The following is a 72,089-nucleotide window of genomic DNA, read 5'->3' as shown; positions in this document are numbered from 1 at the left end:
GGTAACATGGCCCTTACCATCCCCTTTCCAGCTGAGGGAACAAAGAAGAGGATAAGATCAACTGAATCAAATTAATGCAAATTTTTAATTTTTAAAATATTTTTCCATTATGAATTGAGGGGTAAATGTAAAGTTATGTGCGAGGGGTGTTTTTTGGTTCTTTTGTGGCAGTTGGAGAAGAAAGTATTTAATTTTTTTTAAAGCACTGAAACAAAGTATCTCAAGTTGCTGCCTGCCCATGTGGGAGGTCTTTATCCACTTCACTTTCCCCTTGAAAAGGGAATTTCCAACCAGCTTCCAGGTAGGTTGCTAGACATGGAGTCTCAGACTCTTTTCCTCTCCCCGCTACCCAGCTGCCAGACTGCTGATTTTGTGAAAAGCACATTTTCTGAGGAAAGTCCCTAACTACCTCTAGAACTGATGAGCAAAAATAGATATGAGGAAACAATTCAAAAGCATCTAAGTGATTTTGCAATGTGTTTTTTCAAAACGAATATAGGCAAGGCACTTAAAAATATGTTCAATTGAAACCCAATGGGGACTAGACTCTACAATGCTTAAGTCACAGTTAACAACTTGGGTACCTAAGTCACAATTAGAAATAGTGAATGGAATTTAGGCTCTTAAGTTACTTACAGGATTTTAGAAACGTTACCTTCTGTGATATTTTGCCCCCAAATTCAGGGAGGGGGTTGAAAAACACATCCATTTACTTAAGTCAATCTATGCCAGTTTATACCTGCTAACAATCAGGCCCCTTATTTTTTCTAACATTTTCTCTCCTTGCAAGCAAGGCATTGCCCACAGTGCTTGAATAGGACTAGTAATGTCCATAAGACGATCTCACTATTAAGTGTGATTTACAGTATGAAAAATTTATGAACTTCAGTCAGTTATATTTACATAAGAATATTATGGTTGTGCTTTTCACTACAACATGTTGTTCCTTTTCTCTGTGGTTTGTTTGCACTGCAGCTGTGAAACTATCTACATAAATACAAGGCAGCAAAATAATCAAAAGAAGATTATATGCATTTTAACACAAAAAAGAAACAGTGTTTCTAAAAACCCATTCCCCAAAAAAGACGTTTGTTCTGCCATTCATTCAGAATCCCTTAGGGCCCCTCCTCCTGCCTCCTTTCAGACATCGGCACCATAACAGAACCATTCAGATTTCAAAATACATTCTCTAATTGGTCCCATTAACCATCATCAGTGAAACATTTAATTGCATCTTCTACAGTTCATCATCATGTTGGAATTGTATTCAACTTAATCTATGTCAAACCCCTACAGAAAGTCCAGATAATATACTTCACACTTCTATTTATTTTCCAGGGCAGCATGTGTTTTAATGTGCTGCACCCTGACAATTTTCAGAACATAAAATACAAAACCAAAACAATTGCTTATGCTTCTCAGTCTTAATACAACATCACTAAAATTTTAAGGGGGTGGGGGAGGCAGACTTATAACGCATGCAGAATTTTAAAATATCCATATTGTTTGTGTATTTATTCATATTATTAAATATAAAAGACAATCCCACATTGACAATGCCAATGAAAAGTCTCTCATACTATGCTGAAAAAGGAAAGGCAGGGTTACAGAGATTAATAATGCATCTAATACGAATCTCTTGGTAAAATTAAAGATGAAAGAAACAACATTAAAATAGCATGAAAGCTGAGACATCAAAACACAAAAGCATGGAAACTGTGAATTAAGTTTCACAGTTCACTTTTATTTCAGTTCCTTCATGCCTAGATGTTATAGAAAAAGGTTTGCATTTCCAGCCACCTTAATAAATGCAATATGGACCTTGGTTCAAGGAAGTAATTATGTATGTTGAGCCTGTTGTGAAGAATATATTGCACTTCAAGCAGTGCCTAAAATACCCATCCATGTAACTTATTGATGGCTACAGACAGGCCCGGTGGCAACATATATTTTTGATATTGCCTGACTCTTTTGATTAAAAGACCTGGTTTTCAGTAGCTTATAATTTTGCCAAATTTCAACTTTTTCATAAAAGATGTTTGCATCAGGCGGATTTTATTTGGCACATTTCAATCAAACTCATTTTTGAGGATAAAGTGATGTGAAAATATATTATTTCTTAATATTAACATTCTGGTAACCATTTCTTTGGGAAGCTGGATCAACCCCATTCAAGTTCAGAGATTTGAAAATTGTCAGGGATTTTGCCCCTCCCCACGCCTCCCTTGGAAAATGTGGAAAACTTGGCCTTTGAAACATTACAGTTTGCATATATTGAAGTTCAGTAAAGACTACTAGAGCATGCTTTAGCATCTCCCAGTACATTCAGTAGCAAATACCCTATCTGTAAACATAGACAGCAGGTCAGGGTGGCACCTTATCTGGTTTAGAAAAGCATAAGCTTTTACAGGTGGCAGCCTATTTTAACAGGTGCTAGGAGGTTGTCACCTACGAAAGCTTATGTCTCTGAGGTGCCTCCCCACCCTTCCTTCTGCCTGACTTCAGAATTTCACAGCTACCTCTAGTCTAATATTATAAAAGCCTAACTCTGTCTGTCTGTCTGCCTGTCTGTCTGTCCATAACACTTTATTCATGCTCTGACTGGCGGATAAAAAGCCAATCAGAGCACAAAGAAGTGTTCTGACAGAAGGCAGTCCACCGCCATGGTAATAGGGACACGGGTGACAGAGCGGGGAGCCGAAGTCAGCACAGCTGGACTCCCTCCCCCACCCTGCTCCCTGGAGGTGGCAGCAAGAGAGCGGACAGAAGTGGTGGGGGTGAGGGGAGTGGGCCTGAGCCCAATACAGGGGAGGGAGCAGGTCCAGGCCCAACATGGGAGGGAGGGGAGTGGGCCCACCTCAGCGGGATAGGGTGGGAACAGTGGGCCCAGCATGATGGAGCTGCAGCAACAGGAGCAGCCAGGGAAGGGAAGGAGTGGGCCTCCCTCCTCCCCCACTTGGGCCCAGGCCCACTCCTCCCTGACCTCCCTCCCCTGCATTGCCCTGAGCCCACTCCTCCCATCCCTGAGCAGGCCCAACGGGGGGGAGGGGGGGCGAGAAGCAGGCACTCCATGGTTTCAGCAGTGACGGTTGGGCCAGGGGAGGACTGGGCCTGAGCCCAACATGGGAGGGGGGAGCAAGCCCAATCCAGGGGAAAAGCTGGTCCACCGCGGCAGTGCAGGGGGACAGTGGGCCCAGCCCAGCCCAGCCCGGTCCAGCCTAGCCCAACACAGAAACTATGGGGGGAGGGGAGGAGCAAGCCTCCTCCCCACATTGAACCTGAGCTCACACCTCCCTCTCTCCTGTTCCCCCATGTCAGCCCTGAGCCCACTCTTCCCATCCCTCTGCTACCACCAGGTCAGCCCAGGCTTGCTGCTCCCCCCACCCCTCACTGTGGCAGTGTTAGAATTGCACAGCTTGCATCTTGCTCTTGATAAGAAAAGAACACTGCCCAAGGTTTCTCCCTCTTCTCCTTACTCTTTCACATGCTGATTACAGAAACTGGAATTTAACTGCATAGCCTTGGGGAATGAACTGTTGATGAACTCTTGTGGTATTGAGCATGCTTAATTAGCTGTTGCATATTTACCTCTCCGCCCTCCCTACTCAAATGACTAATTATACTATACATGCGATGTATGTGATGATGTAGTTACATGTATGTTTGTATGAAACGGAAGTAAGCTGCAAGAACTTCTGTGTCTGCGCACGCGCCCAGGAGATTTGAGAAGAGAAATGCCACTTGCAAACACAATCGAGGGCCAGAGACTGATTTGAGCTGAGCTTCCTTTTCTGGCCTTGCTTGCAAGCAAATAGACCCTTAAGTGCCGACTGATGTCTGTGTGTCTGTGATCTCTGCACGCCTCCAGGGAACGAACTGCCATTTGTACAACTATTTGGCGAGCCAGTCAGGAGCCTCCTGGACCACCCCGGGACCCAGTGACAAGATCGTCCCTGCCACCACGGGGAGTGCGCACCAAGCCACCTTTTTGGGCTCGCCCAGGGGGTTTGAGACATGAGTCGGGGTACCCGGGAGGTTAAAGGCTACCTGTGTAAAATTCTTGGTTTCTGAGGACGCCAAACACACATTCTGGCATTCCGATCGAGATCTCTAGGATACTTGAGTGAGTATACGAATTCCCTTGCCCAATTTGGTTTTTGGATCTGGGGACAAAGAGACTTGTTTGATCTGGTTTTGTTCCAGGGATTCTTTTGGCCCGGTATTTGGCGTGCGTGGGACGCACTTTTGTGGATGCACGCTTTCTGCTATTTGGTGTGCATTGGACGCACTCTTGTGGGCATTAAAATGGGTGCGGGTAGCTCCCGTGTAGAAAATTCAAGTACTCCTCTGGGTTGTGTTTTATGGAACTTTAGCAAATTTACAAAGCAGGTGGATCATGGGGTAAAGATGAAAAAGGATGATTTAATTAAGTTTTGTCAACTCGAGTGGCCAACATTCGGGGTCCACTGGACCCCAAAAGGATCCTTTGTAGTGAAAGAAGTGACGGCTGTCAATGGGGTAGTTATGCAGGATGGACACTGGAATCAATTCCCTTACATAGACTGTTGGTTAGAAGTGGTCCGAGATCAGCCACCTTGGATTAAGAAATGCTTAGTAAAGTCTCATGTGATGGTTGTTAAAGGAAAGACCCGAGGGGGACCGCCTGTACTCCCCAAGTCTAATGAGGGAGGGGGGGATCCTGAATTAGCCGGGTATCAGGCTCGTTCTCCGGTCACCCTGATAGGTAGCAAGGATGAATCAGACACCTCCTGAGGACCCAGTCCTTCTGCACCGCCGCTCCCTCACTCAGGGAAACCACCACCGGCGTATCAAAATATACCTAATGATTCAGAGCGAGTGCCTCAGCCAAGTGCCCCATCTGAATCAGGGAATAAGGGCTATAATTTGCACAGTATTGTAGAATCACGGCCGGTACTGAACCACACGATGCGAGAGGTTATCGGAGAGGGGGGCGATGCAACTTTTGTCTACACCCCATTTAGTACTTCAGATCTATTCAATTGGAAGAATCAGAGCTCCTCTTTTCGTGAAGACCCTGAAAAGATGAGGGACTTGTTTCGATCCATTGGGCAAACCCATCAACCTACTTGGGCTGATGTGCAGATGATGCTCCAAACCCTCCTGACCCCTGAGGAGAGGAGATTAGTATTGGGGATGGCAGAGCGCATTGCAGCAGCCAGGGTAGAAGCGGAGGGAACCGCCGGTCGTACCTTGCGTGATACCTGCCCTGTTGAGGAACCGGGATGGGACAATCATACCGCAGCAGGAAGACAGCTGAGTGCACAATATCTGGGGATTATAGTGGAAGCAATGGGGAAGGCAGTGCCCCGGGTTACTAATCTGTCTAAATTGTATGAAGTGAGACAGGGAAAAGAAGAGGATCCCTCAGCCTTCCTCGGGAGGCTGTACGAGGCGTTCTGCAAGTTTTCAGACCTAGATCCAGAAGCCCCAGATAATCAACGCATGGTAAATCTTATGTTTATTGGTCAATCCGCTGCTGATATTCATAGGAAGCTACAGAAAACTGAGGGAGGTCCCGGGAAACCGATTTTAGAGCTGGTGGAAATTGCATATAAGGTATACGGGAATCATGAGCAAGCGCAGGAGCGCAAGGAGGATAAAAAGACTCAGCAACAGATGGCAGCGCTGGTGGCTGCTATAACTGGAGGTAACCCTGGAAAGGCTGGGATACAGAAAGGGAAAGGAGGAAGAGTGGGAGCAGACGTTTGTGCTTACTGCAGGGAGAAAGGACACTGGAAGAGGGAATGCCCAAAGTTGAAGGAGAAGAGAGAGGGTGAACCAAGGGGTCACCTCATGCAGGCAGAGGAAAAGGGTGAGGACACAGAATGAAGGGGACGGGGATCTAAGACCACTACCCTTCGGGTTGGAGCCCGAGAAGATCCCATGGTAACTATTAGAGTTGGTGGCAGAGACTTTGAAGCCCTGGTTGATACTGGGGCTACATTTTCAATGATTCCAGAAACCCACCCCCCCCGTGCAGGAACTAGCGAACAGCATGTACTTGTGGAAGGGATTGAGGGAATGCAATCCCGACTCCTTGTTTGTAAGCCACTCCTCACCAAAGTGGGGGACCATTTCCTTGAGCTCTCCTTTGTATACTCTCCAAGTTGCCCGGTTGCACTACTTGGGCGAGACCTACTCACAAAACTGCAAGCTGAGATATTTTTCAGAGACGACCAGATGGTGATCCAGTTACCTGTCAAGCAGAGCTCGAACTATCAGATGGCTCTCCTGGAGGATCGACGCCCTGTAGTAAGTTCTGAAGATTACATGACTGGAGTAAACCCATCGGTATGGGCTGATGGAACCCCTGCATGAGCTAAGTCAGTCTCCCCAGTAAGGATCATACTCAGGGATGGGGAGGGGCCCGTTTGGGTAAAGCAGTATCCACTCAGCCGAGCGGCCAGGGTTGGACTCAAGCCGTTAATAGAGAAATACAAGAAGTACGGATGGCTAGTGGAAGGGTCCTCACCATATAATACCCCCATTCTTGAAGTGCCAAAGGCAGATGGGGTCTCATACAGACTGGTCCAAGACCTGCGAGCAGTAAATAAGAAGGTTCTTTCAGACCACCCTGTAGTCCCGAACCCACACACGATTTTGACACAAGTACCGGGGGAAGCTGAAATATTTTCAGTGCTAGATTTGAAAGATGCTTTCTTTTCCATTCCCCTTCACCGAGAGAGTCAAAAATTGTTTGCTTTTGAATGGGAGGATCCAGATACTTTCCAGAAGGCCCAACTCATGTTGACAGTTCTTGCACAAGGATTCATAGCAGCCCCCCATATTTTTGGACTTGCCCTTCAGAAGGACTTGGAGGAGTGGAAGGGATCACACCCCGCAGTGACTCTCCTCCAGTATGTGGATGACATGCTAGTTGCAAGCCCAAATTTGCAACTCTGCGAGGAAGCCACCAGATCACTGCTAAACACTCTAGGGATATAAGGTGTCTAGAGAAAAAGCCCAAATATGTCAGCCTCAAGTTACATTTCTGGTATATAAGCTCTCAAAGGGAGTCAGAGCCCTGAGTGCGGACCGCATACAGGAAATCCAAGGTCTAGCCTCACCTAAGTCACCCAAGGAGCTGCGGGCATTCCTAGGGCTAATTGGGTTCTGTCGACTATGGCTACCAGATTATGGTGGAAAGGCTAGACCACTGTATGACTCCCTGACTAAGGAGAGTCTCACTGAATGGAAGTGTACTAAAGAAATGCAGCACGCCTTTGATCCATTAACCCAGCCCCCTGCCCTGGTCATCCCAAATGATAAAAAGCCATATTGACTGTATGTTCATGAGAATCGAGGGGTTGCATCGGGGTGCTGACACAACCATCAGGCCCAACCTGGAGACCCGTGGGATATTACTCAAAGGTTCTAGATCCAGTTGCACTCGGGTGGCCAGCCTGTCTTCGGGCTGTGGCAGCCACAGAAGTGGTTGTTGAAAAAGCCCAGAAGATAGTCATGGGTGCGGACATGAAAATACACACCCCACATGGAGTTCCCCAGATTCTAGGGACTGAGGGAGGAAAGTGTCGCAACCCCTCCAGACAATCACGGTATGAGATATTTTTGCTCTCTAATCCAGGACTTACTTTCAAACATACTACAGCCTTGAACCTTGCAACCTTGCTGCCGGAACCAGGGAAACCAATGCATGACTGCCCTGAGGTCCTGAATCAAACCACACAGGTGCGACCTGATCTTGCTGAGGACCCAGTTGAAAACCCTGATGCTAAATACTTCGTAGATGGCTCCAGCTCTGTCATCAATGGAAAAAGACGAACAGGATGTGCAGTGGTAACCTTGGATGAGGTAGTATGGAGGGAGTCATTGCTGAGCTCATGGTCGGCACAGGCCGCGGAACTCACTGCGCTCACCTGAGCATTACAGTTGGGGACAGGCCGGCGGGTTAATGTTTATACTGATTCTCGCTATGCTTTTTCTACAGTTCATATGCATGGACTATTGTGGAAAGAAAGGGGTTTCATTACAGCTTCTGGGAATAGAATTGCTAATGGCCCCCAGATTATCAAGCTACTAGATGCACTCCACCAGCCTAAAGAGGTAGCAGTCATTCATGTGCGAGCCCATGGGAAGGCTGCTGAGGAAAAGAATAAGCTTGGAAACACAAAGGCTGATGCGGCAGCAGAGGAAGCCGCATTTATTGGTGGAGAGGCGGAGGAAGTATCCAGGCAGGCCTTGTCTCATGCTGTATGGCCATACGTCCGGGATCTAGTCCCGCAGTATTCCCTTGAAGAAGATAAATTTGCACAGGAGGCTTGCGCAAAAAAGAACTCCCATGGGTGGTGGATAGTACCAGGAGGGAAAGTCATGATACCCAGGCCATTGCTTCGGGAGGTGCTACACCAGCTCCATGCAAGTACCCATATGAGAGGCTTGGCTATGGGTGATCTAGTGATCCGCCAAGCAGTAGCCCCAGGGCTATATGTAGAAGCTCAGCATATTGCTACCAGGTGCATCACGTGTCAGAAAGTAAACCCTCGAACGAAACCTCCTGTGCCAATGGGTGGTAGACCCTGGGCAGCATACCCTGGACAAGCATTGCAGATTGATTTTGCCGAGCTCCCACGATCCTGACATCATAGGTTTTTTCTTGTCATGGTAGACCAGCTTTCCGGTTGGGTCAAGGCATGGCCCACCAGGGCTGCCACTGTGGCTACAGTTGTGAAGTATCTGTTGCAGGAGATCATTCCCCAGTATTCTCTGCCCGAATCCATCGAGTCGGACCAAGGACAACACTTTGTGGGAAAGGTAGTTCAAGAAGTCGCACAAGCCCTCAAGATCACTTGGAAACTACACACACCATGGAGACCACAGAGTTCAGGACAACTGGAACGCATGAATAGAACCTTAAAAACTCTACTTACCAAGATCTGTATTGAAGCACACCTTAAGTGGCCTCAGGCATTGCCGCTAGCTCTTACTTGCATTCGAAACACTCCCTGACGAGGCATCTAATTAACCCCATATGAAATTATGTTTGGCATGCCTCCTTGGGTCTTACCTCCTGGGATGCGAAAAAATGTAACTTTTGAATTAGGTAATAACGACCTTCACATGTACGTTATTGCTTTTCAGTCAGTCTTGTCTTCTCTTCACAGGTATGCAGCCTCCTTTCAACGTCTGCCTTTAGACGTTCCGGTACATGAATTCTGCCTGGGAGACTGGGTCTTGGTGCAGCGGTGGAAAAAGGAACCTTTGACTGAGCGGTGGAGTGGCCCTTTCGAGGTACTTTTAACAACCCACACCGCTATAAAGATTGCTGGCCATGACCGTCGGATACACCATACCCGTGTGAAATGACATCCACGAGCGTCAGAGGACACCAGCTCCCAGGACGAGCTCACTCCGGAGGCTGAGCCGTCCTCAGAACAAGAAGCCAGCAGGTGGAGCTGTGAACCAACTGGTGATCTCCAAGTGCGCCTGAGGCGGCTTAGTCAGAGTCCAAAAAATTAGATAAGGAAGTAACAAAGGAAAAGTTTAAGCTGTATTCAATCTCAAGAGAGGGAGGATATGGCGGGAGTCTTAATATGCCTTGTTGTCATCTATGTAATAAAGGAGGCAGGATTGAGCAGCCCTAGCTGCCACCCTATATCCCCATTCCCCCCAGTTGCTTCCCCAGAAGCAAATTTGTATGTTAACATAATGGAAAGAATTGCAGGTACTTTCAATCTCACCAACTGCTGGGCCTGTGGGGGACTCCAAGAGGTCGGAGGATGGTGCCCTTGAAGGGCTTTTCCTTTGGCCCCAAAGTGGTTGGTGAGTAGTAAGACGGATGTTAAGAGTACTAGTCAAGAATGGGAAGCAGAAAGCATCTTGAGGGGGGAATATTGTTAGAATTGCACAGCTTGCATCTTGCTCTTGATAAGAAAAGAACACTGCCCAAGGTTTCTCCCTCTTCTCCTTACTCTTTCACATGCTGATTACAGAAACTGGAATTTAACTGCATAGCCTTGGGGAATGAACTGTTGATAAACTATTGTGGTATTGAGCATGCTTAATTAGCTGTTGCATATTTAACTCTCCGCCCTCCCTACTCAAATGACTAATTATACTATACATGCGATGTATGTGATGATGTAGTTACATGTATGTTTGTATGAAACGGAAGTAAGCTGCAAGAACTTCTGTGTCTGCGCACGCGCCCAGGAGATTTGAGAAGAGAAATGCCACTTGCAAACACAATCGAGGGCCAGAGACTGATTTGAGCTGAGCTCCCTTTTCTGGCCTTGCTTGCAAGCAAATAGACCCTTAAGTGCCGACTGATGTCTGTGTGTCTGTGATCAGGATGTGACGGAGGTAATCCAGGCCAGGATCAAGCCCACCGATTACTACCCCATGGTCCTTGTCCATGTGGGTACTAATGATGCGGCCAGGAGAACCCCCGATCACCTGATGGTGGACTACCAGGCTCTCGGCAGCGTGCTGAGGGAATTTGGTGCACAGGTGGTATTCTCTTCCATCCTACCAGTGAACGGACGTGGAAGACGGCATGAGAACTGCATCCGAGAGACCAACTGGCGGCTTCGGCAGTGGTGTCTCGAGGCAGGCTTCGGCTTCCTGGACAATGACCCACACATTACAACGAGGAACATGCTCAGCTGGGATGGGCTTCACCTGTCCCCCAAAGGTAAGCGTGTGTTTTCTTCCAGGTTGGCGGATCTCCTCCGGCGGGCTTTAAACTAGGCTCGTCGGGGGGAGGGGAAGATGAGGGTGGGGGAGGCTGTGGACCACCAAACCAGGTGGCACCCACAAGGACAGCCCAGCCTGAAGAAAGAGAGCTTTGGGAACGTGAAAGGCAGGGGGTGGACAGCAATACGGCACAGGTAAGGAACGGGAAGGTTAGGGACAAAAAGCCCTTTAGGACTTGGAGCGAGGGGGTAGCAAAAGCACCAGTCACAGGGCTCAAGTGCCTATATACTAATGCTAGGAGCATGGGGAACAAGCAGGATGAACTAGCGCTCCTGGTTGCACTAAACGACTACGACTTAGTGGGGCTGACGGAAACCTGGTGGGATCCATCCCACGACTGGGCAGTACATATTGAGGGCTATAGATTGTACAGAAAGGACAGAGTGGGGAAAAGGGGGGGAGGGGTTGCGCTCTATGTTAAGGAGCAATATACATAACCCTCATCAAGACAGAATCAAAGGATGAGGAAGTAGAAGGACTGTGGGTTAGGCTACATGGGGGGCAAGGAGAAAAGGATTTGGTGGTAGGGGTCTGCTACAGACCCCCACATCAATGGGAAGAAATAGATTTGGGGCTCCTGAGGCAACTCTCAGAGACCATAAAAGCTAAAGAGGCGGTGGTCATGGGGGACCTAAACTACCCGGACATCTGCTGGGAGACACAGACAGCAAAGTCCCACCGCTCACGCAGGTTTCTAACCTGTGTACAGGACCTCCACCTGACGCAGGAGGTACATGGTCCCACTAGGGGGAATGCCTTACTGGATCTGGTATTGGCAACGGGGGATGACATAGTAGGGGACCTACAGATCGGTAGCCATCTGGGGGACAGTGATCACCTAAAAGTACAATTCAACATAAGGCGTCGAGTGGGTAAGGTAACCAGTAGGGTGAACGTGCTGGACTTTAGGAAAGCTGATTTCAGCAAACTCAGGCGATTAGTGAAGGATGCACTGCAGAGTAGTAGTTTTGAAACGATGGGAGCCCAAGAAGGGTGGCTGTGCCTTAAGGAAGCTATCCTTCTCGCACAAAGCGAGACGATCCCCGTGCGAGGTAAAAGAGGGAAAGGGGCCAGGAGGCTTCCCTGGCTGACCAGAGAAATCCTGGGCAGACTAAGGGCCAAAAGGGGAGCACATAAAAAGTGGAAACAGGGAGAGATCACCAAAGAGGAATATACCTCTTCTGCTCGTGCTTGTAGGGAGGCAGTTAGACAGGCCAAAGCTACCATGGAGCTGAGGATGGCAACCCAAGTAAAAGACAATAAGAAATTGTTTTTTAGATATATAGGGAGTAAAAGGAAGGCCCAGGGAGGAATAGGACCCCTGCTAAATGGGCAGAAACAATTGGTGACGGACAGAGGGGACAAGGCTGAACTCCTCAACGAGTTCTTCGCCTCAGTGTTCCTAAGCGAGAGGCATGACAAGTCTCTCACTGGGAGTGTAGGGAGGCAGCAGCAAGGCACCAGACTTCCATGCGTGGACCCTGAGGTGGTGCAGGGTCACTTGGAGGAACTGGATGCCTTTAAGTCGGCAGGCCCGGATGAGCTCCATCCGAGGGTACTGAAGGCACTGGCCGACATCATTGCAGAGCCACTGGCAGGAATATTTGAACGCTCGTGGCGCACGGGTCAAGTCCCGGAGGACTGGAAAAGGGCCAATGTGGTTCCCATTTTCAAGAAGGGGAGGAAGGAGGACCCGGGTAACTATAGGCCAGTCAGTCTCACCTCCATCCTTGGCAAAATCTTTGAGAAAATCATCAAGGCTCACATTTGTGAGAGCCCGGCAGGACAAATTATGCTGAGGGGAAACCAGCACGGGTTCGTGGCAGGTAGATCGTGCCTGACCAATCTAGTCTCTTTTTATGACCAGGTCACAAAACGCCTCGACGCAGGAGGAGGGGTGGATGTCGTATACTTGGACTTCAGGAAGGCCTTTGACACGGTATCCCACCCCATACTGGTGAACAAGTTAAGGGGCTGTGACTTGGATGACTGCACAGTCCGGTGGGTGGAGAATTGGCTGGAGGGTCGCACCCAGAGAGTTGTGGTGGATGGGTCGGTTTCGACCTGGAAGAGTGTGGGCAGTGGGGTCCCGCAGGGCTCGGTGCTTGGACCGATACTCTTTAATGTCTTCATCAGCGACTTGGACGAGGGGGTGAAATGTACTCTGTCCAAGTTTGCAGATGACACTAAGCTATGGGGCGAAGTGGACACGCCGGAGGGCAGGGAACAGCTGCAAGCAGACCTGGACAGGTTAGACAAGTGGGCAGAAAACAACAGAATGCAGTTCAACAAGGAGAAATGCAAAGTGCTGCATCTAGGGAGGAAAAATGTCCAGCACACCTACAGCCTAGGAAATGACCTGCTGGGTGGCACGGAAGTGGAAAGGGATCTTGGAGTCCTAGTGGACTCCAAGATGAACATGAGTCGGCAGTGTGACGAAACCATCAGAAAAGCCAATGGCACTTTATCGTGCATCAGCAGATGCATGACAAATAAGTCCAAGGAGGTGATACTTCCCCTCTATCGGGCGCTGGTCAGACCGCAGCTGGAGTACTGCGTGCAATTCTGGGCGCCGCACTTCAAGAAAGATGCAGATAACCTGGAGAGGGTCCAGAGAAGGGCCACTCGTATGGTTAAGGGCCTGCAGGCCAAGCCCTATGAGGAGAGATTAGAGAAACTGGACCTTTTCAGCCTCCGCAAGAGAAGGTTGAGAGGCGACCTGGTGGCTGCCTATAAGTTCGTCAGGGGGGCACAGAAGGGAATTGGTGAGTATTTATTCACCAAGGCGCCCCCGGGGGTTACAAGAAATAATGGCCACAAGCTGGAGGAGAGCAGATTTAGATTAGATATTAGGAGGAACTTCTTCACAGTTCGAGTGGCCAAGCTCTGGAACGGGCTCCCAAGGGAGGTGGTGCTCTCCCCTACCCTGGGGGTATTCAAGAGAAGGTTGGATGTGTATCTAGCTGGGGTAATGTAGGCCCAGCACTCTTTCCTGCTTATGCAGGGGGTCGGACTCGATGATCTATTGAGGTCCCTTCCGACCCTAGCATCTATCAATCTATGAATCTCTGCACGCCTCCAGGGAACGAACTGCCGTTTGTGCAACAGCAGCCTGGCTTCTCCCCACCCTCTGGTCTGGTCCTCCCCTGCATTGGGCCCGGCCTGCTCTTCCCTTCCCCCTGCCACTTCAGTAAGGAGCAGGGGGAGTGGGCCTGGACCTCAAGCAGCAGGAGAGAAGGGGGAGCGGGTCCAGATGGAGGGGAGGGGCGGGGCTCTGTCCCCACCTACTCTCCCCCCACATCATTTTTGATGGGCAATTGGCTAGTCCTTACAGAATAACTGAACAGATCCTATCCCTTTGCAGCTACGGCATGTGACTGGACTGTTCATGAACAATTGAGCATGCTCCATCCACTCACAGATCCTGCCAGTAGCAAAAACTGGATCATCTATTTCGGTGGTACTCAGCCCATGGGTCAACTCTGGCAAGTGGAGCCATGTTATCTTGCCTGCAGTGCTTCCCATACATCTTGATATTTGGCAGTGGGGGAGCAGTGGCTAGCAATTAACATTGTCACTGTTCCTCTACCACCAAATTTCCAGACCAGTGGGGAGCCCTGTGGGCCAGATGACATGATTCCATGAGCCAGATTGCAGAGTCACTTCCAGGCCAGATCTGGAGTATGAGCTGAGCTGGTACTCAGGTTCTCACCCACATGTTGCTGCATCTACCAAGCCCACTTGGATCTAGCCAAAGCACCAACCTCACCCACAGGATCTGGCCTGCAGACTGATTCTGTACCACTCACCCAGCCCACAGTGCTAGAAGACTGAGTACTGCTGGTCCAGTCAGATATCCTGGGCATTACAAGTTATTAAATATCACCCGGACACACATGGGGTGAGCCCAATAATTTCCAGACGTTTGACTGAAGCATTTGTTCCTGTCTTTATCAGAAGACATCAAGAAATGGAGAATAGAACTGTTCTCTTGGGAACTTGTTCCAATGTTTAATCAGCCTGGCCATAAAAAAAACCCCTGTGTCTTACTCCTACTTCCAATTTGGCTGCAAATTCCTAGCCATCTTCCACTGGTCAGATGTACTGGGTTCATTTCACCCTGAAAATTAATTTATGGTCATAAGGGGTACCTATATACATGAAGGACCTCTGCGCCAATGCCTGCCAATTAGTATGCATTAGAGCCCACTCGATTAATCAAGTCTGCTGCAAGTTTGCTGAAGCCTGCTAATCAGCACACTCCAGCAGCCCCCGTGTCACATGTATTCAGCATCCCCACATTTAAAAATGGTGGTGGGGGTGCTTTAACTAAAGCTTGTCAAACAAGCTTTCATAAAGTGCCCCCACTGCCATTTTGAAGTGTGGGGATGCTGAATACGTGTGATGCTGAAGGCACTTCAATTAGAGCAGCTCTCAGAACCACTTTAATTGAAGCTTCCCCCTTCCACCCTGGAGCACATGTATAGACTCCCAAAAACTCTTGCTATAACCTTGTTCTATGCTCACAGAGTCAGAAAACTCATAACATATGAGCTATATTTTCAACCAAAATAGCTCATATTTCTAACTCCTGCAACAAACTGCTGACAGGCAAGAGGTATAGACCAGGATTTGTTCCCAGAAATTATTCAGCAAAAATAATTTTGCATAATCAATACATTAGATAAAACAGTTTTCTCTTCCCAGGCAAAGAAAATGGAGGAACAATGAGTCAAATAAATGATGCATTATGAATTATTTGCCTACTTAAGGCTGAGATGAACATTTCTGACTTGTTCCCTTCAATGTCATCTACCACATTTGTGTGTTTATTAGGTGTTTCTTTTGTGTTAGTTCAGGTTAATTCTGGAGCTAGCCATGTGTAAAGTTGTTTTAATGTTTCATTTAGTTTTCTAACAATGCTAAGTCAACTCTTGTTCTGTCTGTGCATCCAGGAATTCTCGTATGTTTGATTTTGGGAAAATGCTTCCTATTAATGTATCAATATCACATTTGCCTGAACCTTTTGTGCAGTCAGGATGGCTTATAATCAAGCATGATTTTTGGGTTTTTTTGCAAGTAGTTTATTCCTTGGGCTGATCAAAAAGATTAGTGTATTCTGGTCAAAATTGGCAAATAGGTTCATCTAAAATAAAACTGAGAAAAAAACGTTTAGAAAAGTCAAAACGTTTTGTTTTGAGATTCTTTTGTGATTGAATGCTTTTACTTTTCATTTAAAAATCATTTAAAATATATTTATCTTTATTTTTAAAAAGATAAAGATTTTTTAAGTTAAACAAATACTTTGCTTTGGGTAAAAAACAAAAAAAAATCATTCACCCCCAAAAGATTCCCCCCACACCCCTAGCAATTTTTGTTTTGCTAAGAACACTGAAAGAAAAAAACTGAGTCAACCTGAAACATTTTTCCCTAATATTTTTGGTTTGGTTATTTTCAACAGCCCTACTTATAAGCAGCTTTTTTTTATATTGGAATCTAACAATCCAAGTATATTGCACTCTCTGGCCATGTCTACACATGTGCTTAACTGGAACAGGTGACAGCTTTACATAGCTATCACCTATGAAATCTCATGCTGCTCTGAACCAGTTTGTCTCTAAGGTGTCCCCTTGCCCTACCTGATGTCAGACTGACATAGCTACTTATCCACTCATTGGAAAAAGGAGTTCTCCTGAGAATGGAGGCTTCTAAATTCTCATCCCTATTCTCACAATGCTTTCTGAATGTTACATTAAATAATCTGCTGCAGGGGTCAGGCACCTAAAACCCAGGTGTTAAGGCACCTGGCTTTTTGACTTGACTAAGGTCACTCGAGAATTCTGAGGCAGAGCTAAGACCTGAATCACATTTTACATATCCTAGTGGGATATCTTAACCCCAAATTGCTTTTTATTTCTTTTTACAACTATATTTTCCTAAATGAAAAGATGGCACTGGAAATGTATATCTGCTCTGAAAAATGTTTACATAAAAATAGTACAGTCTGCATTCCAGGTGTGCATCCAAAATCATACATCATCTAAATTTAGTGATAAAAATAAATGTTGCAGTGCTACTTGTGTTATTTTTGTAGAAATAACACAGCTAAGTGGAAATTAGGTGAATTTTAAACCATCTTTTGCATCATCCATAAAATAACTGGCTAAATAGCAAGGAGTTAAATCAGTACAACACTCTTCAAGGCATAGATGCCACCAAGAGTATAATTTTGAAAGATGTGGGGTTAAAAAGGTGTCATTAAATGTTTAAGTGGACTTGTAAATTAGGCTTCATCGTTACAGGTGATGATGAAGAAGAGGAATGCAGCTTTTGCCTCAGGTCATGTTGGGTTTGGAGGGTGGCATTCAGAAAATCTGTATTTGTATTTGTAAAGTCTGATTTCTACACCTTTGGGAACTGATAAACTTTAAAACCCCAATGCCACTTTTCCAGATTAGAAACATGCTTGAAAAGAATCAGTCAGCAGGCCCAATAGTTTTATTCAGTACTTACATATATGATGGCTTTGAAGAATTTTAATTATATAAATGTATAATTTTCTAAGCACCTAAGGTCATATTCTTTCTTTGGAATACATGTACAGGTCACACTGATTTCAAAGGAGAGCATGGCTTTCCTATAATATGTGCTGCAGGTTGTAGGCTTCACACTAAAAAATCAATGGAGTTTTGAATGAGTTTGGGCTGAAAAACTGGGCTCTTTGTTTGAAAAAGCAAAATAGAAACACTTCACAAATGCATTTATATATAACAAGGAATGATTCCACTATGGAATCCAGCTCTGTAAATCAGTCAAAAGGTTCTGCAGACATCATAAGCTGAGAGGGTGAAGCCTGAACACTTTAGGAATAGCAACTGGCATATTGAATTTCTTCTTTGCTATTCAATCAAAAGGCAGTTATTCTTATTTATAATATTTAGAAAGTCATTTTGTAGTGGATCTGTTGGGAAAATATCAAAAATCCTCAGATAAAATGGTTTTAAAAAATATTAATTGGTAATGTATGAAGCAGTGTCACTGTCCACTTTATTTGGCACATTTAATTTTCATGAGGGTCCTTCAGGGCAGTAGAAAATTCATAGACATTACTAATTAGTGACATCATAGTAAAATATAGTGATAGGAAAGATTTAAAGTAGGATCCCATTACCCAAATAAAGGAGGACAAAGCCTAGCAGTGTAAGCAAAGAACAATGGATACATGAAAATCCCAAGTTGTTGGAAGCTTTACTGTAAAAATTGTGTTTGATGGTTATTCTCTCTACCCCAAAAATGAAAGCCTGATGACTTACATTGAAAAAGACATTTTGCTCAGTATGCCTCAGGGATTAAGGAATGGAAAAAGGCAATAGTAAGCTAATAATAAATATAAAGTTAATCTATGCTCTTTAGATACATAGATATTATAGTTCTTGGCCTACATAATTTATTAACATATTTAACATATTGGGGAAGGGAGCTGTACATTGAAAATATAATTTCCATGGAGAGCCATTAATTTTACTATATGTATGTGTGTGTACACATGCGTACACCCCCCCCCCCCATTACTAAAATCCTATCCTATCCCACCTAGAAGACTCATATATTCCTAACCGGTAAAGTGTTGCTTGAAGTTGTAAAAGTTTATTCATGCTTGTCTGTGGAAGAGTAACTGATTGTTCATCTCCTAAATGGTCCATGAATACCTGTTTTATCACATGACCTCACCCCTCCTTCTTGTTCCAGATACTAGACCAGGGGCTAGATCAAAGCTGCCAGGCCATTCTATCCAGCTTGTGGGGCCCCTAAAAAATTTAGAAAATTAATATTTATCTTCCCCTGGGTGCCTGTCAAAGATGAACTCAAAGATGACCTCAAACAACTGCAACCCATACTAGAAAAAGACCCAATTCTTAAAGAGATCTTTCCAGAACCACCCATCCTAGCCTTTAAACAAGCACTGAGCCTCACTAACCTCATCACCGGAAGCAAACTCCCTATGACCCAAACCACACCCAAAGGATCCAGACCATTTCCGCCACTCCTACAATAACTACACCCCACTACAGAACCATCACCATTCCTGGATCTTACACCTGTACCTCCAGCAATGTTATATATTACATCCAGTGCACCAGACACCCTGATGGAAAATGCCAAACAACAGGAGGAGAACCAACAACAACTGCGCACCAGAATGAACGCACACTGAAAATCTATCAAAGACAAGAATACTCAACTACCTGTGGGGGGCACATTTTGCATCAGACAGTCACTCCCTCTCTGATCTCTCAGGCCTAATCCTCAAAGGGAATTTACAAAACATCTTTCATAGACAAGACTACAAACTTCACTTCATAAATCAACTGGATACAAAAAATCATGGACTCAATATAGACATTGATCTTATGACACATTATAACCTGCCTGATTCACCAGGTACCTGCCAGACCTGAACCTTTACACCTTTGTCTCCCTCCTCCCTTTTCAGCCCCTCCTCTTCTTTCTGCTCTTTGATTTCCTCAGTTCCAGCTATTTCCTTTTTCACGGACAGCTCCTTGAATCACTATTACTATGGAATCTCCTTGACTCACATTTGGCTTTTTTCCTCCCTGTCTCTCCCCCGCCTGCCCCCCCTTCCCTGCTTTATCTTTTGTCTTCCTAATTTCTACCTATTTACATTCTCACTGACATCTTGCCACACTTTTAGCTTCTCTCATTTCTTGGAGTCTCAGAACAGCAGAGACTCCCTTTGCCTGAAGAAAGGTGACTGCACCTGAAGGCTTGCCAAGAACTTTTTTCCAACTACTCAGTCTAAAAAAAATAGCACATCTGCTCAAAGAACCTTGCCTGCAAATGACAGAGGAATTATCCATGGGGCAGTCTCTGTATTAAAATGTTATCCAGACTATGAAATGTTTTGAAAATCTCGGGCCTAAAAGACAGGGGTTTTTTGTGAAGTACAAGGTTTTAGAGACTGATGGGTAAGAAAACTATTAAGAAAATTGAGGCTAATGCATCACTGTGTATTTTATGCCTCAGTTATGCCAGTTGTATTTTACCCCAATCTATGGGAGTTTTGTGATTAGTCTCTGGGGAACAGGGATTACAGTTCCTTTTGTGCCAGTAAATGTAATGTAGCCTACTTTGTTAAAGCAAGGGGACTTTCTTTTCAAAAGTGACTCATAGACGGCTTGATTTTTGGAGTGCCCAACCTGAAATTCAGAGGGGCGGTAAGACAGCAGCTTCTGAGAGGAAGACACAATGAAGATCTCTCAATTTGGGCACCTGTAAATTGAAGTCGCCCAGAATTAGTAGTAACATCTGAAAAACTAGGCCATGAAATCTTAGTAACTTGAGATCTCACCACAGCACCTGCTATTTATTCTTTCCTGAAGGTGAAGAGACACTACAGTGTTTTGCTTTGTTTTGTTTTGTTGTGGGTTTTTTGTAGGTTTCTAAAGTATGTGGTTTGAAAGTACAAAGTTTAGTGAAAAGGACATTAATTTGAGTTTATTGTACCATTTGAAACTATTTGGTCCAGTATATTATTGAATTATCAGCCTTAAAATCCCAGTGACTCTACAGAGAAACTTTGAAACCCGTAACTACTAAAAATAAAGAGACATGGTTGCTATGACCACCTGTAAGGCTAGCCTGCGTTGTGGTCCGCTTGACTACAGAGGTCAAAGGTAAAACAAAATGAGTTTAACTAGATTGAACTTTGAGAATTTTTCCCCCCAGAGCAAAATACAGATTGACAAAATGTCAGTACACTTGGGAATCAGCAAATTTGCAGGCAGTCCCTATCTCTTTGTTGGAAACTGGTCAATACGTTCACATTTTTCCCTGTTTCTTTAGAGAAAAGACTGGTGTTCCAGCATTTAAAAATAATTAGCAGTAATATTTAGGGGTAGAATTCAGGATGTGCTATAATCTAAAAGTGAGATTCTCTGTTAATCACTTTAATTATTTCCAGAGAGACTTCAAAGATTTGGAAGACTTATTGTCTGTATTTCTGAAATGATATTGTGCTACAGTCTAGACAGCAAGTTTACTGTTTCATATTTCCCGTTATAACATTCTTGTTTGTTTCTTCACTGAAATACATTTTTTTTTACTGGCCGCAGGCCCATCCCTGTATGTCTTATGTTCCAAAGCTCTCCCTCAAAACAGTGCTGGTTTTAGGTGGTGGTGGAGGAATACTGGCTTAGGCTCCTGATATGGAAATTTCAACCCTGAGCTGAAAACAAGATGTTAAGAAGTTTCCAAACATGACAGACCTGCTTTTCCATTGTTTTTCCTTCAGGGTTATATTTTTAAATACTGTTCACAATATCAAATCCTACACAAGCGCAGAAGAGACAGATGGGAAGTGGCACAAAAGGAGAGAGCGACTAAGGAAAACCTCAGGTTCACATCTCCGTTTCTCAGCACACAGCCATAGAGAGGATGATGTCATACGGTTCCTTAAGCAGAGAGGCAATTTGCCATGTTAGTCGGACATCAGGCAGACGGCAGACTAGCTATATGGTTCCTTTCCTTTTTCTGATCTTGGAAAAACAATGTTTTAGGATCAGTAAAATGAAGAGTCAGTGTTGTGATGATGTATCATTAGGTTGAAACATTTGATGAAGGTGCCATGGTGACTTTAGGTGGTCACCTCAATGTGAATACAGGCAGCATCATACTACCATCTCAGCGCCATGCTTTCAAGTTTGGAGTTCAGTGCTTAGCTGAATAAGTCACTAAGGACTCCAGGAAAAGAAATGTCTGAAGGAGGTGGCAAATATGCTAATCTAAACTGCTCAGTCAAAACAAGCACTGGTAATTCATGGCATTATACTTCTGTTCATTTTAAGAATATTTTTAACTTTTGAAACTCCTGTAACTTCACCAGAAGCCTCGCAAACTTCAAGCAGCTCATAGAATTTCAATTGATCATCTTTACTTTCTTTTAAATTTAAGTTTAGACAACATGTTTACGGATTAAAATAATGTCTTCTGCCTTCTTTTCACTTAGTTTGTACATCCAGGTTGTTAGATGTTAGAGGAAATATGAGGTGAAAAGAAAGGTGTGAAGGATGAACACAGTTAGCAAAGTTGTGGGGGGGTCGGCTGAGGTTATGAGTGAAGGGGAGGCATGATGTGAGCAGATTGGGGAGCAACCTTTGAGGAGAAGTAGTGCAACTGGAACTGTAGACACAGGAAACTACCAGCAGAGAGGGACCCATTTGCAGAACAAAACTCAGAGGATGAGAAGCATGAAGAGAAGAATATTTATAATTAAGGATATGAAAGGGAGCAAGGATATGCCATTTTGATTTAGCAGGGTAGTACCTTCCTTAGAACTGCAGCTCCTTCCTTCTGCACTGGGCAAGCTACAGCAGTGATTTGTTCTTCACTGGTTTTCACCACAAAGATAAAATAACTGTTCGTTCAAAATTGTCTAAAAATTATTCCATGTCATTTTCGTGATGATTGGCAAATGTGGGAAGTGTGAACTGTGTGAGTGCAGTCAAAACAGCTGCAAATGTCAAAATGGGACTGTTTAAAATGTTTGGAAAACAGAAACTGTTGTTGAATATGCTAAAAGATGTACTCTATAAAAGCTGAGACAGATCTGGTTCTTAAAACTGTCTGCCTCTGGCAATAAAGCATATTAACAGATATGTAAATTCCAGGGGTTTAAACCCAAATTAAGGCTCAAAAATCCTAACTATGAAATTACCAGGAAAGCTTTATAGCCATTTTAATGGTCTTGGAAAGGGTGTGCCATAAAATATCTGACAAGTATTAGAAATGCATTCACACAATTCCATAGATTAACAAGATTACAACTCCTGTTTAATTCCACAAATTAACAGGACTCCAGCTGCTGGAGTTAGCAACACAAAACCTTTCAAAGTTATCACACTGGAATTAAAATTAAAAAATTTTTTTTTCCTTATTCATCTTCTAATCCTCAAACTCAAGGCCCAGATTCTCCGCTGATGTAAATCTGCACAGATCTACTAACATCTAAATTCTCTAGTCCTGGGTCCTTAAAGTTCTGAAGCCTATAACTATGAATATATATATATATGTATGTATGTATGAATATACATATATGCATATATCCACACTGAGATATATATATTTATAGCACAGATCCACTGCAATCTAAATGCTGTAGCCTTGAGTCCCTCAAGTTCTGAAATGTATAACTATGAACATATATATAAATATTCATATATGCCTATATTTCTCGGTATATATTCATATATCCATTTTTATATATCTGTATCTAGCTATATATGTCTATAACACTACATCTATAAGTATATATATCTATATGGATATATGGCTTTATGAATATATACAGATATATATATTTGTATATATGCCTATATACATTCATAGTTAAAGGTTTCAGAACTTGAGGGACTCAGGGCTACCTCATTTAGCCCTGTAACTATGAATGTGTATAGGCATATATATGAATATATATATCCATATATATTCTTATACCTATATATATATCCATATATATCGCTATATAAATATATATAAATATATATGTGTATATGTATATATATATACACACATCCATATAGAGAGAGATTTTATATATAGATATATAAAAATGGATATATGACTATATACTGATATAGATATTTGTATATATGCCTACATACGTTCATAGTTATAGGTTTCAGAACTCGAGGGACTCAAGTATTTAGATTGCAGTGGATCTGTGCTAATTTGCATTAGCCAAGGATCTGGGTTTGCAGGATGTATGTATATGTACATATGGATGATGTGTATATATGTATGATCCTGCCCTGGGCAGGGGATTGGACTAGATGACATTCTTAGGCCCTTCTAGTCCTATTTTTCTATGATTCCATGTTTCTGTGAACAGATCTATATAATTAATGTGATAAAAAATGCTTATCTTTTCCTGACAGTGGCATATCAACCAAATGGGTGGTACAGTAATAAGGAATTCTTTGTATTTTTCTCTCATTTATTATTTGCTGCCTCTGCCTAAGAAAAACAGTAGTTAAAGTTGGACATAAGGAATGAGTCCAAACTTTTTGCAGGTCTGTTCTTCTGGAATTTCAAAAATTGTTCTAATTAGCATGACGAGTGACCTATCCTGAAAATGCTATTTCAGCAAGATAGGCAAGTAAACATTTGCTCTGTGGGTTGGGAGGAGGAAGGCATCTTCCAAATAAAACACTGGGCTCTAACAAACAAATGTTCTGGTGACAGTACCACACACTTTGAACCAAACTAAAATCCTGTCTGTGTTTGGGGGTTCCTATTGCTACATAGCAAGGCCTAACTTTTTGAAACTGGGGGTTATGTTACAAACTGATGACAATATTGTTCCAAGATAGTTAAACAAGGAACCGAAAGCAAGCAACCGTGGAGTAAGGTTCCATCCATGCAGGCAAAAGTGCCCTCCAGACTGTGCCAGGCTAACAGCTGAGTGCACATGACAAATGACTGCTGCATGAGCAGAAACAGTTCTTTGGTAGGGCTCACACAAGAGCCAAACATCAGCTTCAGCTGAGGTGTGCCAATTCTGCTGCTAAGAGCAAAGCTGGATGTTGCTGGCTAGAGGGTCTTGCCCCTCTGCTCAGGGTCAGACTGATCACCATATCTGGGGTAAGGAAAGACCCGTGCAGGTTTCTTCCTCTGTAGCAGGGGGCATGGCCCTGTACCTGGGACCTCTTGAGTGTATACTGACAACATTTTATTGAAGCAGGACATTAGCTGCCATGGTTCTGCTATGGCAGATGAGGGTGTTAGGCCTATGTTGTGTCAGGGTTGACAGTAGTCTTAGATAGTTTAGACTACGGTTGTGTGGGATGGTTTGGATAAGGATGATCCTGCCTCAGACACAGGGTTGGATGAGATGACCTCTGGAGATCCCTTCTAGACCCGCTTCTCAATGACTTATCACGGGTGATGTGAGATATGCCCACAAAATCCTGAGCTCAAATTGCCATGGCTCAGCAAAGAAAGAACATACATTTTGATGGAGAAATGAGAAAAATGAAGGGACCATCTTTAGAGCAGCCTGCTCAGCCCAGCCCCTGAGGGCCCTTGTTTCCCTCCTGCCTAACAGGGAAATGATCACAGAATCACAGAAATTTTACCTGCCACAGGTAAAGCAGAGGAACCATGGCAGCCAATGTCCTGCTTCTATAAAATGTTATCCTTGTATGCTCAAGAGGCTGAGGGCCACAACCCCTCCTGCAGAAGAAGGCATAAAACCCCACAGTTCATAACAATCTGACCATGGGGTAAAATTCCTTCTCGATTCCAAATATGGCCATCATGGAAACAGACAAAAATTGGGTTGGAAGGGCATCAGGTCATCTAGTGCAAGCCCCTGCTCCAAGCAGGACCAGCCCCAACTAGATCACCCAGCCCAAGCTTTGCCTAGCTGGGTCTCAAAAGGGTGTTTATAGACATGATCCAGGAGTGGAGAGAAGGGGCAGTGCTTTATTTAGAGTGGCTCCTGAGAGCCACTCTAATTAAAGCACCCAGACTGTGACGTGCGTCAGCATCCCCATGCTGAAAAATGGCAGTGAGGACACTTTAACTATGGTTTAACCCCTCCCTTGCTGTAACTTGTGATGTCTTGGTCTGTCCTCCAGCGCTGTCGAGACCAGTCTACCACATACCCCTGCCTAGGCTTTCACGAGGTTTCTCTCAAGCTAAATGGCCAGAGGATGGCTTCCAGCTCTCTCCGGCCAGCACAGCCCAAGGTGACCAGGTAAGACTTCCCACCCTCACCTTTCACCCAAGCTGAGCCCAGAACTTTATTATTTATTTATTTTTAATGAAATTTTTTGTGTTCCATGCCAAATCAGCCAAATCAAGTGTCCATGAGTTGGTCCAGAACCATAAGTGGCCCTACAACTGGCAAACATCCTCTACCCCCAGCAGGGGCTTCAGATGTTTCCAACATCTTTTGGCAGGCATCCTACATGCAGGTCCAAGCCCAGAGGCTTGGGGTTTACACGTGCCTCAGTTTCACTCGCCCTTAGCCATATATATGGCCACATGAGCAAACTAAGGAGGAGCCTCCCATTTCCATAAAGTAGGCTTAAAGCCCCAACACCTTAGCGGGTACTAAACCATGCCAGAAAAGCAGTTATCCCATGGACACCTAAGAAAAATTACCTTCCTGGACCAAGATACATGGTGTTTCCCCTGCCAGGTAAGTCACTGACCCCAGAACACCTCGCTGCACTTCAAGGTGGAGAGAAAGGGCTGATTTAAAGGCGTCAAGGACTGTGGGAGCCATCCCAGGGGCTGGGGGAGCATCCCATAGGCTGAGGGAGCCACCCGCAAGGGCTGGAGGAGCCGCCCCACGGGCTGCAAGAGCTGTCCCAGGGGCTACAGGAAGATCCCAAGGGCTGCGGGAACATCCCAAGGGCTGCAGGAGCTGTCCCAAGGGCTGAGGGAGCATCCCAAGGGTTGGGGGAGCCACCCCAAAGGTTGCGGGGGGCATCCCAAGGACTGGGGGAGTCGCTTCAAGGGCTGCTGGAGCTCTCCCATGGGCTAGGGGAGCGTCCCAGGGGCTGGAGGAGCTGCCCAAAGGCTGGAGGAGTGTCCAGAGGGCTGCTGGAGCTGTCCCAAGGGCTGAGGCAACCCGAAGCCCCCAGGAGCCCCGAGCAGGGCTCGCTCGCAGCTGCTGTCACCGAGGCGCCTTCCTGACGCGCCCGCCCGGGCCGCCAAACACAGCCCCGTTCCAAGCCGGCCCCAAGTGACCAATCCGCTCCGCAGCCGGCCGCGGGCGGCCAATCGCGGCGCGGGCTGTTCACGCCATGCAAATGCGGAGCTGCGGGGCTCCGGCGGCCTCGGCACCCCGGCAGGTCGGGGAGCGCCCCGCGCCGCTGACTGGCAGCCGCAGGCGGGGCCCCGCGTGGAAGCGCAAAGCCGCTCGGCCAATGGGCTGCGCGCGGGGCGGGGCCTGCCGCTACTTAGAGTGTCCGCGCGGCCCGGGTCGCGCAGAGCGGAGCGCGAGCGCACAGGTGAAGCGCGGGGGCGAGCGGCACTTGGCAGGAGTTTGGGGCGGGGGCGCGCTGCCCCCCTCCCTGCTCCGGCCCCGTGTAAGCGGCTCCGGGCGGGCGGGCGGGCGCGGGCGGGGGCTCCCTCCCTCCCTGCCCCCGCGTCTCCCCTGACCCGGCTCTTGTCGCCCCTGCAGCCCCGGCGGTCGCGGCCCCCGTCATTGATGGGCAACCAACTGGACCGCATCACGCACCTGAGCTACAGCGAGCTGCCGACCGGCGACCCGTCGGGCATCGAGCAGGACGAGCTGCGGGTCGGCGTGGCGTACTTCTTCTCGGATGAGGAGGACGACCTGGACGAGCGCGGCCAGGCCGAGCAGTACGGCGTGAAGGGCTCGTCCGGCAGCCCCGGCGGGGCGGACAGCCCGAGCCGCGCCCGCCGCCGCCCGCCGCCGGCCGGGGCGCCGCGCCTGGCGCTCAGCGAGGCGCAGGTGTCCGCCTTCCGCGGCCAGGAATGCATCTTCGCCAAGGCGGGCGAGCTGAGCCTGTGCCCCGCCGCCGCCCTGCCCGCCGTGTGCCAGCCGGGCGACCTGCTGGAGCTGCTGGCGCTGAGGCCGGCCGAGCACCCGCCGCACTGGGCCGTCTACGTGGGCAGCGGGCACATCGTCCACCTGCACCAGGGCCAGATCCGCCAGGACAGCTTGTACGAGGCGGGCGCGGGCAGCGTGGGCCGCGTGGTGAATAGCTGGTACCGCTTCCGCCCGCTGGTGGCAGAGCTGGTGGTGCAGAACGCCTGCGGCCACCTGGGCCTCGAGAGCCACGAGATCTGCTGGACGAACTCGGAGAGCTTCGCCGCCTGGTGCCGCTTTGGCAAGCGGGAGTTCAAGGCGGGCGGGGAGCTGCAGGCGGCCGCCGGCCCCCAGCAGCCGCCCCCCTACTATCTCCAGGTCCACTTGGGCGAGAGCGAGGTGCACACGGTGCGGTTCCACAGCCTGGAGGATCTAATACGGGAGAAGCGCAGGCTCGACGCCAGCGGCAAACTGAGGGGCATCAAAGACCTGGCAATAGTGGATGGGAAAGAATAAGGAGCAGCAGCAACTGCTGCCTGCCTTTGCCCTGCACCTGCCTCAGGCAGAGGTGGGGGGGTGGGGAGCTGGACTGCCCCCTCCTGTCCGTGGGACCGTTGGAAACCAGGATCCATGGCGACATTCCAAAAAAAAACCAAACCAGCATCCTCACACCCATAGCCACTTTTTTTTGTTTGGCTTCTAATGACGTGACTAAGGACGACCCCTTGAGAGAGAGCGAAGAAAAGAGGGTGCGTGTGTGCGTGTCTCTGTGTGTGTGATGTGGGGGGAGGGAGGGGGCGGGGAAAGCAGTGTGCAAAGTGTGTGGACAAAGTGGCTCCTGTCCTGTTTTCAGCCATTAGCGCTAACAATAAAATTTCAAATTGCTTTTATTATTATTATGATTAATTTCATGGCTTTAATCCACAAGGAGGTTTAAACGTGGGGGGACAGTCGAGTTGCATCGTGTTAGAGTTGGTTAACCGGCTCTGCCTGTCGAGGAAACACACCCAGAATCTAATCTGCTAGTTGGCGAGGATGGCGGAGGGGTGGGGGGAGGCATTTGTGTTTTGTTTCTAAATGCTGTCCTTCTAGCTTGTAGTTTGTGAGGCCAAAATGAGGGCTGCAACTATAGCAAGGTATTTATCAGGCAGCAGTGCTTTAATCTCTCTTTCCGACTGGAATTGATCGTCAGTTTAAATATTTTGTTGTCTCTTTCTTTCTTTCTGTTTGCACTCCTCTCTCTCGGCTAGCTGTCATCACAATGCATTACATTTCTCCCACTCTCCATCCCTCTTTTGAAAACAAGAGTTAGCAAGCAGCTGTCTTAAGACTAAAGCCATTCTGCACAATTGCATAAGGAACATGGTGCATTCTGGAGAACTGTTTACACAGGCTTGATCTCTGGGCAATGCCTGTAGGATCTCCTGCCTGAGCTCCAGGTTTGCAGTGCATCCCCAGAGCTGCTGCATCGCTGCCGTGTCTCGCTGCACTCTACATCTTTTCATACACAGTAAGAAAATTCTGCAGGGAAGCAGAACTAGGTTTGAATTGTGCATGTTGAGGTTCTCCCCCCTCCCCCAGAATAATAGCAACTGTTTCTATGGCTCCAGTTCACCAAACTAGTAAACATAATGTGACCAAATTTTAACCTGCATTTAAAAAATCCAATAAACTAAAAACTAGTTTAGCTGCCATTTAGAAATCCAAAGCTACATAAATAGATGCCTTTTTGATGTGGTGCGATCAGTGTATTGTTTGTAGTTCAGATTCCCGTTCCATGTTCTTACATGCTGAGTTCTGTCTTGCAAAATCAGATCATTAAAATATCAGCTAGAATTCTTAAGTACATTGGGACATTCCTAAATTTGTCTATTATTCCTTTTTAAAATTTACCAATGTGCATACAATTTGTAATGACATAGTTGCATGTATAAATACCAGAAAGAATATGCATTTGATTTCTTTTTTATTTATTTTTTTATTCTCTCGCATCCAATAACAGATGGCAGAGTATAAATAATCCCCCTTTTGTGTATATACACTCTACCTTCTCAGAGCTACTGAATCATGGTTTCTTCTGTATTAAACAACATCATAAGCAACTTTGTTGCTAAATTACTTCATTTCAAAAAGCAAAGTACTTTTATTTCTGGACTGAAGTTATGAGGGTAGAGTGTATTTCATCAGAAGAAAAGTATCAGCACTTTTACACAAGACATCTGTTTTAAAAAACAAAGAGAGAGAGAAGAAAATGACAGTTCTAGAATTGAAGACCACCTAACTGGCTTTATTTCATGATATACTTGGCAAAATTTTATTTGGCAATAAAAGCGAGGGTGTCTTCCCTTCAAAGCCCCAAGGGTTACTACCACATTTTGTGAACATATTACCTCTGTTAATTGGTAAAGGCTAAGGGTTTTTTTTCAGTATCAAACAGTTCACTGAAGGGTTTCAAAGTCCAAGAAGATGCTTGTTAACACTTATAACATTTTTTTTTTTTATGTTCATTTTTAATAATGTTTATTGGCTGGTAACAGTGCCCTTGTCAATTAAAACAAGAGCAGAAGCTCTTGCATTGTATGGCATCTTAGATGGCTTTGAGTACACTAATAGTGCAAGTTGTTAAACTAATGTGGGGATTGTCGCTTTCTCACTGTGGCTGTGAAATGTGTGTTGGAGTAAGGGGACAAGGTAACTTGATGAAAGGTTTCACATTAATGGTAATGTTTCATTAGGCAGGTGGTCAGAACAGGGAAGGCATTATCAGGCAGCATTAGTGCCCAAAAGTGCCAGTTAGGATTGAGGCCCCATTGTGGTTGCTGCTACATGAAACCAGAGGAAGAGTCCCAGTATCCAGTGCACTTAAAATCTAAAGAGGCAAAACAATAAACAAAGGGTCAGTAGAGGAACTAGGAGCCTGTGCACAGCCAATTTAATTCCTCCTTTCTTTTTTTATTGGTGAGAAAGGAAAGGTTAGGGAGAAAGTCAGGGCCTGTCAGCACATACAGAACACTTAAGTAGGACCATACAGAAATAGAGAAAGTAATCAGTTGAACTGAGGGAATTCTTCCATATTTCACCTTTTTGTTCTGGAACTGGCATCTGTTTTCTTTTAAACTGCTCTGTGACCTCTAACTCTGTAAAGGGTAAAATCCTTAAGCAGCAGGGTGTCGCCTCAGTGTTTGGATCTGCAAAGTTGGCTGTGCTATTCTGTAGGATGTTAAAAAGCCTTACTTTTAAAATTCTCTTGGGCTTTCCTTGTAGCTTATCACTATGTCTGAGCAGTCATCTTTGGATTTTTCCTAAACAAACCACTTCTTCTGTAGGTAAAAAACCAAAACAAACACCCCCCCCGCCCCCAACAAAACAAAACCTCACCTTTCTTTAGCTAATTTAAGTGTTGGCAAGGACATTGTTGTAGTGGACGCAAGATATTAGGACAAAGAGTGTGTTTAATTACATGGGCCAAATATCAGTCTTTGGGGCAAAGACAAAGGGACTAGAGTATGTGTGTATATATATGTATATTCAAAAACCCCCAAATGGGGAGCCCCAGATGATGATTCTAACTTAGGTTCTGCATTAGAGGTGCTGGATCAGACCTATGGATCACCACTTATACCCAGCCCTCCTGCTTTTTCTTCCATCATAGTTTTAGTTGTGGGTTGTTGTATCAAGATTACAGGGCAAACAAACCCCATGGAAAGACTCCCACTGAATCTGAATCCAGCATTATTATTTAAGTACTGGCTAAAAACTATGGGCTTTGCATGAGCAATATTTCAGGAGTTATTTGAGAAGTCAGAAGGGTCTTCTGTGCATAGCAATATAGGAAGAGATGATAAAATGAGGGTACAAGAAGAAGATAGAGGTAAGGGAAATGCCTTAGTACAGTGGGAAGGTAGGTAAGAGTTGAGAGTAAAAATGTGAGTATGGGTTCAGATCCTTTCAGAGGAGACTGACGAATTTAAAGCATCAGATTGAAGGCAAGTGGGAGAAGTCAGTAGAAAGAAAGATGGGACCAATGTGGATGATTATCAGGCAAAGAAGGTGATTAGGTTATGCTTATCTTTTAGGATCAGTGATATGAAAGTTCATATTTCCATGTCCAAATTATTAACAAATTACATTATGTTTGTAGGATGTGTTCACAGTCCTCAATCAACTTGGGCAAAGTAAATATTTAATCGAGGAGTAATCAGTTGTTCTTGAAGTAAGCCCTACCATGCATCATATATGCAAATGTTCTGGGACAATTTGCAAATCCAGCTTTTGTTACATTGCAGGCTGGCCTTAAACTGGTATAGCAATATTCAGGGAACAACTTATTGGGGTCTGTTTGATTTCAGAAATTACTGTATTTGTCTCTCAAATGTGATTATTTGAATTAGCTACGAGTTACTTCAAAAAAGAAGAAACCAAAAAAACAAACAAACACCCCAACAACAAAGAAATGTTTTCTTTAAGCATGTAGAGGCTTTTCTCAAAAACTGTTTACTAGCACAGTCAGACTGCCAGTTACTGGCTACAAATGCAGATTGAGGAAAAGAAATTATAGCAAACCATATTTTGTTCCCATCAATTTTATTTTTCCAAGTTGGTCTCTATTTTTGCCCAATTATTGCTTTCTTAAATTAAACCTTTCATTGTATTTTTTTTATTTTTTTTTTTTTTTTTAGGCAATGTTCTGCTATTGAACTATATATGGAATTTACATTAAACTCAATAAGAGGAGATGGCTTTTAGTTTATGCTAAATATGCAGAGTCTTAATTTTACTGCCTCATTTAATTTTAGTGTCCTTCATATTCAGGTAAGTGATGTGCAGAAATCTATTGGAATTTATGGACCCCAGGATGTGATGTACTGAATATTCTCAACTCCCATCAAAGTCAGTGGGCGTGGAGGGTATCCAGAATCTTTCAGAAGTGCCCAGCATTTTGCAGGATCAAGTGTTTCAGTCACCTCCTCCCCACAACTCTTTGTCTGTTACTACAGAGGAGACATTGGGTTGGTATAGGTATGACAGATATTAATGCCAGTGCCAGACCTCAGTCATTGCTGCAGAAGATTCCTGTGGAATGGTTTGATAACTTTTTCTTTCCATAATTTTCTTTGACTGTTGCTAGACAGTTTATTCATAACTGTTTGTTTATGTTGTATAGAGAGTGCACTTAGTGCTTTCTAAAAGGTAAGAAAATAGAGTCCCTGCCCTCAAACTTGTTTGGAGGCATGCAGGAAATTACTGTAAGCACATATACTAACAGCATTTTAAAATAAAGACTTGATCCTGAATTGGGAGTAGACTGTGTCAGTAGCCTGTTACTCTGAGGTGGTTCTTACTGCAGAATTGGGACCTAAAGGATGATCTGTGGGCAGAACAAAGATTTAACAGCAGCATTAGGTTACATGACTCTCAGTGAGTGCATCTACATGAGATGTTTACTGTGGAGGTGGCTAATAACCAAAGTTTTGGTGTCTATACGTAAAGTTTTGGTGTCTACACCCTATTAGGCTGCAGGAAACTAATAAATGCCACTGTAGGCTAGTACGTGTAAACAAAAGCACTATCTTGTGATGGTGTTATTTAGTACAATGCACAACTTTATAGACGCTGATGTGGCTGGCTGAGCAATGAGGGTGCTTTAATGTGCAGCGTGCTTGCTGCTAGTCCCATGCTGGAGCATCCTCAAGCCCCAGCCAGGCCCTCTACAGCCCGCTGAACTGGGTCAGAACAGCCCTGGGCTGGCAAGCTGACCCCTGAGTTCCCTGCCAGCCTGGGCTGTTTCTATCCTGCTCAACATGCTGCGGTCCCAGTTGCACATGTAAACATGCAGCGCAAACTACATCAGGGTTTATTGCATTGCACTAATAACATGCATAAATGCACCCAGTGTTCATGACAAACCTCAACTTGACTTTGCTTTTTTTTTTTTCTGAAGGACTTTCCCTTGTCAATAAAACCTTACCATGAAATGAAATTTGCCATGCAAGAAAGCATATGTATTATCTAACAATTTGGTTAATTTGATATATAAGTTTTCACAAGCACTTTTTGAACAGCTTGCAAATAAAAAAACAGGGCATATGTCTAGTAGGGAGGGAAGACGCAACAAGTCCCATTTGGCTGTTACTAAAACTTCATGGAAATCCTGATATCAAAGGATTTGCTCCAGACTTACTCTGAAGTAAGTGCCAGCAGAATATCACCCAGTGTTGCTATTTTAAGAAGCAACTCTTGTACTTGCTCTTGTACTTTTTTTATTATTCACCTTGCAAAAGAATTTTAGTACAGCTAAAATAAATGTAAACCTACCTGATTAAGGTGAATGTTCTGAACTTATTGAATTGGCATATTGACAGTTATTGAATCAATGTTTTGTCTTGGGGAAAATAAACTATAATTAGCCCAATCATATTTCTGTTTTAACCAGGTAGTGAAGACATCTACACATGCATTAATGCACTGCAATTACAGTGCATTAATAACAGGTACTAATTGTGCTGTAATCAGTGCTACTGCACAGTAGTGCCAGCGCATGTGTTTTAAGTGATGTGAATGCGCAGTAGACTAGTTGTACTGTGTATTAGCATAGCTTTTGCCATGGTGTGCTAAAACACAGTAGAACTGGTCTACTGTGCTTCTAGTCTGTCATGTAGATGTGCCCACTAGTATGCATTTTATTTCCTTAAGTGTGTATATGAAATGATAACACTGTGATCAGTTCTACACTACCACCTCTGAACACTGCCTTTTCCTTTTTTTAGGGTCTTATCCTTTACATTCTTATGCATGTGCTGGACTTGTTTTATTGTTCTGATAAGTCAATCTGCATATAAACCAACCCCACATTTTCAGGCTTAATTTTAGGAAAAACAGTCTTTTCCCTAATGTAAACCCTTAACAACCAATAAAGAGCTTCAGCTGTTTTTACTCCTAGAGATACAACAGGAGAATCAAAAGATGAAGGAAAGGATCAAAAGGATTACATGCAGTAAAAAAGCTAAAATAAAAAAATACACTTCAAAATGAATTGACTCGATATTTTTATGGCATGAACAAAGAATACTGCAAGTACAAAAGTCAGGAGTGTTGGGGACCTGATTCTAGGTTGGCCCCATATTAGTCAAGTGCTGCAAGTGCACAAGTCAAGTGTATTTTTTTTTTTTATAGTTATACCGGAAATAAAAAGAATGAGTTATCAAAGCAAATTAATATAATATATATAATCTGAATATAGAATGATGGATGTAAGTAATAAAGACTTGCGTGTTTTCAGTCATTGCAGGATCTGACCCTATACACTATTTTAAATAAAGGAATAAAAACTCCCATAATTAAATATCTAAGGCGAACTTTTAAAAACTGGGACCTGCCCTGCTGTTGTCAGGAAACTTTCCCACAGAAGGCAGTAGGCGTATTGTGAGTAATGTCTATAAGACTGGCCTTAACAGCACTACTTAATTATTTGTCTATGCAAGTCTGGCATTTCACTAGGAACGATGGGAAATGCTTCTTCAAGTGACCCCTTTTCAGTGTGTGTGTGTGTGTGTGTCTGTCTGTCTGTCTGTCTGTCTGTAAGTAAAAGATGAATTTATTGGCTTGGTCTCTAGATGTGCTGGGTAGCCATATTTCCAGTTACTGCGGTGGATGGGAGCTTTGATGGAAATCAGGTCCTCTGTGTAGTTGGGGAGGGTGTGGGGGCAAAGCCTCAGATGTGCCAAACAAGAAATATAGATTTAAGCCTGAAATTCCATTCTTTCTCTCTTTTCTCTTAGGAGCATAGGGTACTCTAAGTGATAGTTAGCTATGCAGTCCCTGTAATACATAAAGTCACTCACCCCTTGGAAACCCATTCTTCTGCGTAGGCAAAACAGGGTGAGTAAAAATGGAGTGTATCAGCAGCATTATTTTGTTATGGTAAGTTTAAACGCTTGAACACAGAGTGGCACTGGTGATTTATATGATAACCCTTGTTTTAAAATCATATTTAAAGATTATCAGTTCATTGGTGTCATGTCAGGTGAAAGACCTCGGTACCTCAATACTTCTCCTTGCTGACTCAGAATGAAAGTAAAATCTGACTCTGATCTTGTATAAATTTCTAATAACTCCATTGAAGGGAATAGGTACATTGGTGTAAATCTATGTAAATGAAATAATCAGGCCCAAAGTTTATAGCTGGCATGGCACAATCACTGCTGTGGGTGGGGAACTGAAAAAAAACATGCAGCTTAAACTATTAAAAAAAAAAAAAAAAATTAAGAGTCAGATTATGGTACTCTTATTTGTAACTGGTCCTATTGATTTAAGTTGGAATGCTCCTGGTGTATCAATTCAGCCAGAGCAAGCCTGCCAAAATATGGTATTGAAGTAGAAAAGCTTTTATTCCCATATGCCCTTTCAGTCAGAGGAAAGCAATACAAATGAAAGAATGTTTGAAAGAAATATAAAAATGTAATTGTAAATATTTACACAGATATTAAATATTTAATTCTTTAAACTGTGTATCTCTCTATATAAATTCTATATATAGGATCTTCATTATTTTATTTATGTCAGTATAACTTGCAGTCACTTCCATGTGTACCTTGTGTGTGCAACAGATGGATGCCCAAGATTTTTCACTGACAGGATTTTAACACCATTCAAATATTTATTCTTCAGGATATGCCAGTCTTCTGACATCAAGAGAAGTGAATTAAATATGTGGTTTTTGACATATTGCTACTTACTGGAGGAAAAATATCAAGGAGCACTACACTTTGCAATAATGAAGTACCATTTTAGAATGAAATATGTTGCTGCTGACTTGTGTGTTTATAAATAAAAGAATGCTCTAGTAAAATATCCATCTATCCTTCTGTTCAGCATATTTTAAAAGGACAGTGGCAAGGGATTTTTCATAATTTAAATGTGGGGTTTTTCTTTTCCATTGCCACAAACCTTCCAAAGACTAATACTGAAATTAGCTGTGCTCCATTGTGTACATATGATAATGTTATTGTATAGCTGTTCCTAAGTAAAAGACCAGCTGGCCTTGATATTTCTGGACTTTTTAATAGGGTAAACTTGTCTTCTTTTTAAAGCAAAAAAGGGGATTTTTTTTAAGTGTTCATTATTGACCCAGCCTTCGCCAGTCAAATGAATCTGAGTAGACCAAGACCAACACTGACTGCTGGTGAACATCTTAGTTGGTATAAGGAGAAAATCAACCCTACTCCTTCTTTAAAGGCCAGTGAAAGGCCTTTAGGCTGCATCCAGACAAGAGCAAACATTTGGGTCCCTAGGGACAGCTAGTAGCAGGACATCCTGTGCCACTTCTAGCTGTCCCCTGGATCTCCAGGGATCAACCCCCCTTCCCTTCCCCCACCCCACTGCAAAGCAATATGGGAAACACCTGAATGTGCAGTATGTGACACTGTAGACAGGTCTGCAGTGCCATATACCACATGGTTGCACTTGTCTGGTTGCAGCCCAAGAGATTAAAAGGGGAGATTCACTTTGAGACACTTAAAATCCTTGAAGAAGATTCATCCACCATACGAAATAAGGTAGCACACAGTGTGCCATTGATGAGAAGTTTTTGTGTTGCTTAGCCCATGTGGTTATGGATCATCTACTTCGTCAACAGTTCCTATTCTTTTGTATATCCCTTTTCTCAGTGTTAGCAAGAGTTTAGTCTTGTTCCAGTTCTAAAGCTGATGGTGCTATGGAAGGAGGCCTTATATTTCTAGGATACAAATGAAGCTCTGTATGGCCATTCAACCTGTGATACCCACACCAAAGAAGTCACCACTGAATTTCCTGTTGCTTAGGGAGATTGTGGAAGAGACTACATGAGCACTTGTCTGAGATGATTTAGGGATAGCATATCCTGCATTAGTTTAGGGCTTTGGACTAGGGGACCCTTGAGTTCCATATCAGCACTATGATTCTAGCTTTCTGCTGCAGAGGACCTTTGAAGCTCAATTCCATTCCTACATGACTATCATATTTTCAGCCTGTGAGATAAAAATAGGCTTATTTCTCCTCCTGTTAAGTTTCCTTTATTGAAACAAATGTCTAGAAATGAAAAAAGATGCAGCTGGTTAAAAGGGATCATGTAATCAATCACCATGATATTGCTGATCTTTAAAAATCTCCCTTTTCTGTGTTAGCAAGAATTACTCTTTCTCCTTTGGTTGCAGATATAGCTTAATATGTAACATGAATGGAGATATTTTTAATACAGCATCATTTCATGTTCTTGATTGCACTTTATATAATTACCAAAATTTACTAAAATTACCCATTTCTTTGTGCCAAATTTTTGCTTCATCTTTGGAGCATTGTTATATGATCAGCTCAGCAGCCTACCTATCAAGCTTTCTGGATTAGTCCTACCAAACCAGTGCTGATTTTATTTCATTGCTTTTCCAGCAGGGTGCAGTCAATGGTCATTAATACTGAAATGTTCATTTTAATTAACCTACTGACTTGTATCAATTATGGCACCATATAACAGTGTCAAGTTCTGGGACCCTTACAAAGATTCAAGTACTTTGCTGACTCATTCTGGCAGCTGTATCACTTGGTCCTACTAGTTTCAGCAAAGAAATATAAAGGATATAATTTTCTTCCTTTCCTTCCTTCACTAAGGGAGTTAAGAAAAGACAGGGTGCATCTACACATGCCATTAACGTGACTGAATAAACTCTGGCACAATTTGAGCTGCCGTAAACTAATCCCGACATCACCTTCTACATGTACATTTAAGTGCAGTAATTTACTCCACCATTGCATAGCGTCTGACAGGACTATCCTATGCCAGAGTAAATTAATTGACTATTGCAGCATACATATAGACAGTGACAGTTTGCTGTGCAGTAAATTAGTCAATGCAGTAAAGCACACATGTAGACATACTCACAGACTACATCTAGATGAGATGTTAACTGCGCTGTAGTCTAATAACACTGTTCAGTAGCATGCCAGGCAGAACTCATGCTAATATGCTACTGTATGGTAATACTGAGCTATTGTGCAAACCCATATGTCAGTGCTACAGTGCAGTAGTGCCAGTTACTGTGCATTGATTTAGAATTTGGTTATGCAAGTAGTAAACTTAATGCACAATAGCTACATCCCATTAATGAATGTGCAGACATGCCTAAAGAGATATATAGTGAATTGAGAGAGTAATTTTAGGGTTTCTAATTCATTACCTGCTAATAACTTGTTTCAGTTCACAGCAGTGTCTGACATCCAGTTAAGTTCTTTATTTTGCTGCTCAATATTAATAAATATTCAAGTGCTTAGAGTGCACCTGATACCTGTACAATAAAGAAATGCATAATTGTTATCTTCAGGTTTTGAGGTTTCAGACCTATCTTTGAGCTTTTAATAGCTGTACTGAAAATAAAATTTAAAATAATTCAGCATGGAAGTAGGTGGGAGAATGAATGTGGAGGCAAAAATGACTTTATATCTATCTATAAATTACAGTATATTCTTGGTCTCTTAAACCAGGTACCAGGCTCATTGGGATGTCCATCTGCAAGAACCAGGGTAGTAAGTGACCCTTTAAAAAAGGCATTATCCCAATGCAGATATTTTACATGAAACAAATAATGATACCGTTTCTCATTTGAGTTTTGTGGATGACAAATCTTACGGTAGCAGTATAAACATCTTAGATTTATTTGGTACCAAGAAAAATCTATAACCATACAACAATAAGTCTCAACCAGGGTGCCAGTGGACAAGCAGGTAAGTTAAGTAAGTAAGCCAGGCTTAGGCTTATCCCTGCCTGGTCACACCCCTACTGGCTGTGTAAGGAGGTAAGCACTATAATCTATAAATTAGTTTTTGATATTGGGTACTACTCAGTTCACAAAAGTAATGGTGCCTGAAATTCAGTGAGGGGTGCCCTGAGTGCAAGAAGGTTGAGAACCACTACCATACAACAAACAATTTCCACTGATCATATCACTTATTTCATTCTAAATATGACTTACATATATGAGGTTTTATTTACTAGAGATCACAAAAGCCAAGATTTCCTGAACATGGTTGCTGATTTTGTTTTGTTCCTCATTGTCTGAGTGTTCAACTTGAGCCACTCCAACCTTCCCATAGCAGGCCATACTTTCAGAAAGTACTAAACAAGGCTATCCATTTAAAGTTTAAGCCTCCTGAAGGATGCCCATTTTACACCAAAATATAAAGGCACCTTAGGTCACTAGGCAAAGCTGGAGGAAAAAGTCTTGTTAAACTATTTGAATAGAAGTGGTAGTTGTAAAACAGCCATTATAAGACACTGGGTTAAATCAGTCTGTCTTATGAACCCTCACAAAATATTAAGTATTGATACATTAAATTTCATTTTTAAGATTTGGAATTGCAACTTATTACCAGCAAAAAATGAAAATAGGCTTTGATGAAAAGTATGTGTCAGGACAATCAAAAACACAGATGGTATGTGAGAGAGAGAGCTTGTTAAATAATGGTAAAATGTTGTTAGAAATATGTTCACTGAATCTCATTCACAATTTGATTTGCTGCATTTGTGCTCCTTTCTGTTGAGGTTTTCATTAACGTTCAGACAAATGTCTTTGAATGTTTGTGGAAGCCCCGCATTTCCTTTTGTGTACTGGTATGTGAACAAGAGAGTTCATATATGATGATGCCCATTTGCTCTAAAAACTTCTGGCATGCCAAAATACACGTACATGAGAATGAAGACATTCACTATTAAGCAGGGAGAGTCTAGGCAAGTGAAAAAGCCATAGCACCCTCAATCACTGTAAGAATAAACAGCTATGGGGGAGAGATCTAGTTATAAACTAGGTGATACTTATGAATTTAAGTAATGCTATTATCAGTGTCATGAAAATAGTGAATATAAAAACTATTGTACAGCAACCACTCAATATAATTTTGTCTTATTCTCTCAGTTGAGAAGAATCCAAGCTATTTTAAAATCTGAATTCCATGGGCTTGGCTAAATGTAATATTTTAATTTTTTTTATGCAAGGCACTGACTGATTTTTAAATGCCCTACAATTCCTAAAAGTGTTTGTTTTCTGCTCTTTGAATAGCTAAGTCTTCACTGATTTATGCAGTCAGTCCTGTGATTTTACAAAGGTTAATTTATTTAATAAGAGAATACCATGTGATTTAAGCAATTAATCACAAAGTGACTAAAATGATCATTGTGTCCAGAAAGGAAAACTGCAATACAGTGTAGAGGGGGAAAAAAGCCAAATTTTCTTGAATAAACTGTCTTTTGAATAATTTTCCTGATTCTAATCACAGAGAAGAAAGAGTAGGCCCTCTAGGAAGTTTACAGAACTCATTTAATTATTTTACGGATTTCATTATTTTCAAGGATTAAGAGCATCTGGACTTCTTACAATAAATTAAAAACAAATATTAATTACAAAACTACCCATATGGATAGCTCAGTGCACTCTAACCACATTTTATTTTTCTCACAAAGGACTGACATACTGACACGTTAGTTAATCGAATGCTTTATTGAACAAACAAGCCTCACACCATATTCTGCAGTCTGCCAAATTTAGACTGTTTGTCTGCCAGAAGAAGAGTTCCTGTTCCAAAGAGTAAGTGTCCACCACTGATATCTCTGCAGCACATAATGGAAAGTTTTTAAACCCATTGCTCATATTGGGAAGTAACCCTTACCTGTTTTGGGGAGAAGCAGTAAGTGGTGGTCTGAGTGCATTTGAAATAAGTGATGTACTACCTGCTGTTTGCTGGATTCTCTTTCCTCTTGGGTCAGACATTGTTACTTTTATAGGCTGTATCCAAAAAGGGACACTGGAATTCAGAGATCTGACACTGAGATATTATTGCTGAAAACCTTACTTAGATGCTTCCTAACCTGGAAGCCTGTAAATTGTTAGATTTGTCACTGAAAGTTCCCTCAGGATATAGAATTTGGTTTCTGCTCGTGCTGGGAAGTCTTGACAGGGCTGAGCAGCTCAGTGCCTATTTCAACCTAGATAGGCATAGAACACATTGCAATGGGAGCCAAGTGTAACTCCTCTCCCAGTTGGTAACGAGGGCTGAGTTCACCTTTGGGGTTTTATGCAAATTGATATCTGGGCATTAGGGCTGTGCAAAATTTCACTGGCTGTTTCATTTCGACACTGTTTCAATTCATTTTGAGCTCGAATCCACGAAATCTAAATGAAATAGAGGGCTTCGAAACATCCTTGAAACAAAATGAGGGTAGTCGAAATGTTTCAAAAGTTTTGATACATTTCAAGTTTCAAAGCTGAAGTTGGGCTTGCCTGCAGGGAAGCAGAATGTAAGGAGAGGGAGATGGAAGAGAGGGGAAGGATTACTCTCATTATTGACTGTGTAGCTGGCCAGTGACTGTCGTCCCTCCCTGAGGTCCCTTCCAATCCCAGTGCTCTGGGGGAGGGATGGAAAAACAGCGTAAAAGGCAGCATCGTTTGAACTGCCCTGCTTTCTGCCTTGGTGTCACTTACTGAGGTGTGTGTTCCAGTAGCTCAGTGTCAGACAACTATGGCTAACGCTGATCTTCTAAAGGATTCCCTACTTGCTAGTGTAGGGTATTCTAGCAAGAGGGATTTTAGAATAGCTTTTTCTTCTAGGCACTTCTATTTTATTCTTATATTCATTGATTTATTCTTTTGAATTTTATACCTATATTGGATAGGATTACTATAGAATTTAATTTATATACAAAGGCAAATACATTTATATTTTATTTCTATACATTTAAAGCTTTGCAACATAGATCATACATTTTTTAATTTATATAGGGAAAAAGATATATTTCTATTTATCTGTATACATTTATTCTTTGCACCACACCTATGTTATTGAATTTATATAGGAACATGAATACATCTGTATATTCATAGAAAAGGAAGACATGAAGCACACCATGAAGCATGGTGGAAAGGCAGCTGGCAAGCCTTCAGGGGAGGATGGAAGAGGGGGTAGAGAGAGAGGTATAAGTTGTGGGAGAGCAGCAGTTCCATGCTGCTCCCCCACAACTAAGACACACAGCTGCTTTCCTCCAGCTAGAAGGAATGAGGCTGCTACATGCAGCAAGGAGAGGGGATCAGTGCCAGTGCCACTGCCTGTGCCTGAGTCTGCATCCCTTTCACAAGCACCACCCATAACCCACCATCACCATGATGACAACAAGCAGCAGCACCAGCATGGCAGCCTACACCACCCCATTTCACTTCCCATGCTGAGCCTTCCAGTGCCAGAGGAAGAGCTGGTGCTGGATCTAGATCTCAGTGCCCTAGAAAAGGAAATTCTGTGGAAGGAGGAGGAATCAGTTGAGTTTGTGTTGGGTACCCTTCAATTTTCCACTAGAGCCAGGTCTTCTTCTCCAGAAGGCACTATGGAAGAGGTTGATGTAGAGGTGGAGGTTCACTCCTCCTCTGGCTGTGCCTCTGCCTGCTGAGGAGGGGGAAAGTGCAGCAGCATCCACACATGCACCCGCACCACAGAAGTGAGTGAGTAGTGTGATCTGGGATCATTTTGAGCTGGCAAATAATCCCACGTATGCTAACTGCCTGCACTGCCGAGCCCAAACCAGCTGGAGCAAGGGAACAAAACATATGAGCACCACAGGTATGCTGATGCATCTCTGCGGGCACCACCCCCTTGCTTCTCCTCAGCCTTGCACCAGTGAGAGCATATTCAAAAGGAAGTCCCCGTCACACTCCAAAACCCCCATTGCCCCAGAGCAGAAGCAGGCCACCCTCAAACAGTGGGGGAAAGGTGGACAGAAAGCGAGGTGCATTGCAAGGGCTAGCAAGATAACCCACAGCACTGGGGAGATAGTTGCTTTCGATGCTTTAGAAGATAGCCAACGTGGTCCCCGTCTTTACAAAAGGGAGGAGGGAGGACCCGGGCAACTATAGGCCCATCAGTCTTACCTCAATCCTAGGGAAACTCTTCGAGAAGATCATCACGGAGCACATCTGCAATGGACCGGCCTCAGAGGTGATGCTCAAGGGCAACCAGCATGGTTTCACTAGGGACGGTCATGTCAGACCAACCTGATTGCCTTTTATGATCAGGACACAAAAGCATTGGATGCAGGTGTTGCCGTGGGTGTAGTCTTTCTGGACTTCAGCAAGGCCTTTGACACTGTCTCCCACCCCATCCTCATTAAAAAATTGGGCGACTGTGGCATTGATGCCTACACCGTCAGATGGATTGCAGATTGGCTGAAGGGTCGTACTCAGAGGGTAGTGGTGGATGGGTCATATTTGACCTGGGGAGAAGTGGGCAGTGGAGTCCCACAGGGCTCGGTCCTTGAGCCCGTGCTGTTCAATTTCTTTATCAGCAATTTGGACAATGGGGTGAACAGCAACCTGTTTAAATTCACTGATGATACCAAAATTGGGGGTGAGGTGAGCACACTAGCAGGGAGGGAAAGACTGCAGCAAGACCTGGATAGGCTACAGGGGTGGGCTAGCAAAAACAGGATGCGCTTCAATACTGACAAGTGCAGGGTGCTGCACTTGGGCAGTAGCAACCAGCAGCACACTTATAAGATGGGAAACTCCCTTCTTGAGAGCACAGAGACAGAAAGGGATCTTGAAGTCATTATTGACTCCAAGATGAACATGGGCTGACAATGCGAGGTCAAGGTTGGCAGGGTTAACCGGAACTTGTTGTGCATCCACAGGTGCATCTCAAGTAGGGCCAAGGAGGTGATCTTCCCCCTCTACGCGACACTGGTCAGGCCACAGCTGGAGTACTGTGTCCAGTTCTGTGTGCCCCACTTCAGGAGGGATGTGAATAAAATTGAGAAGGTCCAGAGGAGGGCCACCCGCATGATCCAGGGACAACAGGGCAGACCCTACAATGAGAAACTGCGGGACCTGAACCTGTTCAGCCTTCACAAGTGAAGGCTGAGGGGGGACCTGGTGACCATCTATAAACTCACTAGGGGGGACCAGAAGGGTTTGGGAGAGACTTTGTTTCCCCTAGCACCCCCTGGCATAACAAGGAATAACAGCCACAAGTTGTTGGGGAGTAGGTTTAGATTAGACATCCATAAGAACTACTTCACAATTACGGCAGCTAGGATCTGGAACCAACTTCCTAGGGAAGTGGTGCTTGCTCCTACCCTGGGGCTCTTTAAGAGGAGGCTTGATGCCTACCTGGCTGGGATCATTTGAGCCCAGTTTTTTTCTCCTGCCCAGGCAGGGGGTCGGACTTGAGGATCTACAGGGTCCCTTCTGACCCTACTTGTATAATTCTATGATGGCCAGCCCTTCTCCTTAGTTGAGTGGCCGGGGTTCAGGTGGCTCATGGCACTCGTGACCCCATACTACCATCTTCAGCAGGATGGTGGTGCCCCCCCCTGTTTGAGGCATGCTAGGAGTACTTGAGGGAGGAGCTGTGCAAGGCAGGTACACAGGTGGCTTTACATTTCACTTCAGGCATCTGGAGAAGCTGGGGTGATGATCACACCTATCTCTCCCTTACACATCACTGGTGTGACCAGTCAGGCGGTTGGTGGGCTCTCCTTCAAGCTGAGGTGATGGATGAGTCCCTCATGGCAACCAAGATTATGGGGCCATGAACTGCTTGGTGCAGGGGTGGCTCATTTGGCAGGGCGAGCTCACCCACGGGTTCATTGTCATTAACAATAGGGACAATATGATCAAGGCAGTCCATGATGCCAACTTTGTTGGCATCCACTGTGTGGCACACATGTTGCACCTTGTTGTCAGGGATGCCTTGGAGCAAGACAGGGATGCTGGTGACAGAGCCAGCACCATTAGCAAGCTCATTTCCAAATTCAGGAAGATGGCAGGCTACTTCCACTGGAGCATGAAGGGGGGCAAGATGCTGCAGAAGAAACAGGCAGACCTGAACATCCTGCAGCACAAAATCATGTAGGATGTGGAGACTTGGTGGAAAACCACATACCTGACACTTACCTGAGAGGCTGGTGGAGCAACAGAAGGCCATCCATGAGATGGCCTTGCTCAGGGAGATTGGGATCAGTGGCCCCCTTAACAGAGTTGAGTGGAATACCATATCTCAGATCTTGATAGTTCTCAAGACCTTCCTTGAGGCCACTAAGACCCTCAGCACTGCCAATGTCCTCCTTAGACAAGTGATCCCCTAGTGAGGGAACTTCAGAGCCAAATGGGGAGCGTCCAGAGGATCAATGTTCCTGGCTGGGGCAAGCTGCTGTCACCAGACGTCCAGACACAGGTGAGGTGGCTGAAGGAGGGCATCAGGAAATTACTTGATCCCTTGCGGTCCAGTACAGTTCACGTGTCAGTCGCCATGTGTGACCCAAGGGTGAAGGGCAGCATATGCAGCAGCCAAACCCTGAATCAGTGGATGGATGTGTCGGTGAGGAGAGTCAGGGAGGCAGAATGGTGGAGGTGGGGGCATGTAGAAGAGGGAGCTCCACTGTCCCATGCGAGCACACCATCCACCAGCTAGTCTCCTCTTCCACCACAGGTACTGCCAATGTGGGCCATGGTCATGGCTTCTATGGGGCATGCTTGATGGTGGGGTCCAGAGCCACCAGACCCCACCATCAAGCAGGTAGTGCTCAGGCCTTGGTGGCTGCCTATCTTGCCAAGGACATGGAGGCACTCCTGTGAGACCCCTTGGCCTACTGGGCAAGCTGCAGCCAGATGTGGCTGGATCTGGCCACAGTTTCCCGGGAACATCTATCAGTGTTCCAGGCAAGAGAGTGTTCAGCATTGCTGTGGATGTTGTGACACCCTATCGCACCTGCCTGAATTCTGATTTGCTGGAGCACCTGGTGTTCCTCAAAGTGGACCAAGGTACAGACAGAGTGAATGCTACCTTCCTCACTCCATCCACACCTATATTATTTTTTTAAAAAACAGTTAATATCCCCCTCTCAGAGCTGGAGGGAAAACTTGCTGCACCACCAGCCAGCAGAGGAAGAACATGTTCCTGCTGAGTTCCTGTGCCAGGACAAACTTGGAGGTATGGACTGGAACTATGGGGAAGGAGGAGGCTCCAGGTGCTCGGCATAACCAGTAAAACTGCACTCTGCCAGGGTCAGGGAGGCCTAGTGGCACCGCTGGCAGTGCAGCAGGCCTGTAAGTGCCAGGACCAAGAATCCCCTCGTGAAAGGCAAGTAGGAGGTGCCATAATGCACCTAACACATGCATGCCAATGCATGCATGCATGCATGGTCCTGGCTGGGGAAAGCCCAGACCTATTACATCAGCCTGAGGCTTGCTGGTTGCAGTGGAGTTGTGACGTTCCAGGTGAGCTCAACTTAGCTGCCTGAGATGCCAGCTTTTGGGTGGAAAATCCCTTTGTCAGGCTGAGTAAGCACCTGCAGTTGTTGTGTCTGATGGTCCTGGATGGAAGGAATAGTAAAGAAGTCAGAGACTGGCCTGGCATACAACGCAGGCAAGAAAGCCAGTCAGTGAAAATGGAAATGGAGGCTAGCATGGGGATGGGAGGGGAAGGGGGATGTAGAAGTACAGGTAAAAGTGCAGAGGTACCTGGGGAGTCAGATGTCCAGCATCTTGTAGTATGTCAGAATTCCACTCTCTATACTGAGTCCATGAGTTTCTGTACCTACTACCTAGGAGGCTGATGAAGAAGTGAAATGTATAGGTCTAGTTTTGAAAAATGGTTTGTAAATTGGATCAGGCCTGAGAGACTGGAGGCATTGTGGGGGGGGGGGATTGGTGAGGAATGTGCCTCCACAGGTAGTTGGGTATTGTTGTCTTTGATAGATTCTGGTGTGCAGTTTGCGGGAGTATGGAGATAGTTGGCAGATTTTGTGTTTTGAGCTGTAGGGAGGTGGCTTCAGTTCTGGTGATGAGGTTAGGTGTTTGTTTTAATTTACAAACCACTTTTCAGAGCTGGGCCTATGAACTTCACTTCATCAGCCTCTTGGGTAGTAGGTACAGAAACTTGTGGACTCGATATACACAGTGGAATTCTGACACACTGCAACTGACCAGATATCTGACTCCCCAGGCACCGCTGTACTTTTACCTCGCTGCTATATCCCCCTTTGCCCCCTACCTCCCACTCCAGCCTGTCCCTCACCCCCCGATGCCTCCATTTCCATTTTCACTGACTGGCTTTCTTGCCTACACTGAATACCAGGCCAGCCTCTGGCTTCCTTACTATTCCTTCCATCCAGGACCAGCAGACACACAGACCAAATGCAGGTGCTTCTTCAGCCTGACAAAAGGTTTTTCAACCCAAAAGTTTGCTGAGATATATTTCTCTAACTATACAGTTGGCCTACTAAAAGATACCAGGTTGTCTTACCTGTTGTTATTTAAAGTGGTGGACTGAAATGAGGCTGCAGGGGAAGAGGAATCTTCATTGGGGCACACTACCATGTTGTGTAGAGGCCCCAGTGCCAGTGAGGGCACATCTTTAGACACACACACACAGTCACACAGTGAGGGTGCACCTTAGCGCACACACTTAACACTTGAGAAGAAGCTCCTGCAGGATATGAAAGAAGGGTTCTGTCAGAGTTTGTCTGCCTGAGATGCTGCTGCTGCTACTGTGCTAGTGCTCACTCACTGGAGGGAGCACTTGCTGTATCACCAGCTATTTTATACCTGTTGCCATTTAAAGTGGTGGACCAGGCTGAACCTGTAGAGGAGGAGACCTCATTGGGACACACTACCATGTTGTGTAGAGGTCCCAATGCCAGTGAGGGCACACCTTTACACACATAGTGTCATCTACCCATGTCATGAGTTTTTCCTGTCAGCAGCCTGAGATGCAGGGTACCAAAATCCAGAATCCAGGTAGGCACTGCACCTACCTTCTTGAAAGCTGGCAGGCTTTGTGGATGCAGCAGGGCCTAGAAGACCTGCAGTTTTACTCCCCTGTGCCCTAACACAGACAGTCACACAATCACCCACGTCACAAGTTGTGCCTGTCAGTAGCCTGAGGTGTAGGGCCCCAAAAGCCAGAAACCCCTGTACCTAGATCTTTGAAACTTGGCAGGATTTGTGGTCTCAGTAGGGGCCACTATCCCTGCAGTTTTCACTCCCCCCTTGCCTTAACACACACACAGTGCCACTCATGTCATGAGATTTGTTTGTCAGCAGCTTGAGGTACAACTTCCCAGAAACCCCTACCCCTATCTCCTTGAAACTTGGGAGGTGTCTTGGCCTCAGCAGGTGCTACCATCCCTGCAGTTTTTACTCCACTGTGGCTTAATGCATATATATGACACTTGTTTTACTTTCAATAATTTAAGGTTCTGTTGCCCAGAAACCCCTGCATCTATCTCCTTGAAACTTGGCATTTTTCATGGCCTCAGAAGAGACTACCATCTCTGAAAGGTTCTCCAAATCAAGCAAGAAATGACAAAGTTATAGGCTGTTTTGTGCTTCCCCATTATACCCTATGGGCAAAATGTCAAAACAGCTTCGTAACAGTAAAATGTTCTGATGAAACAAAACAGAACAGTGGTTTTGAAACTAAATAAAATTTTAAATGAAACACTGTTCCATCACAATGTCAAAACGCAAGTCAAAATGAAATGGTGCCATTTTGCACAGCCCTATCAGGCATGAGGCCCCATCCATAAACCTGATAAAATAATTTCTGCCTAGGTGTTCCAATAAGAAAAAACTTCCGCACTCTTGAGAAATATTTAACTGTAACTGGGTTTATTAATGGGGGAAGGAGAGATGGGATGACAAGCAGATTTAAGAACCCCTTAATTATCGGTAGCCTACCTCAACCCACTATTAACAGTTTAGCACTGTTCATAGGTTCAGAATTCTCTTTCTGTCCCACAAATGATGAACAGTGAAGTCAGAAGAACTAATGTAACTCTTAGCCCAAGGTTTCCTTTGCCTCACTACCAGTGGGGTGCCACTCTACCATTGCTGTTGCCACTGGCCCTGCACTGCTGATGGGGAGGTTTTCTGGTTGCAGAGGCAACACAACTCTTTTAGATTCAAGCTCAGCTCTTTCAGGATCTGGCAGGTACAGGTTACTTCTTGCTAGTACCCTAAGGATTTCAGCTTATTAGGACCAAGTGGGCAACAAGCTCAGACTGAATCCACTAAAAAGATTTGCATATCATTCATACTTATCTCTTTATGGTTAGGTGATGAAATGCAATACCAGCCCTCCCAGAATAGCTCCAGTCTCCTTGCTTCTGTGGTGATTCCTGAGCGGGGGGGGTCTCTTCACCTTAGACTTCCACAAAAGACACGATGAGCTCTGATGCCTTAGCTACATTTCGGGTGCACCTATAAATTGCTGTCTGGTGACATTGCTACGGCACCATGCTTTAGTGTGGCGCAGTATAGGCTGTTGTTATGTCATACGGGCAGTGCATGCTTAGATTTCCCAGCTATGTTGCCATAGAGGCATGCTATATCCAGGGAGCACATTGCTACAGCGACATAGCTGGTGATCACATGTAGACCTGCATGATTGCTACGTCACCATAGCACACTGTACAACAATGTAGTGCATCTCTACATCACCACAGGGTGATGTGTAGATGTGACCTTACTCAAGTTTCTCTTACAGCATCAGACTTCTTATGAACTCAACAATTTTACAAGGCAGGGCCAGTGCAAATAACTCTGAATTTGCTGGCTGCTTATGGTCAAAATGTTAAAAGCAATTAAAACATATTATCACAGTAAAACAAACACAAAAGAGTTTTTCAGTGTCTTGGCCATGTCTACATGTGAAATTAATGCAAAGCAACAAACTCTTTGTTTATTGCTCCCAGTCCCTGTGTTTACACATGTGCCTGGGACTGCAGCACATTGAGTCAGGTCAGAGCAGCCCCAGCTCTACATGCTGTGGAAGGGCTGGCTGGGAAATGAGAGTGCTCCAGCATGGTGCAAGCAAACAGGAGGCCCCTGCACTTAAGCACCCTCATGCCCTAGCCAGCCCCATCTGTGTGCAAAAGGGAGGAAGTATTTACAAGTACTATCCTGCTGTGGAGTTAATTAGTTTACTGCTGCCTAATAGCAGTGCATGACCATATCTACACGAGACGCTGATTGCGTAGTCATTACTGCGCAGTCATTTAGTGCTTGTTTATACAAGTTGAGTGTGAAATTCAAGTGCATCACACTTCCAGTAGCAGCTTACCGCTACACTAGGGGAGGAGTACATCAAGGCCTCAGTGAGCAACTGTTTACGAGGGCACCCAGGAAGAAAACTAGGAGTAATGACCACAAACTCCTTGAAGACTAATTCAGACTCAACATCAGGAAAAACTTCTTCACCGTCTGGGTGTCCAGACTGTGGAATAAGCTCCTTCCAGAGGTGGTTCAATTACCTATCCAGGAAATCTTCAAGAGGAGACTAGACAGTCATCTTGCTGGTGTCACCTGACACCCAGTTATCTTTCCTGATTGGTGCAGGGGGCTGGACCCAATGATCTTCTAAAGTCCCTTCCAGCTTTAAAATCTATGAATCTATGAACCTATGAAAGTGCTGGTGCTCAGCTCCTCCTGGCTCTTCAGTCAAGGAAAGCTGGAGGTTGGGGCCAGCACCAGTGCTGGCCCCAGCAGTCTTACGTGGTGGCCTGACCAGCAGCCAGAGTGTTGGTTTGGATGATCCAACTTCCATGGGTGCGTCCCTGTAAGTGGGAACATACATTTCCCCACAGATAAGCAGCAGCAGTACAATATGTGCTGCTGCTGCTTGTCCCCGGAAAACGCCCATGCACGCACACAGTGGCACACAGCGCATTGCCCTGGGAGGGGTAAGAGACCCAGCACACTTATCTGGGGTCCTGATGGTTTCTGAGAGCTGCAGCCATGGCAATCCAGCAGTACAGAGCTTTGCTGGCAACCTAGCTAGCCAGGCTCTGGTTGTCATCTGACACAGCATTCACCACCCCGCATTTTTAAGGCATCATTTTTTTTACATCAGGATGTTCTGGTGTCAAAACCGCCCCTGCATTGAAAATTAGCAGTGGAGGGAATGCCTGCATGTGTAGGTGCATATGGGTTTGCAGTGCCACATATTGCACGTCTGCACTCATCTGGATGTGCACCAACTGTGCCAGCGCACACTTGTTAAGCATGCGCTGCACCTGTTTTTGATCCTTTTTTGTGGGGGCTGTCTTAACCTCTGATTGATCTGACTTCATACATCACTCTATCACATGCCATCAAATAATGACATTTTCTATCTAGAAAGGAAAATGAATAAAAATTACCAAGATTAAAAAATGAGATGCACAAATCTAAAATGTTCCCTTGGTGAATTTCACACTTGACTGAAAATTATCTAATGAAAATGGCTGCCTCTGAAAATCCACCCCCAATCTTTGGTTCCTACTTAAGTAACTCCTTATGAAGCATAAAAAAATCGATTAGGGATAAAGCAGGGTTTGAAACCAAAGTATCGTTTATAGTAATAAGAGAGACACTGGCACTTTAAGGTCTGACTTTTACTCACTCTCTTATTACTGGAGTAATTTACAAAAAACACTTAAGTAGTCCCATGATGAAATAAAACATGCACAGAGTCTTACCTCAAAATGTTGTGGACATTAAAATCTGTTTTATTAATTTTATTTTTTCATCCATTTAATTGTACCCATTACATTTTAGAATAAACTTTTAACTTGTGTGAAGTAATTCAAGTACATTTGGAATCCATTGAGCTTTGGTGAATACAGTACCATAAGAGCAAGGACTAGTTTTCTTCTCTCCCACACCCTCTTTCCAGCTTATGCTGGGAGGCAAGAACATAAAAAGACTCAAGGCAATAAATGGTTTTGTTTTTTCTATTACTCTCAGGACAAGATTAAACTTTTAAGATGTTCAGTGCTATAGAAGCCAAATAATTCACTCTTCTGAGTGTCTCCTGAGAAGGTCATCACAAGTAGAGATAGACAAATAGCAGATTTATTTTCATTCATTGGTAAATTTGAAAACTCAAAGAAAAATTTTCTTTGGGAATCCACCAAGGCTTAATATTCCAAGACAGAATATTGGCTTGGTATTGAATTAAACCCTTCAATTATTTTATTTCTTTAAAAAATATTCAGATTTTTAAAAACAAAAGAAGGAAATGTTTTAAATAAAAATTTGTTTCAATTAACATATATGCTTTATTTGAAAAAAATATATTTTGTCTTTTACAAAAATGTTTATTTGTTTTTCAAAACAATCAGTTTAGTGAAATAAACACACTTTTATGAAATATTTTATTATCAGCAAATACGAATTTGTCAAAAGGTTTCATGAAAAACGTTCAGTTCCAATCCTAATATAACAAAGGATTCTGGACTTTTTTTTTCATGGATCTTTTTCAGTTCATTGGATGACATGTTCAGACCTGTCTCTGTCTGCCATTTCTCCTATAAGCAACAACTATTGAGTTCTATTATACTGTTAGATGCCCATCATTTACCGGGTACATTGTTTCCCGTAGCTACATAGCAGGAACAGTAAGTCATGCTGGGAAGAATTGTAGACATCCAAAACACAGAACACAAATGCTCCTGGAATAATAGCCTGCAGGAATATTTAATCAAAAGACAATGCAGCCATTCCAAAAACCTGGTTTTTTCACGTGCCTACTGATGAATGATATAATGATCAACATAATGCATAACAGTGAATAACTCGCTAACCAAGGCTTTGCAATCTAGTTGAGGCTGAAAGGATCAAGTACTGAGGATTCCATCTGTTCATCCTTTTTAGCTTAAAACATCATAGCAATGTGCCCTAGAGTTTGTTCTGAACTTGTGTCCATTTGCACTGATTGGCGGATTGCAATAGTATACCATTGGCCTTAGAAATCTTGCAAGCTCCAAGAGGCTCCAGATGCTGGCTCTGCAGTTAGTCAATCTATTCACAGATCAGAGCACTCAAGATGACCTTCATCACAAGAGTTTTCTGCAGGGGAACGTAGCCGAGCTAAACACTGGCTTCCATCCTTGTCCTCAAGTCCCTGTAATTAGGATGCTCACTCCCACCCTGTGCAGGGTAGCAGACCAAAAGGATTTAAAGCTTTGTGGTTACAGAAATTTCCTTCAGCTTTTGTAATGGAAGTGTGGGGATAACAACTTCAGGCCCAGTCAATGACTTAAGACTGCCAAAGGATATAAAACTACATGAACATAAAAGCAGAGGTAGTCACCCGATATAATTCTTTTTCATCATCTCTAATTCTCACAAAGTTATCTACAGCTGACTCTTCAGCTCTTAGTTTTGGCAGTTAGGTTTATTGTTTGTCTCTTGCTTTGTGACTTCTTATATCTGAATATCTAATACATCTGCTTTTCTTCAGCATCTCAGCATATGTGGTCATAAATCTCAATAACATATCTCAATAGAATAGATAAAATATGGAGCTATGTGCCTACCAAGCCAGAGCAGAGCCTCCTGTGTCCACTTACGAGCTGTGGTGAAGCTTATGCATCCATACTACATGAGCAGTGGGATTGTAAACTGTGTGAGAGTTGCCTGATTGGAAAGCATCACATCAAATAAGACTCTGCCTCTAGTGAAACAATGGCACACCTATGCCACCTACAGACTTTTAGGTTCCTGTTTGCTGCTCCTTCTGGCCCTATGAATCTTGTTGTCATTGCTACCTAGTAGCTCAGTTTCAATAGGAGGGTTGGAAAGGGCTGCCACCTCTTCAATATCTTCATAGGGCAACTGTCTAGGAAAAAGGTGATGTGGGACTGAGTCCCCTTGGGTGGAGGAGGGCTTAGAACCTAGGTCAGATACTCTAAACAATAGGGTGTTGTGGAAAAAATAGGCAGCCTCTTAACCTCCCCCAGCAGGTTGAAAAATGAATATGGGGATGTTGCATTTTATACTAAAGTTAATGCTGCACTTAGTGTTTTGGTTCAAATAAGTGTTTCCCCTCTGGACCCCAAGATGTGGAAGGCACATTATGTGCAGCCTTGAGGTGGGCCTTGACGCTCCAAGAAGGACAGGGAGATCTGACACAGGCTGGCATTTCTTACTGGTTAACTGTAGGCATGTCCCTCCTCAGTACCTAAGCAATCCAGAGTTCCCTTTGAAGACTCAGGGCACTGACAGACATGCAGCTCCCTTCTGTAACTCATGGCACGTTGTAGAAAGTGCCATGAGTTATAGCATTGCCCCCAAGCCAACAAATGTTCACTGTTGGGTTCAGGCAGTTGGGTGACTGAGCTACAGTTTGAAGTGGCTGCATGTCTGCAGCTGTTTTCCCCTAGTCCTCCGCCCCTTCCCACCAGCTCTGGTACTATCTTTAGAATGGGAGCGGGGAAACGAGAGGAGGAGGCTTGGTTTGGGGTTTGCCCAGCCTGCACTGGAGGGTGGGGTGGGTGGATTGGAGCCCCCTCACCTTGGGAGGGAGGATCCAATCCACCCACTCCACCCTCAAGTGCAGGCAGGGCAAACCCCAAACAGAACTCCCTCACGTCCCTCCCCCCCTCCCATTCTGAAGACAGCACTGGGGACAGGGGTGAGGTGCATCAACCCAACCCTGCTCCCAGCATGCTCTGACAGAAGCTAATGAAGGCATTCTGCTTTGTATCATTTACTGAGGGTTCAGACTGTCTCATGATCAGGCACTTTTAAAGCTCTTTGCGGTCATGTACTTCTCTAAGAGCACAGCTGCAGAGTACGTTCAAGGGGCCAAATGCAACTTCTGTGATCCTTTTGAATTGACTAAGATGGTCCACCACAGGCCAAAAAATACTTAGGCAATGCCTAAGTGGGGGGCACGTATGGAAATGATTTAAATATGGACCTTATCTTTACCTCTCATCAGCTATATCAGTATTGTTACTGTGTCAGACATGTTGACTTCACTTACCAAAACCCACTCAGTCTTTTTTTTTTCCTTTTCCACATCTAATTAAGAACCAAATCTTGTGAAAATTTGGACTATTTTGTCATTCAATGGGCATATTTACATGAGATGTTTACTAAAGAGTAAACTAATTAGCTCCACAGTAAACACCTCAGTGTTTACATGTAGGCGGTAGGAAACTAATAAACTCCACAGGAGTGCACATGTAGATGCTGACAGGGCTGGCTGGGACACAAGGGTGCTTCAGTGTGGGGGCTGCTTGCCAGCTAATCCCACACTGGAGCACCTTTATGCCTCAGCCAGGCCATTTGCAGCATGTTGATCCAGGTTGAAGCAGCCCTGGGCTGGCAAGCTGACCCACAGACCCTCTGCCAGCCAGGGCTGTTGTGACCTGGGTCAACATGCTGTGGTCTCAGGCACACATGTAAAAGCAGCTCCTGGGAGCAATAAACTCCAACATGATATGCACCGGAGTTTATATCTGTGCATCACTATACATGTGTAGATGCAGCCGGTATCATGTATCTGAGTTAATGAGGATCATGGTACCACTTTGGTAAAAGTTCAGGGTGTTTGTTTGCAGGATGTTGGCCTGGCCACCTGCCTAATGTAAACTCATGATTGTACATATATAATGCTTTTTGTGTGCATTTGCTGTGTATGACCAATACACCTGGAAATAAGCAGACAACTTCACTAGCCAGGGAACATAAATAAAGCTTCCAGGATTACTCTGCTAAGGTTCTCTGTATAAAGCCACAAAACTAAATAAAATCAACTAAAAAATACTAGGTAATTCCCATAGATTTTCTCTGCTGTAACCAGCTACAAAAGGAATACACAATTCTTTCCTTTTAAACATCACTCTGAGAAGCCACATGGGAGGGGAATTGTTAACCTCTTACACACCTTATCTCATCATTGACCATTAACTTGTCAAAACAGCCAACTTGGAACATGTTAGCATTTCCAGTTTATGCCATCTTGTATCCAACCTACATATCAGCATCAGAGGAAAGTGTAAGAATGGGGTTGTAAGCACATGTAAGGTAATTATCTACCATACATTAGTTCTCATTTACGCTCTTACAGAAATTAGCTTAATGCCAGGAATATAAGATTCAATGCAACAACTTTTAATTGATTAATAATTAAATTAATTACAAATATCAATTAATTATAACATTTCATTAATTAAGTAATAATTAATTATTGATTAATTATACCATTTGATTAATTAGTAATTTAATTAATTGTCGGTCTTTTTATTCTTTATGCACATAAAGATCCAGTCCTTTTTATTATGTATGTTAGTTCATGACCTCAGGGCCTTCCTGCTACGCAACCCAACATCTAACTGTTTTTTCTGAGTGGATACATGGAACTGTCCGCAGTTCCCAGTTCTCACCCTATTTCAATTCATCTCTATAGAGTATAAAGCATATCTGTAGGTCTTTAACATTATTTGGCAAAAATTGTGGGGAGTAGTGATGAGAGGTTCAAAGGAAGGTTTGGGGGGAATAATTTATGTAGTAGCTGTAAGTAAACTGTTACTCAATCCTTTGGGTCCAGCTGTGAGATCATGTTATAAAACATTGAACTGCAGATCCTGGCAAAATACAGCTGTCATTTTGAATTAGTTTCTGAGAAAGAATTTTTCCCCACAGCAGTTTAAAATAGTTTAAAACTTCATTTTCAGTGGAAAACTCAAACAATAAATAAAATGCAGGCTTTCAATTATTAAAGGTTTAAAGCAGCTGTTAGGTCTCAATTCAAAACAGTAGCAAGGATTCACTGCTAGAGTGGATTTAGAATAATTTCAGCCTATAAATAAAAAAAATGGAAACCTGGGAACATTCATTTGCAACAATATTCTCAAATTGCTTGTGAGGTGTTCAACCACCTCCATTACAAACACAACTCAAGCTTCTGCTTCTCACCTAGAAAGCATTCCACAGCTGTCTGTATCTTTACAATAGAAGTGCTTTTAATTTAACTTATGGGGCCTATGAAACTGCTGTGGGACCTGAACCAGCTTCAGTTCTAGTCCTGTGCATTAGGCTCCCTCTACACATGGCAGGCATTGTATATAATTGTTAATTATGCACTTACCTGGAGATCAGCTACACATGCAAAGTAGCTATCACAAAATAAAAAGCTGCAACCAGCTATAAACCCATACCTCCAAAAACATGTACTAACTTTATATCTGGTTACCATCCAGCTTTAATTTGCATCCATAGCAGGGCAAATTAAAGCTCTCTGTGGCTGGGAGCCCCATCAGCTGACTAGTACTGCAGAGGTAGACCACGCCCGGTGTAAAACACCTGAGTCCTAGGGATCACAGCCATGCTCCCCAGGGTCCAGGAATTTCACACACACTGGAGCCCTAGGGATCAAGGCTGCCATGATCCCTATAGCTCCAGGCTGCAGGAAACCCTGGGGCAAAGGATTACTGCAGGACAACTCGCCCTCTCTCCCAGAGGTATGGAGAAACCCCTGGGGTTGTAGAATTGCTTTCTGCGCCTCCAGGGTGACTGGATTACTCCTTCAGCCATGGGAGTTTGCTTCTTGCAGGATTGGGCTCCCTCTACATTGGCCTTAAAGTAGGATGGGATCTAATGTAAAATCCCACAATTGTGCCTCTTGCCATTCGTGTATGGTATGGCAGGAGGCACTATTGTGTGAAACATGAATTAGATCCCATTGCAGCTTTAACTGCACATGTAAAGGAGGCCTTAAGAGTAAATCAAAGCTGCCCTATTCAAGCACAGTGCCCTAAGGATCTGCTCACTGTACTGTGCACTAGGGCTAGGTACAGACAATCAAAAAGCCTGAGGCTGAATGGATTCAGTCTTTTGAGGTTAGTCTAAACTGCACAGATCAAATTAAAACAGAAGCAAACTGACATTTACCTTTGATTCACGAAATGCAGTCACATGCCTGCAGTGGCTCAGACCAGAAACCAGGGGGCACTAGAGCACAGCTCTCTGCATGCATGTTCACTTCCACTTCCTGCTGCCCCTGAGGTCTCTGGGATTTGCAGTCCAGGGTTACAGCAGCAGGACTCTGCAGGGTTTCTCATCACTTCCTCATCCTGCTTCCAGATGCCTCTGGGATTTGTAGTCCACAATTGCAGCCAGCAGGAAGGCTGAGTGCGGGAATGTAGGAAGGAGTGTTTAACCTCCCTCCCTGGCCCCAGACCTCAGCTGGGGTTAGCCAAAGTGGGTGAGGCAGTTTTCTCCCCCCACCCCCAATAGACTGAGCTGTATCCCTCCTCCACCTCCTTGTTAACCGACTTCAGTGCTCCAGCTAGTCACACGGGATGCCCATGCCTGCTATGGGACAGGGAAATCTGGGTGAGGGGGATCCCCTACCCTCCATCAATGCTGACCTCGTGAAGGAACACCTTGAGAAGCTGGATACCTTCAAGTCAGCTGGCCCTGACAACCTGCACCCCAGGGTACTCAAGGAGCTGGCGAGCGTCATAGCCCAGCCCCTGGCACGGATCTTTGAAAACTCCTGGCACTCTGGTGTAGTGCCCGAAGACTGGAAGAAGGCCAATGTGGTGCCGATCTTCAAGAAAGGGAGGAGAGTGGATCCGGCTAACTACAGGCCCATTAGCCTGACTTCTATCCTGGGGAAGATCTTAGAAAAGTTTATTAAGGGGGCCATCCTTGAGGGACTGGCCCAGGCTAACATTCTAAGGGACAGCCAGCATGGGTTTGTTGTGGGTAGGTCTTGTTTGACCAATCTCATTTCCTTCTATGACCAGGTGACCTATCACCTGGACAAGGGAAAAGAGATTGATGTCATATATCTTGACTTCAAAAAAGCTTTTGATCTGGTATCCCATGATCACCTCTTGGCCAAACTGCCCAGTTGTGGCTTTGGCTCCACCACGATCCGCTGGCTGGGAAATTGGCTTTGTGGTCGGACCCAGAGGGTTGTGATTGATGGCAGTCACTCATCGTGGTGCCCTGTGACCAGTGGGGTCCCTCAAGGCTCTGTCCTGGGACCCATCCTGTTCAACATCTTCATTAACGATGTGGACATTGGAGTCAGGACTGGACTGGCCAAGTTTGCTGATGACACCAAACTTTGGGGCAAAGCATCCATGCCAGAAGATAGGCGGGTGATCCAGGCTGACCTGGACAAGCTCAGCAAATGGGCAGACGAGAACCTCATGGTGTTTAACACCGAAAAATGCAAGGTTCTCCACCTTGGGAGGAAAAACCTGCAGCACCCTTATAGGCTAGGCAGTGCTACGTTGGTTAGCACTACAGAAGAAAAAGACTTGGGGGTCATCATTGACCACAAGATGAACATGAACCTCCAATGCGATGCTGCGGCTAGTAAAGCTACCAAAATGCTGGCGTGCATCATAGATGCTTCTTGAGCAAATCCCGGGACGTCATTCTCCCCTTGTACTCGGCCTTGGTGAGGCCGCAGCTGGAGTACTGCGTCCAGTTTTGGACTCCACAATTCAAAAAGGATGTGGAGAAGCTTGAGAGAGTCCAGAGGAGAGTCATGCGCATGATCAGAGGTCAGGAAAACAAATCTTACGATGACAGGCTGAGAGCCATGGGACTCTTTAGCCTGGAAAAGCGTAGGCTCAGAGGTGATCTGATGGCCACCTATAAGTTTATCGGGGTGACCACCAGGATCTGGGGGAACGTCTGTTCACCAGAGCGCCCCAAGGGATGACGAGGTCGAACGGTCACAAACTCGTGCAAGACCGTTTCAGGCTGGACATGAGGAAGAATTTCTTTACTGTCCGAGCCCCCAAGGTCTGGAACAGTCTGCCATTGGAGGTGGTTCAAGCACCTACATTGAACACCTTCAAGAGTAAATTGGATGCTTATCTTGCTGGGATCCTATGACCCCAGCTGACTTCCTGCCCTTTGGGCAGGGGGCTGGACTCGATGATCTCCCGAGGTCCCTTCCAGCCCTAATGTCTATGAAGTCTATGAAATCTATGAAAAGGGTGGGGCCAGCCCTGCTCTCTGGAGCAGACAGCATGGCCCAGTCTAGGGATGGAAAGTATGCTGGGGAACTGTAATTTAACTTGAACCAGGAAGTGGTCTGGGACAGGAGTTTCATGAACAGGTTTGACCCAAGTCAGTTAAGTCTGTTTCAGCCATTTTGAAACTGGCTTATGTGCACTGAGCTTCTGTTCTGTTACAGATTTAAACCAGTTTCTTAAACCGGTTTGTGTGTAACTTTTGTCCCTAGCCTTTGAGAATGCAGTGCATTTTCTTAAAGCTATCCAGCTCCTTTGGCTAGTGCAGGGTGCACACAGTGAAACTATCATAGATTCATAGATGTTTGGGTCAGAAGGGAGCTCAGGTGATCATCGAGTCCAACCCCTTGCCCTGGGCAAGAAAGAGCGCTGGGGTCAGATGACCCCAGCCAGGTGCACGTCTAGCCTCCTCTTAAAGACCCCCAAAGTAAGGCAGAGCACCACCTCCCTTAGAAGCCTATTCCAGATTTTGGCAAGCCTTACCATAAAGAAGTTCTTCCTGATATCAAACCTAAATCTGCTCTCCATCAATTTGTGGCTGTTGTTCCTAGTTACTCCAAGGGGTGCCCTGGTGAACAAAGCATCTCCTATTCCTTGCTGTCCTCTCTCCCCTCAATGAATTTGTAGGCGGGCACATGCATCTTTGCATGTTTGTTTGCATTCTAAAGGGTACTGCAGAGTAACAGTCAGGGCACATGAGGAGTACAGGGACTTCAACTGTGGCTGGTATAGCACATGTAGGATTGTAAGGAATTGCCAATTATCTGATTTAAAATTAGTCCTTTCTTTCTTCTTGGTTCTACACCTTCTTCTATTCTGTCTGTAACCTTCTTGTCGCTCTACTCTTGATCTCTATGCTGAATACCTGCACATTCAGTAAAGCTACCAGAAATAATGCCCATGTAATTATTGTTGTTTCTTTGATGCCTGTACCCCCAGGCTTCTGTCCATGTTCCATTTGTGGTATGAAGTTGCAAGCTCTTTGGGATACAAAGTATGTTTTTTCTTTAATGACATTTTACATGTTGTAAAATGCCAAATGCATCCATACATATGAAAAACTAATACATTGTCATGATTACAGGACCCTTTGGCCAAACTTGACATTTTATCTAACCTTCCAACCTTTTTTTTCTCAAGTTCAATTTGCAAGTTCAGCAGGGAATGTCATTATTGAAAAATGACTGTTGCTCAAAAAAGCCAACATATGAGTATGGAAAATAAGAAATCTTTTCAGTTTTCTCCAAAGCACCCTTGTAAATTTACCTGAACTCTGATGAGAAAAAGACAGCAGTGTTCAAGAAGACAGAAGCAGTTTGAGTTGCAAGGAGCATCTATTCTCTGAAAATGAGATAGAAAGCAATTTATTTATTCCATCAATTCTGCAGGTCCAAAATATTATTTGATTTGGCAAATACCTATATGCCTGCTAAAAGCCCTGTAAAGAGGATAATTTAGCACTAACTTAGATTTAAAAACATTAAGATTTCAGAAATGTCAGCATTGTGTGATTGAGATTAAAGTAAGGATTGTTTGAAAGAAATAGCTAGTGTCAAACAGCTGGCATGGAGAGACAAGTAGTGTGCAAGTGTTTGTACAGTTTGCTCTTCGTAACTTTTTGTCTTCTTCCCTGGGGTTGAAAGTGAATGGTATCCTCTGTGTCCATTTACAAGAGCTAACATATAATTATCCCTAAATTCAGAGTGGCTGACAAGTAGTCAAGCTATCTTCAGTACAAAAATAGCTCATGTTCTCAGGGTGAATGGACTGGAGAAAAAGTGATGTTAAACTAGGTCACAAGAAGAGGGTATGTATGTGGGGCTAGATTTTTATAAAAAAAGCTCCAAGTGGTCAGTAGTCTCTACAATTTGTAAAGGATTTTCAAAAGCACTTAAGACCACAGTAACTGGGAAAATTTGTACCAATGGAAAAACTCTAGCCACTTATTTGGATGTCTAAGTGAGCTCTTTGGTAAATTCTATCTATTCTGGTTAACAATTATTGAATATATTACTGAAGTCTATTTACTTAATATATTGTGGGAACTAATGAAGTTGGATATTTCTCACTTTAAAACAATGATAGGAGCATGACAACCTCAAACTTCATTTATGCAATACATCCTTACAATGAAAAAAAGTATCATGGGGCTACAGACCCAGATATGGAGATTTGTTGGTTTTCTTACACCTAAAATTATCAGTTGAGAGAGTGTGGGAGATACTCACTATAGCTCTGCTACTGGTACTATAGGTCCCACCATCTCACCCTACTTGCTAGACAAGATTAATTCCACTGTTATTATATGCCCTTGCAATCATTGCTGTAAAGCAGTTACAGGCTCAGCTATGACTATGTAGGTGACCAGTCTGTGGGGAGCAATGAATCAACAGAATCCATGTTTATCAACCTTTGTTGTGTTCACTTTTTAGACTATGTTGATGTCTCACCATGACTCTTACCTTCTCTTCCCCTCCCAGCAAAACATCTCCTTTGAGACCGTGCAAACAGTATGTAACAGGCTTCACCTGGGATAACAATCAGAAAGGGGAGATGGGTTTGCAGGTGGGTAGCGGATGACTTCTGAATTGGCAGGATGGGATTTGATTGGAGGAGTGGGCATCATGCTGTTATGTAAAATACTATCTGCAGTACTGTGGGGTGGACGAGTAGGTCAAGCCTGTAAAGACTCATAAGGCATAAAATAGCAATTACATACTGAATTCATTTCACTTTGTTCTCTCTCTCTATTCTTTGATCCCCTTAAGTCTATAAGAAAGAGAAAGAACCAAAGAAAGGGAGCAAGCACCAGTGCCTGTTATACAGACCTACTGAAACTAGGTAGCAATCCAGAAACAGCCCTTGTAAAGAGTTCCTTTGTGATTTGGAAAGCTCCCAGTACCCATGGATTTCAGCGAGTTGAACCTCATTTTCATTCAGGAAGAGAACGAGCCTCACTTCTGTCTTTCAAGGGGATTGGTCAGATGGAAATTACTTGACTCAGAAACTTGATAAGTTTGAAATTTCCTACACAGCATCCCTGCTTAGGGAAGGAGCTGGATCAGTCTGAACAATATTAACAATATGAAGGAACTGCTTCAAGGTTTCTCCTTACAGTTTTACAAGGTGTGTGCAAAATTGAGGGAGAAAATGAATATATGTATGTATGTATATATAACATCTATGTGTATAGCATATATGTGTGTGTATATACATATATATGTATATAACATATATAGAGAGAACATATAAGTATAACTGTAACTATATATATATATATATATATATAGTTTTATATGCCCCAGTAGGAATTAATGTTAGCATCTCTCCTGAAAGATCAGATTGTGTATAATTTTCATTTTTAAAGTGTCTTTACCTTCATAACTGCTGCTACTTAAGAAATTTTTATGAATGTCCTGTTTCTTTCTGCACTATTATAACCAAATGATAGAAATATACTTTGCAAGAAAAGGCAAGTGCCTAGCACTTATAAAATGCCTTGAATATGAAAAGTATTAACATCATAAACCAATCGCTTGTAGTCAAATAAAGCAAGACACATTCATACTATCTCTTTAAATTACATTCTTGAAAGCATGGTGGCTTCATTCTAAGTTCCCGCATCATAACCCCACACCTTTTTTTATAGTTTAAATGGGTAGTCATGTTTATTTGTTAAGAAGCATATCCTATCCATTTTCTGAAACCAACACAATAATGTCTGAATTTGTGCTTTATCACAAATACATATATGTGCTTTATGTTTTATCTCCGATTGCTTGTTATGCTATATTTGCAGGTTTGGGTGTATTTATGGACTTAGGCAACAGATATGCATAAATATTAGCATTAGTAACCCAATATTAAAATAAATCTGTGTGTCTGAAAATCTGAAATTCAGGTTTTTCTCCACATCCCATTTCCAGAATTCCAGTTAATTCTGTGTTTCATGTGGCACTAAAAGATATGAGATTAGAAATATTTTTCTCACTTAGAATTTTAGCTCATAGATAAAATTTCACTAAAGTCAGAGTTTAGCTTCATTAAGGAGTTTGCAGGCAGGCCCCTAAAGTTATTAGAGCATCTCTGTAATTATCAGCTGATGAAATCCTTCCCTGAATTCTTTTTACAAAACATATGTATGTTCTGCTTTTGCCATGAATATAAACCTATTTTCTTTGGAAGAAAAACCTGTGGAGACATGATCCCTTCCCCAAGGAGTTTAGACTTTGAAAATGGAGGACGGTTCAAGATATTTAGAAATTACTGACTTATTTTTGCTTCAGTAGGAGTTAGATCAGACACCAGTCAGCTTCTTTTTTCTGGACAATTTCTCATCATAACATTTTGCAGATAAAAATTGTGCTTCTGTATAATGCAATCATATTTGGTTCTTCTTTAATGATATGGTTTTATTCTTTTGATTGAAAAGTAAAATCTTCCAAAAAAAACCCTGGCAATAAAGATTGTAATTGAGCATGTGTATTTCATAATATACTTTGTATTACATTTTGTATTCTGAGTCAGGCATTATTCTTTTTCAGTCGTTTAACACACACTGTCTACAGTGATATTCAGGGTTGATCTTGAGGTCATCTTCAATAAGGCAAAACCAGGTGAGCCACTCTTCCCTGTCTGCATCACACTTTGTAACCTGAACCAAGTTGTGCACATTGTGTTTCTTATTCTTGAACATGACGCTAACCTCATTATTCTTATCAGCAGTCCTTCAATTCAAGGATGATCTATACTATGGCTCACTGATGGGTCTTGAAGTGACTTAAGGGTCCAATCCTTGAGCCACAGATCCAGCCACAGAAATTGCAGCTTTTTGCATAGGGAGGACTGGTTCATAGGCTAGGATCTCTTTCCTTTTCCTTCCTGCACTCTCTCCTCCACTTCAAGGATAACATACTTTACCTTGAAGTGGGATGGAACTAGGTTCTGTAACTATCTTATAGTTTTTAGCAAAGACTTTATATTATTTTCCCTTTTCTGTATAACTGCCGCGCGGCACTCTCACATTTATGTAACCTTGAAGTCGACTGTTAATCAAAATGAGCGCTTTGTACTTTTCTCCACTGGCATTAAGCTACACATGTGCATTCTGTAAATTTCATTTCTTATCTAGAAGTGTCATTTCTACAGAAATGAAACTTATGTAGAAAGTCTGCCTAGCAATAATTATGTAAAAGAAAATTATCCTATCTCTATATATGATAGTTAGTGTCATAGAGGCAGTCCAACAAACATCTATAAAAGAGGCAAAAAAGCAGAAAGCAGCAGAGATGACAACTGGAAAACTCTGTGGGCCTGATCACCCCGCAGACCGGTTCTCAGCCTCCCCGCCTGGGCGTATCCCAGCGAAAACAAAGGCCTCAGAAATCCGACAACTGACACCGATTCACCGTGTTACAGTATTGCTTTGTATTTCCCATTCATGAGCTGTTGACCAGTTCTGGGACTTAAGGAGTCGGCAGCCGCACCTAGCTTTGGACTAGCTCCACTGTTGGAACGCAAGGGCTGGCTCTGGAACCTTGTGAACCAACGGACACCCTATAGACTATCCCATTCATGAGCTGTTGACCAGTTCTGGGACTACGGAGTCGGCAGCTGCGGGCTCTGGAACCCCGTGAACCACCAGACCCCTTTAGTATCCAGCATACTGTAACTGAAGAAACATCGGAGACTCGACTTCTCGACTGCCTCTCATCGTAGCTTAGACAGCATACCTACGCTCGCTATACTTGTATTTACTGCAACTTCGTTCCAACCGGCCTCCCCTCTTACTTGTAAGAGGGTGAGGCCAGGTGAGTGAATAAAATCTTTTTATTTTACTCTATATCTACTCTGTAATAACTTTTATTACTAACATTCCATATCAATGAGCCGTTGACCAGTTCTGGGACTTAAGGAGTCGGCAGCCGCACCGAGCTTTGGACTAGCTCCACTGTTGGAACGCAAGGGCTGGCTCTGGAACCTCGTGAACCAACAGACACCCTATAGATTAAGAGACACTAACTACTTACTCTAAGTCGTCTACTTGTGCCAACTCAGTGAACCTCGAGGGCGGCTAAGAGCTACCTCAATTCCGCCCCACAAGCCGCGCGCTCGCACGACTCCACAAAGCCCGCGGCTCCCCTAAGCGGTGCCGGAGCTGCTAGCCCGGCATTTCGCCACAGGTTCATGTTATAACACCATTGGAATCAGTTAGCAGCCAAATCCTCCCAGCTCATGAGGTGATCCCATGCTAAAGTCCAAGGGGTGTGTGCTGAGCTGGAGTGTAGATAAGCCAGGAAGCCAGAAGCTAGGAGATCCACCTGGTGAACTGATCATAGATCCAACTGAGTCAGAGACCACAAGATCAGGAGGCTTGCAAGGAAATCAAACCCTTCAGGTATCTAAAGGGTCAAGCCAAACTCAGGCTCTGTGGGCAAACTAAGTTGGTATCTGGAGGGTCTGTCAGGAAGCCAGTAGCAGCACAACCCAAGGGTACAGCAGCCTGGGTACAGAGTTAAACTTTTTTGCCAAGACATTTTCTCTTCTGAGTTAGGGGTTTATATTGAAAGGGTTGCAGAGTCATCTGACCTGGGCTGATCACTCCAGTGGCAGGAAATGGGTGTGTGGCTAGCCCCATTAGAGGGCTTTACCCACCAATGTCTGCCCAGCATTCTGTTGGAGAGGTGACAGACTGGGATGAGCAGCCATGCCATGCAGGCTAGGCCTCTAGGTTCAGTGTTGCATCCTGATAATGTGTTTCCTTCTTCTACTGAGATAAGGTTTCATAGTTTCGTAGTTTCTAGGGTCGGAAGTGACCTGAGCAGATCATCAACTCCGACCCCCTGCCATGGCAGGAAAGAGTACTGGGGTCAAACGACCCCAGCAAGGTGTTCGTCCAGCCTCCTCTTAAAGACCCCCAGGGTAGGAGCCAACACCACTTCTCTTGGAAGTTGGTTCCAGACCCTAGCCGACCTGACCGTGAAGTAGCACCTCCTGATACCTAACCTAAGTCTACCCTCTGCCAGCTTGTGACTGTTATTGCTGGTCACTCCTGGCAGTGCTCGGAGGAACAAGGACTCCCCCAGTGCCTGCTAGTCCCCTCCGACTAGTTTGTAACAGGCCACTAGATCCCCCTCAGCCTTCTCTTGTGGAGGCTGAACAGGTTCAGGTCCTGTAGCTTCTCCTCGTACGGCCTGCCCTGCTGCCCCCTGATCATGCGAGTGGCCTCCTCTGGACCCTCTCCATGTTGTCCACATCCCTCCTGACGTGTGGCACCCAGAACTGGACGCAGTACTCCAGCTGTGGCCTGACCAGTGTCACACAGAGAGGGAGGATCACCTCCTTGGACCTGCTTGAGATGCATCTGGGGATGCATGACAAGGTGCGGTTTGCCTTCCTGACTGCATCCCCACACTACCGGCCCATGTTCATCTTGGCATCAATCATAATTCCAAGATCCTTTCCTGCCTCTGCACTGATGAGAAGGGAATTCCCAGCCTGTAGGGTATGGTGCTGGTTCTTTCTTCCCAGGTGCAGCACCTTGCGCTTGTCAGTGTCAAAATCCATCCAGTTCTCATCCGCCCACCCCTGTAACCTGTCAAGGTCCAATTGCAGCTATTCCTCCTTTCTAGTATGTCCACATCCCCCCACATCTTAGTGTCATCAGAAAATTTGAACAGAGTACTTTTTACCCCCTCATGCAAGTCACTGATGAAGTTGTTGAACAGCGCGGGCCTGAGGACCGAGCCCTGGGGGACCCCACTGCCCACATCCCTCCAGGTCGAAACTTTAGCAAGGCTTTTGATATGGCTTAATATAGTCTAAGTTTAATATGTAACTTCACCCTTAGAATTTCCATTGAAGAAACAAATAAAAAAACCCTGTGGTTTCGCAGCTAAGACTTCAGAAGTCAGGGATTACTCATTTTGATTTTGTATGTGTAATACAACTCAGCAAAGAAGAAGCAGGCAAGAGTCAGTGGGGGCATAGATACAACAGGCCAGCTGTGCAGTTGTTACTTGCTAAAGCAAGTACTAAATGACTGCACAGTGACCACTGGTACTGCACTGTCCCTGTGCCACATGGGTAATTTCTAACCCTACTGCGCAGTAGTAATGAGCTACTCCTTGCTAGTGTTCACTACTGGTAGCTTCATGATTCATGCCCACTGATGCTATATTGCCATAGCAATGGGTTATCTTGCCAGAGGTCACTGCTACAGCAACATAGCAACTCATGTAGACGTGCTCAATATGCACTAAGCATTTCTAAAGTACACCCATGTGGGATAGGTGTGATTTATCCTCCTGCTATTTCTACCATGTCAAATCTTAATACATGAAAACAGAATAAGAATTTTGTACATAGGCTAGGCAGTGAAAAGCCATAAATGGAAGAAAGAGGTGAACTTCAAAGAAATGGTTTTCAAAACAAAATTAAAACTATTTATGTATAAAATGAAATAATGGGGCCCTTCTAGACACCCATGTCTTATTGTTGAGAAGTCATTGCAACAAAACAAATTGGTAGCTGATACTTGAAGTGTCATTCACTCATAGTGACAGGGCCCACTCAAAATAATTACATTAAACTATTAGCAACTGAAAAGTTTACCATGGCTGAGGGGGAAAAAAAGAAAAGAAAAAAAGAACATGACAATTTACTTCTTTCCAGATGCAATATATAATGATGAGAGAAGACAGACACGGGCAATTTCATTTTCATACTAAATCCTGTCTTATTAAAAAATAAACACAGACCATTGCCATCATCACTTTCCACAGCTGCAGCAGCATGACTGTCCTTTCTGGCCTTTTCCAGGCACTGTTTTCCACTTATTATTACTAATAGCACGTGGACTGTATGCAGTGACTGACACAAAGAGCCTCGATTACAAGGAGGTCAAATGACAAATTCCAGATCAATGTATTGCTTTCTTGTCCTAAATTAGAGTTTGTAAATTCTTCAGGGCAGGGCTCGTCTCTTACTATTTGTGAGCATGAAGGAACCCTGCTTTTGAGAGGAGCCCATGGACATTAGTATAATGCAAATATTGAAAACTAATTAGGCATAAATGTCATGGAGAAGTACAAAAGCATATTATGGAGGGGGAGGAGGACTGATCACATTCCTCTAACTATCCTCACTTCACTAAATCCTGGTAGAGAAGCATGGGGAATAAATGGCTCCAAAATTATTATAATAGACAGTTTCTTAAGATTAGGATAGAATTTGGATTGTGCACAGGCTGTGAGGCAGAAGAGTGACGGCCAGTCCTTGTGGATGCAGTGCTTTTGAAGGTGGTTGTTACAAACAACCTAGTCTACATTGCTACCTTTCCAGTGCTGCTCATTTTTATTGGCTTGTTATTTTTCTTTGCAATATGAACCATAGAATGATATAATCATAGAAAGTTAGAGTTGGAAGGGACCTCAGAAGGGCATCTAATCCAACTGTCTGCTCAAAGCAGGTCCAGCCCCAACTAGGTCATTCCAGCCAAGCTTTTTCTAATATCTAACCTAAACTTCCCTTGCTGACACTTGAGACCATTCCTCCTTGTTCTATCATCTGCCACCATGGAGAACAGTCCAGCTCCATCTTCTTTTGAGCCCTGCTTCAGGAACTCGAAGGCTCCAATTAAATCCTCCTTCAGTCTTCTCTTCTCTAGACTAAATTAACCCAGTTGCCTCAACCTCTCCTCATAAGTCATGTGTCCCAGGCCCATAACCATTTTTGATACCCTCTGCTGGATTCTCTCCAATCTGTCCACATCCTTTCTGTAGTGGGGCCCAAAACTGGACACAGTACTCCAGATGTGGCCTCACCAGTGCTGAACAGAGAGGGATAATCACTTCCCTTGATCTGCTGGCAACACTCCTATCAATGCAGCCCAGTATGCTGTTAGCCTTCTTGGCAACAAGGGCACACTGTTGGCTCATATTCAGCTTATATTGTCCACTGGAACATCCTGGTCCTTTTCTGCAGAGCTGCTGCCCAGCCAGTCAGCCCCCAGCCTGTACAGGTGCATGGGATTGTTCCATCCTAAGTGCAGGACTTTGCCCTTGCCCTTGTTGAACCTCATGAGATTTATTTTGACCCAGTCCTCCAATTTGTCTAGGTCACTCTGAATCCTAGCCCTACCTTCCAATGTATCTACTACAGTCTCCAGCTAGGTGTCATCTGTAAACTTGCTGAGGGTGCACTCTATGCCATCTTCCAGGTCACTGATAAAGATGTTGAACAAAACCAGCCCGTGGACCAATCCCTGGGGCACTCCACTTGAAAACAGCTGCCAACTAGACATTGAGCCATTGATTCCTACCCTCTGAGCTCAGTGCTCCAGCCAGTTTTCTATCCACATGACAGTCCATTCATCCAGCCCGTACTCCCTTTCTTGTCTGCAAGAATGGTGCGGGAGACCGTATCAAAAGCCTTGCTAAAATTAAGGTACATCACATTCAGCCATCTCCCCGATGAACAGGCCTTGCCATTTTTTAGTCTGATTAATGACAATTTTAAAACTTTTATATTAGAATCATAGAATCAAAGGACCAGAAGAGACCTGTAAGATCATCAAGTCCAGTCTCTTGCCATGGGCAGGAAGTTACTTGGCTCATATGAGCACAACAAGGTGCTTGTCCAGTCTCATCTTGAACACCTCCAAGGATGGTGACTGCACCACCTCTTCTGGGAGTGTGTTCCAGATTCTGGTGACCCTTACAGAGAAAAAGTGTTTTCTTATGTCCAGCCTGAACTTACCCTTTCTTAGCTTATGCCCATTGGTCCTTGTCCTCCACTGAGGTGCCTTCATGAAGAGTTGCTCACCTAGATCTTGATGCTCACCTCGACATACTTGTAGGCAATTATTAAGTCACCTCTTAGTCTTCTCTTACTCAGACTAAACAGGCCCAGTTCCCAGAGTCTCTCCTCATACAGCCTATCCTCCATGCCCTTAATCACACAGGTGGCCCTTCTTTGACCCTCTCAAGCTTATCCACATCCTTTTTGAAGTGTGGTGCCCAGAACTGGACACAGTACTCCTTCTATGGCCTCACCAATGCCAAAAGTGAGGAAGGAGCATCTCCCTGGATCTGTTGGCAGTACGTTCACTGATGCAATGCACACCAGAGTTCTATTTGCCCTTCTGGCCACTGTTGCCTCATATTCATCTTTCAGTCGATTGTGACCCCCAGGTTTCACTCAGCTACTGTGCCAGCCAGTGGATCACCAGCCATCATGTAGTTAAGTCAGGTGTTATTTTATAATAGAAACCTAAACCCAACTCATCTACAGTACTGCCTCTATAATGAAATGAAGGCAAATAACATTGACTCATTGGCAGGTTCCCACATGCAGAGGCAGGTGGTTTGTGGTGCCACAAACTGCTTTGTAGTGTCACAAACCATGTGTGGGGAACGTGAAAACATGTGCTGCGCTGCAAATTTGCAGCGTGGTGGCAAAATTTGCTATCAGGAAATCCCAGTAGCCAAAAAAAAAAAAAAAACCCCAAGCAAAAAAAACAGCACAAAGCACATCAGTAGCATGTGCTGGAACAAATAGAGGGCTGGTTATCCAGAGCAATGCTCTGGCTGCCAGCCAGGCTCCATGCTGCTGGGTGTGCACCCCTGCTGCACTGGGACATCAGACACCAGGTAATACTGCGGGGGCCAGCACAGGTGCTAGTCCAACCTTCTTTACCCCTCCCCAGAACAATTTGCTGTGTGTCAAAGTGCACATGCAGGGGTGTGCTATAGGACACCAAGCAGAATCACAAATTTGTCCTGCTGCTATTTGTACCTCTACAAGTGCGCACCCCTGCACATAGGGACCAGTCCGCTAGGCCCAGTGAAAAGGGTCATAAAAGAGTCCCAGTTCAACTCTCATTTAATACAATGAGTCTTTAAATTGACTCTA

General features: G+C 44.2%; 1 protein-coding gene across 4 annotated transcripts; it reads left to right on the top strand.

The window, feature by feature from the left end:
* Window positions 1–26,676: 26,676 nt before the first annotated feature.
* Window positions 26,677–36,001, top strand: LRATD1 (LRAT domain containing 1). 4 transcript variants are annotated; one of them, XR_016440160.1, is made up of 3 exons: window positions 26,677–26,795; window positions 26,969–28,089; window positions 32,153–36,001. XR_016440160.1 is itself a non-coding variant. In XM_090031896.1 (2 exons), the coding sequence occupies exons 1-2, from the start codon at window positions 26,712–26,714 to the stop codon at window positions 27,854–27,856; spliced, it is 972 nt and encodes a 323-aa protein (XP_089888022.1). In that variant the 5' UTR covers window positions 26,677–26,711; the 3' UTR covers window positions 27,857–32,016. The 4 variants fall into 4 exon arrangements, 2 of the variants coding, with proteins under 2 accessions (XP_089888022.1, XP_089888039.1); XR_016440161.1 differs by having other exon boundaries at window positions 35,119–35,992; XM_090031896.1 differs by lacking the exon at window positions 32,153–36,001 and having other exon boundaries at window positions 26,969–32,016.
* The last annotated feature ends 36,088 nt before the right edge of the window (window positions 36,002–72,089 follow it).

Source organism: Crocodylus siamensis, chromosome 1 (assembly GCF_052110815.1).
Source record: "Crocodylus siamensis isolate JL-2025a chromosome 1, ASM5211081v1, whole genome shotgun sequence".
Lineage (NCBI taxonomy): Eukaryota > Metazoa > Chordata > Crocodylia > Crocodylidae > Crocodylus > Crocodylus siamensis.
This window is presented reverse-complemented; position numbering and strand designations above follow the sequence as displayed.

Coding starts and splice junctions, on each gene's coding strand:
- LRATD1 (XM_090031896.1), top strand. CDS start 26,712: ATGGGCTGCGCGCGGGGCGGGGCCTGCCGCTACTTAGAGTGTCCGCGC. Junction 26,796..26,968: donor AGCGGAGCGCGAGCGCACAG/GTGAAGCGCGGG, acceptor TCGCCCCTGCAG/CCCCGGCGGTCGCGGCCCCC.